This window comes from Thamnophis elegans, chromosome 10 (assembly GCF_009769535.1).
Source record: "Thamnophis elegans isolate rThaEle1 chromosome 10, rThaEle1.pri, whole genome shotgun sequence".
NCBI lineage: Eukaryota > Metazoa > Chordata > Lepidosauria > Squamata > Colubridae > Thamnophis > Thamnophis elegans.
Genome location: NC_045550.1, coordinates 12530539 through 12593232, shown reverse-complemented (window position 1 = coordinate 12593232; position 62694 = coordinate 12530539). Strand labels below are relative to the sequence as shown.

General features: G+C 38.2%; 1 protein-coding gene across 1 annotated transcript; it reads right to left on the bottom strand.

Annotated features, from left to right (window-relative positions):
- Window positions 1–2579: 2579 nt before the first annotated feature.
- On the bottom strand, window positions 2580–41130 carry PDZD8 (PDZ domain containing 8). The gene is made up of 5 exons (XM_032225620.1): window positions 39967–41130; window positions 30474–30596; window positions 27402–27504; window positions 6865–7027; window positions 2580–5192 (listed from the first exon to the last, which is right to left on the bottom strand). Exons 1-5 carry the CDS (start codon window positions 40827–40829, stop codon window positions 2887–2889), a joined length of 3558 nt encoding a protein of 1185 aa, XP_032081511.1. The 5' UTR covers window positions 40830–41130; the 3' UTR covers window positions 2580–2886.
- Between the last annotated feature and the right edge of the window lie 21564 nt (window positions 41131–62694).

Below are 62694 nucleotides of genomic sequence, written 5' to 3'. Positions count from 1 at the left end.
CCTCACAACTGCAATAGACGTCCAGAAGCGGCAGGGGCTATCGAGCTGGAAATCCAATCCCCATTAGCCCCAAAAGCCGCTTCTGGACATCTATTGCAGTCGTGAGGAGCGGAGAACAGCGCGAAGGTTCTTGGCACTCCAGGAAGCCCCGAAAGCAGCTGGGAGATCTTTTTCCACATATAAAGCGCACCGGGTTATAAGCCGCACTGCCGGTTTTGGATCAAATTTTAGGATTTTCAGTGCGGCTTATAGTCGTGAAAATACGGTATCTATAACATTTCCACCATAGTTTTACTGAATACAGAAATGCTGAAAACATAGAAAGCCATTATTCTAGAAAATAGCATAGCATGGAATAAATTTTTAAAAAGAAACCTTTAATTATGTGCCACAATATTTAACCGCTTATAACAAAGAAACAGAATTTATTTAAAAACTTTTTATTAAAGCTTGTTTTCATGATAAAATCATCTGACAATCATTTCAGGCAGATTTCCATAAATATATGCTAGTGTCAAGTAATAAGATACCACCACATCAAGATACTCTTGCATCCGGTGGTATTTATTATTTTCAGCTGCGTATAGTAAAGCAGAGAAGCAAAAGATATAAAAGGAATGTATCAATAGCTTTTCTTAAAAACAGTATTTATTATAATTCTATGCTTTATGTGTTTTCCTTGATACTACAATACTATTATTTTTTTGCCATTCTCACGCAACAGAATATTGCACTATATTTATCTTACATTATACAATCATCATAGTGGAGTACTGATACCCAACTTTTCATGCCTCTTTCATGAACAGGTGACTATTATATGATGTTAGCTTAGTAAACCTAGTATCTGTAGTATTTCTGTCATAGTATTCTCATTTGTAAGTTAGTATCTGGACAGAAACTAAAGGGAAAATGTCCTAGTTTATTCAAACTTTTGTTATTCTGATGATTTTTGAAAAATAATATTCTTTAAATATAGTATAGATTAAATATTATTGGTTCATTTGGGAAAATACTTAAAATTGTTTTCAAAAAATATGGATTATATTAATTTGGTAACTGTTCAGTTGAACCATTTATTTTTTTTATTTTAAGGGCAAGTTGTAAAATTAAAAATGTTAGGACATTGTTCACTCCCATTATAACATTAAAAAAAAAATCTATGCAGTAGCATAAGTGGTTGCTTGTTAGTCAAGTAGGAGTAATGCAGAATTCTATCTTTTTATTGTTTTACAAAATTATTTTATAACACAATGCCAAAAATGATAATTAAGCATATAAAAACAAAACATTAAGAAATATGGGTGTGAAATACCAAGATAACTCTAACTAACAATCCTCATCTCAGATCAGTTGATAATTTTTTTTTTCCAGAAATGAGGCCAAATTTTGTTTTAGTGTTGCTGGAATCAAGTTTCCATGGGTGGGTGAGGGCTACAGGGGGAGTCTGACGTTGCTGAGTATGTCATTTATTTATTTATTTTGTCACCAGAACCACCAGAGAATAAATCAAATTAGTGTTGATTTTTAAAACCCCTTTACATATTAATTCTTAATATTTAAATTCTTTAAAAAACAACAACTCATAAGGTTACCATTAAATTTTCTCATGGGTGCTTAACATTATTACATCGTAGAAGTGTATGTTTTATGAAGCTTCCGTCTAGTTACAGGAACAAAGAAAAACCCGTGGCACATTCTCAATACATTTCTATAAAAGATTGGTATAGCAAGTGTATAGGCAAAAAGGAATTGTCTATGGATGATTCTGAGCAGGGAAATTAGAACCTGCTGACCGTTGTTTCAATGATATGTGCTTTAAAGGTATTTCCTGCTAAAGACTGTAATAAATTCACAGAAGGAAAGAGTAAAATGTAAATTGTCTTTTTAAAAAAAATCAGACTTCTCGGTGAAAGAAAATCAGGGAAATCAGACATGAGAATACTAATGTTACCAAATAATTGAAAATAAAGGCATGTTATCCTATAATGCAGTGTTTTTCAACCTTGGCAACTTGAAGATGTCTGGACTTCAACTCCCAGAATTCCCCAGCCAGCGAATTCTGGGAGTTGAAGTCCAGACATCTTCAAGTTGCCAAGGTTGAAAAACACTGCTATAATGCATCATTGGCATGAAAAAACAGCAACCAAAAAACAAAGAAACCTGACAATCACCATCCCCTTTCCAAAATATACCGAATAAGCAAACAGGAAAGTATAACAAAAATTTTCAAAACTGGCCCCTCAGCAGCTGTTACAGTAGTTCTAATTTGAGCACAAAATAAAAATGTGAAGTTTTAAAACTGAGGAATGAAAGGAACAAAAAAGGAGATCCGAAAACTGTGCAAAGCATTTCAAGGGCAGTTCAGGAAGTGTGTTGATGTGAGCAAAGGGCTCTTTCTTGAAACAGAGAGGCAGCCGTGCCCTTCAGAAGACAACATTTCCATTGAGACTGCCAAAAAGCAGGCTATGTGTGAACATGTCTGTGGAGATGACAGCAGAAAGCCCTCAAAAGAGGTGTTAGGTCTCATGGAGGAAGTGGCTGCTTCACTCATTCCAACAAAACATCAGTCTGAATGCTTTTTTTTTTCCATTTTGCAATTTACCCTGATATATTTTAGAAACACATTTTAGAAAAAAGTCCAAATAAATTAAAAATCATCTAGTATAAAGTCCCAAAATGTTATTGAAACATAACATGGTTCAACAAAATAAAACCATATTGTACCTGGAAATAAAAGCCATTTCCTTACATGGGTTTGAAAATAATGGAGAAGCAGCATGTATATATTATCTCAGTGTTTAATTACAATTTTGAAATCCGATGTAGTTTGATTAAGTGCAAAGTGTTTCCCAGTTTATCATTTGCAAGACCAACTGTGCAATATCAGTCTACAGACGCATTCTGGGATTCAAGTCTCTCTTCTTCTTTGAGTAGGGTTTCAAGTACTGGTGTCATGACTAAAACAGCCTCCTCTTCATTATCTGTTTCTTCCACTAAGGTGTTGTCCTCTTCATCTTTATCGTCTTTTCTAGATCCAAGCTCTAAAGCAGAATTTTCTTCTATATCCTCAATGCCTGCTTTATAATGTATCATAAGGAGTGTCAGGGCTTGCAACCTTTCCCCCGATTTAGCCAGCGCAACAGACAATAGCCTTTTTCTCCTTACATCCGTTGCTTCTTTCTTTTCTCTAATTAAGGAATTGTTGCTCTCCAGTTCCTGGTCTATTTCCTGCTGAAGTTTTTCTAACATAATCTCTAATTTCTGGATTCTTTCTTCTGTAGGTAAACTTCTGTAAAGGTCTCGGCCAATTTCTTTCACTGCAATGAAAACACTGTCATCAAGTCCTCCTTCCTTCCTTGCTAATTTAATCCCCGAAGTAGTTACTTGCTTAGAAGGACTACTAGGGCCACCGGTATCTGTATCACTACCTTCATTATCAGAAGGGTGTGGCGTCTGCTTTGGCGAAGGTTCTACCATTTCAGGTCCTTGCTCATTAACACGAACTTTAGGAACTTGGCGGAGGTTTAAGAATCGGCTGCTTGTATTAAGGAGGTGTCTTGTTAGACCCGCTGCTTTATTTGCAGGTTTCAATTCTGAATCTACACGAGGTCCTGGTGTGGACTGAGAATCTTGGTTTTCAAATTTAAAAGGGTGTAAAACTCGTTCAAGTCGTCTTGTGGCTCCTAAACAGAAGGGAGCATCTGTCAGACACTTTTCTTGACATTTTTTGTGGCAAACATACGCACAAACCACACACTGTGAGGCTGCTTTTGTCCAAACTTTCTTTTTGCAGTAGTCACACCAAGTTGGATTTTGAAACTGAGTATCTTGGAAATTATGCCTATTTTCAGTATAAGTAAGTTGTCCGAAATAAGAATCTTCTTTTGAAAGAACAGGAGCTGCTGCTTCTTCTGAAATATTTTCTTTCTCTTTTTCCAACAGAAAAGTTGAGTCTTCCGGCTCACCCTCTCTTAAATATTTAAAATGTAGTGTGACATCACCATAACAAAACTTTTCATTGAAACCTTTGTGTGAGATCAAACTCCGCAATGCTGTTCTAGTTACTGTAGCTTTAGGGGCAGGAGGATTTAGTCGAAATGACCTAATGAATTCCATGGAGGATGTAGCTATACAATCTAAAGCTACATCTTCAAGTTTTACGCTTTCATATCCCAAACAAACCAGCCCACCTACTTTAAAAGGGTCTCTACACCAAACACCAATATTTAGGTAAGTGTGTTCTTTTCCTACTTCAAATATGTAGGAAGAAGCTTTTGTCCTTGCCCATTTACCTGATCGATTACGGTAAGGAATTTCTGGTGATTCCCAAGAATTATGGTTTTCTACTGCCTTAGCATTCAGTGAATAATGTGAATAATCTGATATGTCTTTATGTAGTTCTGATTTGTTTGTAACAGATTTATTGACAGGTGCTTTAATATTCTGCAGAGATTCTATACTTTCTTTTAATGCTTCTGATTTATTTGTAATTGTTTTAAAACTCGATGAAATTTCTGAAGCCTCCTTAGCAAGTGGTTTGAGTCCTGTAGATTCTTCTCCTAGATCAATAACTTTGATTACTTTTTCTGAACCCTTGTCTCCATTATTGGCAGGAAAAGGGAGCTTGTCTACTTTCTCAGAAGATAAGTCACCAGTTTCTAATTTATTTTGAACATCACTAGAAACTGCTGGCACTTTAATCTGTGGTCTGGGTGGTACAGGTGGTTTGGTTACATTTAACTGTGGCTGTTTGTTTGTCTGTTGACTTAAATCCAAGTTCTCAGGACTTTTGTGTACTACTGGTCTGGCTGTCTCTTTGAAAAGTACCCTTGAAGATGCCTGATAACTTCCTACATGTAACTTGCGATTTAATACTGGAGATAGCGTTCCAGGTGGTTTACCAGCAAGTGAAACTGGTATGTGCTTGGGACTAGTTGAAGAATCATCTTTGAATTCACTTGACTTTAGTGCATTTGCCAAGTCTTCAAATTCTATATCTAATTCTTTATTATCTATTTCATTCAGCAAATATTCATCTGAAAATGTTGACTCTTCCAACTGAGTAAGATTATCTTGAGCTAATGAAGACTGAGGAGTATAGCCAACCGGTCTCTCATAATATATGGTGACTCTTTCACCGGCCTGTTTGATAAGTTTTAACACTTGTACTGTTGATGTAATCCTGACTCCTATTAAAAAAAGAGAGGAAAACAATAATGATTAATATTTGTTGAAGTAACTGATAAATACCTAAACTGAAAATGCTATCTAGTCAAGGAGAAGCCATGCAGTCTCTTTCCCTTCCATACACAAATTGGGATTGCCTTATCAATTAATCCCTCATCAATGTTATTACTACAGGTAGTAATGTAAATAGAAAGTAAACCAATTACCATTTGTATTATAACAACAAAGAAACCCTATTTACACTGTTGATGGAAGGAGAGCCGGTATTGGTGTAGTGGTTAAGGCACCAGGCTAGAAACTGGGAGATATGAGTTCTAGTTACTTCAGGCACAAATGAATAACCTTTTGCCAGTCACTCATTCTCAGCCTTAGTAAAGAGACAATGGTAAACTGTTTCCAAAAATGTTGCCAAGAAAACTGCAGGAATTTGTCCAGGCAGTTGCCAGGAGTTCACACTGGAAAATACAAAGCCAAAGAATCATCTGATGAAGGGATAAATAATAATGACAATAACAATCATCAGAGTCCCAAGGTTACAACAGGTGCGATGTACTAGGAAAGGAAGAAGCAGGGAGATCTTTCCTCCAATCCTAAAACTCACAGGCTGACTCTGAGACAGTCACTCTCCCTTACTCCATTTTATCTCCCAAGGTGATAAAGAGAAAAGGACACATTAAAAATGCAACAAATATATAAAACGTACCACTCTTTAAGAAAACATGTGCAATATTAAAACAAAACAATACTGTTGAAAGATAATAAAGGTTTAGAGCAGTGTTTCTCAACCTTGGGCGACTTTAAGTCCTGTGGACTTCAACTCCCAGAATCCCCCAGCCAGCTGTGCTGGGGGATTCTGGGAGTTGAAGTCCACAGGACTTAAAGTCGCCCAAGGTTGAAAAACACTGGTTTAGAGAATTAAAACTTTCACATTTACTATTCTCTACACAAACATCACATATAGTGAACTCTTGTGCACCAAGAACTATCTTACATAAAGAGTTACCGAGGCGCTCAATTGTTTGTATATCTTCTACTGAATGAAAACCGTTTCCTCAACAGCTGATACCAAATACTGATGTGAGTTTTTCTGAAATATTTATGTGTTTTCTATTCTCCAAACATAATGCTCCTTCAATGTTGAGAAAAATATGTCTAAAACATAAGTAGTACTGGTATTTTTATTCTAAAAACTACACTAAATTGTAATTATGACATGCAACCAAAAGCAAGTTATGATATTGTTTCCTTAGGGCACTATTGCCCTCAATATAATAAAAAAAATTATGATCCTGCTTGGTTATGACTGATAAAGGATGGATGAAACGAGGTGGCACAGTGGTTAGAGTGCAGCACTGCAGGCTACTTCAGCTGACTGCAGTTCTGCAGTTTGGCTGTTCAAATCTCACTAGCTCAAGGTTGACTCAGCCTTCCATCCTTCCGAGGTGGGTAAAATGAGGACCCGGATTGTTGGGGGCGATATGCTGACTCTGTAAACCGCTTAGAGAGGGCTGAAAGCCCTATGAAGCGGTATATAAGTCTAACTGCTATTGCTATTGCTATTTAAAATACATTCCCCATAATGTCACTTAATTTTTATACCTTCTGAGCACTTCCCCAATTACATAAAGCTTAGCAAATCTTATTAAGCTTAGTCCATGTAGTTTCACTGCATACCTCCAATAGATAATAGCCTGTCGCCCCTCTGAAGGTCAGCGGCAGAAGCAGCAGAATTTGGTGTAACAGTTTCAATAACAACGTGCCCTGTTTCTCCTTCCTTAGCCTGTATTTGACGCAGAGTGATTCCAATACTTGGCGAATTTCCTTTTATGAGTTCTGCCTATGAGGGGGGGGGGGGGAAATGAAAAAATAAATTTCACTGTTAATATTAGCGTCTATAATTCATAAAATGTTTTTCTGCTAGTATCTTGTGCAAAATTGTACTTGAGAGACATAAAGGTATATACCATATAATTACTATGTTTTAAGGAGAAATAGGTTTATAAAACATGATACATCTCACAGGTCAATTATTTCAAACAGAATATTTGTTATACGTTATATCTTTATTATCTAAACAGTACTTAAAATGATCTTTTCTACCCAAATTGGACACTATTAGTACAATATTTTTTCAAAAGTTATTTGAAAAATCTCTGTAATTTACAGTATACTCCAACTTAGCAAGAAGATATGTAGTTCATGAGTTCAGCTAAACTAATTCATAATAAAAGAAACCAGAATTAAGAAAATTCTATAATCTTTATATTTTCTATTCCAAGTATCCAAAATCATTCACATTCCCCGCTATAAAACATTTTTAATATGTCAGTATGCTTTATAAATGCCACCTGAAATTGGTAAAAGTTAATACTGTTACCTAAATAATATATATTATATATTATATTATTTATTTGTTTTGTTGTTTGTTCACATCACCTTCATTCATATATATTACATCTTTTCCTTTTTTCTAAGTTCCACAGGCATAAAGCATATCAATTCTCTTTCTTTTCTGTATTAATATATGCTCTATCGTTTACTTCTCTTACATTCCAACTCCAATTTTCTACATACCACGATTGATACCTGATGGCCCTGGAAAAATATATTACTGCTGCCCATCATGGTTTTGGGGAAAACTCAGGGTTTCAAGCAATGCTTTTTAGCAAGAGAGAAACAGACTAGCTTATCGATCATAGCTGTATCCATGTCACAGATACTACATTGCTATTAACAATAAACATAGTAGTGGTCTGTTCTGGAACATTATGGCCAGTGCACCACAAGTATAACTAAAACCCAGTTTGAGCCCAAACATACTCACACTACTCTATACAATCAAGAAACTCTACTTTGGAAACAACCTTATGGTAAGCTTTGGCCATGTTCCAGTAATTATAAGAAACATACAATATAACGATAGTTTTAGAATTCTCAGACCTTTGGAAATATTCTCTTCTTACTGCTCTTCTGAAATCTTAATTATGTAATGAAACATTAATTCAGTCTTGTTCTTTGAATCCAACTTAATGGAATCATCATTAAATTCTCTCCATTTGAATCAAATTCCAGAAATTCTGAGTATCAAGTTGTTCACATTTCTAGCAGAAGGAGATTTTGACTACTCTCAATGAAAATGTCATCACTTTTCTTCAGATATCATCTGTATTTTTTCCTGTGACTGCCCTACCTAAAACTAAGTTTCACTAGAAAATAGAGTTCTTACAGAGACAACAAAACAGATATATCTTCACAATCTACCACTCTCCTAATGATAACTACTTGCTCAGACCAGCTGTGTTTTGCTTGGAGCAGAACATCTCAAGCTTGAGATTAAACTATTGTCTATCAGAATATGTCTCCTCTGATAATGGTAAGTACTGCTACAAAGGGACATTTAAGACAGACTTAATAATTTCTGTTTATTTTTATTTATTATTCTGAAACAATGAATTTCTGTTAAATTTAAACAAATCACAGCAGTTATTTCAAGTCAACAGTGAATAAAAAGTTAAAAGTTAACATAAATGTAGAACATAGATTACTAACCTGACTAATAACAGCTAAAATACACAATAACAGGAATCAGAAGTGCTATCAACTGATATTGTACAATATGGGGATCAGTACTGCTTGTAAAATCGTCTCTTTTGATTAGCAGTTCAATTGTCAAACATAAAAGGTTTTTAAGTTTTTAAAATTGTCTTGAAAGATCAAGCACATGTATTCTATACAAGTAATCTAAAATTCAATACTGGAATTTAAATCAATGATTATCTAGATAGCAATACAATAGCAGAGTTGGAAGGGACCTTGGAGGTCTTCTAGTCCAACCCCCTGCCTAGGCAGGAAACCCTATACCATTTCAGACAAATGGCTATCCAACATCTTTTTAAAGACTTCCAGTGTTGGGGCATTAATAACTTCTGGAGGCAAGCTGTTCCACTGATTAATTGTTCTGTCAGGAAAATTCTCCTCAGTTCTAAGTTGCTTCTCTCCTTGATTAGTTACCACCCATTGCTTCTTGTTCTACCCTCAGGTGCCTTGGAAAATAGTTTGATTCCCTCTTCTTTGTGGCAACCCCTGAGATATTGGAACACTGCTATCTGTCTCCCCTAGTCCTTCTTTCTATTAAACTAGACATACCCATTTCCTGCAACCATTCTTCATATGTTTTAGTCTCCAGTCCCCTAATCATCTTTGTTGCTCTTCTCTGCACTCTTTCTAGAGTCTCCACATCTTTTCTACATCGTGGTGACCAAAACTGAATGCAGTATTCCAAGTGTGGCCTTACCAAGGCATTATAAAGTGGTTTTAACACTTCACATGATCTTGATTCTATCCCTCTGTTTATGCAGCCTAGAACTGGGTTGGCTTTTTTGGTAGCTGCTGCACACTGCTGGCTCATGTCTAAATGGTTGTCCACTAGGACTCCAAGATCCCTTTTACAGTTACTACTGTTGAATAAGGTACCACTTATACTGTACCTGTGCATTTTGTTTTTGTTGCCTAAATGTAGAACCTTGAATTTCACCATTGAATTTCATTTTATTAGATAGTGCCCAATGTTCAAGTTTGTCAAGATCCTTCTGTATCTTAAGCCTGTCTTCTGGAGTGTTGGCTATTCCTGCCAGCTTGGTGTCATCTGCAAATTCGATGAGTTCCCCATTTATTCCCTCATCCAAATCATTGATGAAGATGTTGAAGACTACTGGGCCCAAAACAGAGCCTTGGAGTACTCCACTGCATACTTCCCTCCATGAAGATGCAGTTCCATTGAGGACTACACATTGAGTGCGGTTGGTCAGCCAGTTACGAATCCATCTGGTGGTGATGAGAGCTGGAAAAATATTTTCTCTGAGAATTTCTAGAATCTTTTCCAGTTGGAAAACAGATGTTCAATATGAGTATTATATATTTCTTTAACATTTTAGAAACATTTACGTAACATCCCAGTGTCAGAATGTGATTTAAATTTTAACAAATGGCCCTGATTTTTCCTGATTATTTCAGAATACTTGTAATAACATACTCCTGAACTGCACTGAGCCTCTCCTTGAGGGAGATGAGTGATCTAGAACAGTGTTTCTCAACCTTGTCAACTTGAAGATGTCTGTACTTCAACTCCCAGAATTCCCCAGCCAGCATTCGCTGGCTGGGGAATTCTGGGAGTTGAAGTCCAGACATCTTCAAGTTGACAAGGTTGAGAAACACTGATCTAGAAACATGAAATATAAATAAATAAATAAAAATGCAGAAATAATCAGTTTCTGTGACTAGCAAGTAAACCTACCAGCAATTAGCACAAATTGCCCAGGTATTCCAAGTAAGCTGCAATTACCAAACCAGAAAAGAGAAGATACAAACTGCAAAAGCAATTTAAGAGGCTGTGTGTATTAGGTTGGCTTTTTAAAAAGACCATAAGCTTTTTATGGTCTTTGCAGCTGTTTCATCAAAGAGAACAATTTAGCCAGTGCGATTCCTGCTGAATATATGTCTTATTCTCTGACGTTTAATCTTTGCTAATTGTAACTGGGATGTTGCTATCTCAGACCTGGAAGAAAATTATTTTTACAATTTTCACCCTTTTTATATACACTGACAGAAAAAAAAAATCGTCTAGTTTAGCATTTGAGGACAGAAAATTCAACCAACTGATTCCTCAGATAGTAGATATTAATTAAATATAGCCTTTAGGTCAAAACAAATTATTTATTAAAATTTAGTTATTTTATAATATTGCTCAAAGAACCTATTTTGTTATGAGGTGTATTTAATAATTTAATACAACTAGACCATGGTGATTCAAATTTCAAATAGTTGAAATACGGATAGACAAAGTTCTCTTCTGGTTCAACTCCTTCCTCCAAGGACGGTTCTAATTGGTGAATAAGGAGTGAGAGGTGACCCCTCCTTTGTGGGGTGCCACAGGGCTTTTTGCTCTTTCCACATCTTTTAAACATCTACATGAAACCTCTTGAAGAGCATATCTGTCACAATTAGATGAGGTATCACCAATATGGCGATGCTACACAACTATATATTTCTGTCCCCGGTCAAGTGATTAATGCAGTACTTGTTTATCTTTGTGTGTTCGAAATGGACAAAAGGAAGATCTCTTCAGATGAGAGTGCTACAAGTTCAAAGAAAGAAGAGGCTTGTTATTACACTAGAGCCGTGATGGCAAACCTATGGCACATGGTGGCACGTGGAGCCATTTGTCCGGGCATGTGAGGCGTTGCCTTGTCAGCTGACCAGCGCACATGCACACACTGGCCAACTGACTTCGCCCTTCTTTTGAGGCCATTTTTCGCCCTCCGGAGACTTCAGGAGCTCCCCTGAAGCCTCCGGAGTGTGAAAAACTGGATGTTCGGGAACATACTTCCGGTTTGCTTGTAGGGCCGGTTTTAGCCCTCCAGAGTGTTCAGGAGCCTTCAGGAGGCTTCCCTGAAGGCTCCGGAGGGCAAAAAACAATCCTATGAGTAAACTGGAAGTCACTTCCAGTTTGCTCATAGAATCATTTTTGCCCTCCGGAGCCTTCAGGGAAGACTACTGAAGGCTCTGAAAGGGCTAAAACCGGCCCTACAAGAAAACCGGAAGTCTGTTCCTGAACTTCTGGTTTGCCCATAGGGTGGTTTTTTTTGCACTCTGGAAGCTCTTGAGGCCTCCGGACGGTCTCGGGGAGGGGAGGCTGTTTTTGCCCTCCCCAGGCTCCTATAAAGCCTCTGGAGCCCGGGAAGGGCAAAAAAACCACACCAAAAATGGGGGTGGAGCGCTGATCGTGCTCGCATGCGTGCTGGGGCGTGCACATAACATTATGGGTGTGGCACGCCCACGCGTGACCCCTCTGCGCTCCCCCCCTTTTGGCACGCGAGCCACAAAGGTTCACCATCACTGCACTACAGCAAAACTTAGATGGAATAGAATAACACATCAACAACATCACATTTTCATCACAAGCCCAGACTGGATTACAATTGTCATGGGTGGGAATTATTTCTCTTTGATCTACCGCCAGTGTTTCCTTAACAGTCTGGCTATTTTGGGAACTAAGGTCATGCACGGTAAAGATATACACTTTGCTAGCAAGGAGAATTACTAAAGCAATTTTCACTGTAGTTGATGTAAAATCAAAGCTGTGTTTTTATAACTGTACCCATATATCTCACTACATCTATTTGTACCACAGGAAGGTCAGCTATTCTTCATTCTTTGTGGGGATTCTGTTCCAGGTAAACAGTTGTAATTAACAAGACCATAAGAAAATTTATTTTATACGTGAGCAAAAATCCATTTACCATTTACTTGGACAACAAATCTAATTTATTCCCACTGGGGATACACAAAACCACCGATAATGAGGGTTTCAATAGCAAGGGCTACCATTATCACAACAATTCAATGAAATGACATAAGGAACTATAAAGAAGCTCAACAATATTTCTTTTGCTGATACCTTTGAATAACATACGACAGACCAGAGAGAGAGACACAGGCTGATCTATGATGCAGATAATACATATTTGGGAAGTTTGTATGCCAATTGGTATTTACTGGGACAATTTCTCTCCAAACACACTTTCTCTAATGAACTTTGAACACATCTGGAATCCTTGGAGCTCATATAAGGTGGTAATAAGCAACTAATTTAGCAAGATGACTACTATTTGGAAGACTCTGCTTCTCCTTGTCTTTCCTGCATTTTCCTTTTCTCAAAAAACTGTTTTAATCTGCAAGTTTGGCTCTCGTGGTTGAATAATGGAATTTCTACTTTACCATGCCTGAATCACAGCCTTCCTCAAGGGACATTTTTGGACTGTAAAAAACAAACAAATCAGAAGTTCAGAAAACACTACCGGTAGTTAAAAATGATTAGAGCGCTTATAAATCCTCTGAAGACTGGCTTAAGAAGATGCTGTTATTTAACCTTAAGAAAAGAAGAAGGTGGCAGGAAAGAGGAATATCACTCTTGAAATACGTCTTCCCATACAGAATGATGATGTCACGGAATACTGGAATCAAGTTATAGAAAGGAAGGTTGCAATTGAGTGTTTGTGTGTTTATGTGTGTTCCGCAAGAACATTTGGAACACCAGAACAGCGATCTCCAACCTTTTCAGCTTAGTGGACTGGCGGAGGCGATGGCAGCAGGGATTGTTTCTCGCGTATGAGCCGCTTTCACAAATGCAGCCTCATGCACGCACACTCTTGCCCGCCAGTTCTGCAGCCCACTTGTGAATGGGCCACAGACTGGGTGCTGTGGATCCCTGCACTAGCACACCGTCTGCCGAAGATGTTTTGATTTGAATATCTGCAGTGATCTAGACGATGGTTTTGATAATTCACTTCCAAATGTTAGAAACAAACAAAACCATTTCAAATGTACTTCTATAGCTGATTTGAGAGTACTTTAGGAATGACAGGCTATTTAGGTACTTTCTTCCAATACAGGAAGGATCAACAATTGGAGGGGGAAATCTGATGCTGGAAACAGCCCCTCCCCACACCACTAGTTTAAAAATCTCCAAAATTTTTGAAGAGAAGCATTTCGTGTATGGATGATTTTACAATGTTCTGGAACAGATTCTGCACAGTCCAAGGATACAGAGTACAATCTGTTGCGGACATTTGACTAATAGAAGTTAAAGAGTTTGCTGCAGTATAGGTAAAAAAAATGGCATTTAAATATGTAAAAAATGTCACATTTAAATATGATAGGAAACATTTGCTTTTTCAGGAATTTATTTTTCATGTGCAAGGATTAAGGCAGAGGTGGGTTCCCACCAGTTCGCACCTATTCAGTAGAACCGGTTCGTCAAATCTACCGAACCGGTTAGAAGAGGTTCCACCAGTGGACCCGGAAAGCAGGCCACACCTACAGAAGAGGTTCCAAAAATTTTTGAAACCCACCACTGGTCCTTGGATATGATTATTCTACACTATCATGCTCATATTTATAAAACTCAGTGCCTCTGTGAAAGGGAAGGATGACTACTGCGTTTGTGGTGCAATCAGAACATTGCGTGTGTTGAAGTTGTTTTAACGCAAACCAAAGATGCCTTTCAAAAAACAAGTTTACATCATATTCTTATGCATGCCAGTGCTGTGTGTGAGGTAATTTAAGGTGGTTCTGACAAGTGTCGTCGGCATCTTCATATCCGGTCACATGGGCGGCAAGCCACTCCCATCCGGTCACATGGGCAGCAAGGCACTCCCACAAAGGAGGCCACACCCACAGAGTAGGTTCAAACAATTTTTGAAACCCACCACTGGATTAAGGCCATTGTTAGCATTTGGAAATGTGGGCCTATTTTATTTCTTGCTTACAACCTGAAAGAGTTCTGTACTACTTTATCATTTCAAGATCACTCAGTTGGGTCAGTTACACTGTAAGTAAAAGAAACCTATTTCCTACTGAAGAAATCTGTTAATCTTCAAATGTCAGCAGAAAATCATGAAAAATAAACCTCTTTTTTCATCACTGAACTCTTGCTGTTCATATCCTGTGACCTATATTTTTAATATCCTCTAAACAGCAAAGTGGTAAAATAATTAAAAGTGAAAAGATTCTACAATGTGTTGGCATTTAAATTATTTGACAAACAAAAAGAGATTGAATTAGGTTTCTGAGCTGTTAAGATCAGGCAATGTGGATTAGAGACTTATTTTTCAAAACAACTTTAATTTATGAATTTGTTTATATGATAAATTCTCTTCAAGGATGGTTATATATTATAGTGGAGAATTGGAAATGATGAAACTGGGTTAAAGAACTGGGGATTTTAAAATTGCATTAATCTGCCACTTGATAGCTTGCTATTTGGCAGGAACAAAAAAAAACCTCTCCCCATTACTTCTTTTTCTAGGCACACTGAATTGATACGCTAGATGCTTCAAAACCCTTTGCATAGAAAACAATATAAGATGGAAAGTAAGGTTCTTTGGCCTTTACGCACTGTAAAAAAATCCATAAAGTGATTTGCTTTTGCTTCAATTAATACGAACCAATATGAGGGGGAAGTACCCCTCAATGTATAAACTGCAAGTTCACATTTTATGGTTTATGATGAATTTAACAATGAATTACAGGTAGTCCTCAACTCACATGCACAACTGAGCCCAACATTTCTGTTGCTAAGTGAAACAGTTATTAAGTGAATTTTGCCCCATTTTATGAACTTTCTTGCCACTACTCTTAAATGAATCACTGAAGTTGTTAAGTTAGTAACACGGTTGTTAAGTGAATCTGGCTTCCCCATTGACTTTGCATGTCAGAAGATTGCAAAAGGCGATCACTTGACCCCAGGAGACTGCAACTGTCACAAATATGAGTCGGTTGCCATGCGTCTGAAGCGTCTTAATCATACGATCATGGGGATGCTGCAACAGTTGTGTGAAAAACGGTCATGTTACTTTTTTCAGTGCATTTGTAACTTTGAACAGCCACTAAATGAACTGTTGTAAGTTGAGGACTACTGTACTGCTCTCGATAAGTATTTTATATTAAAGTTTTGGGTATTTTTTATATATAGACCAGTGTTTCTCAACCTTGGCAACTTGAAGATGTCCGGACTTCAACTCCCAGAATTCCCCAGCCAGCATTCGCTGGCTGGGGAATTCTGGGAGTTGACGTCCAGACATCTTCAAGTTGCCAAGGTTGAGAAACACTGATATAGACTTTTCTCCCCAAATATTTTCATGCCTCTTTTCTCTTTTCTAATCTTAGCTTCCTGCTTTATTCAGGTTTTACCTTCTCTCCTGAATTGATAACCTGTTCCTTCAATTAGCTGAGGAAATTGGAAGCTGATAATGAGTAGGTGGTGATGTAGCTTCTCACCACTAGAAACATATAAAATTAAAGGTGCCCAAATTTTTAGCATCTAAAAACAAACAAACTTCTAGGCAAAAAGCAACCTTTGTTATTTGTTAGGGCTTATTTGAAAAAGCTCTTGGCGTGGTCAATAGGCATAAATGGCTATTGACACTGGTTCAGTAGAGCAGGGATGTTGAAATCCTGAAGAAGAGCTATCGCTGGGATAGGTTGTTTACCTGGTAAATTTACCCCTTCCATATCTTAACCTCTGCAGGGCTAAACTTTTATTTGTTTCCCAGCTACTGCATTTCCTTTCACTTGCATGTTTTATTCCACCTTTTCTCTTTCTCGCCTTTATTTTTTCTCTTTACACCCCATATCTTTTCCCTTTCTTATCTTGCAGAAATATTTGCTTGCTTGTTTATTAAATTTATATGCCACCCATCTCACTGTCCCAAGTCACTCTGGGAGGCTTACAATATACAAGAATATACAACAGGAAGAATTTGACTTTTGTATTTATGCCGGTGAGAGTGACATGTATAAGAGAGAATAAGTAGCATTACACAGATGGGAATTAATTACTTTTTGAAATGCACTATCTTTTTAGAGGACTATTCATTTTATCTAATAATTATTTTGTATATGTGAATGAAAGGGTTAATACACAAACACACAATAGATACAAACTCAAGGTAAACCGCTCCAAACTCGATTGCAGAAAATATGATTTCAGCAACAGAATGGTCAATGCCTGGAATCCACTAACCTGACTGTTCTTACATCTTCAAACCGCCATAACTTTAACCTTAAACTGTCTACTGTTGACCTCACCTCATTCCTAAGAGGTCAGTAGGGGCGTGCATTTGTGCACCAGCGTGCCTGACACCTCTGTCCTACTGTTCCCATTCATTTGTACCCATTTCCTGTGTTCTTATTCATGTTTATTTTTTTCTGTTATCTTGTGCATGAGTGAAAAACTAAATAAATAAATAAAAATACATAAATAAAATCTCTGCCCCCAAACACGTTACAGCTTCTGACTTTTACGGCTGTCAATTATATTGTGCAAAATGAACCATCAATTACATTATGACCATGGATCAAGCCTAATTTAATTATTCTCTAATTGAACTAGCTTCATAGTTAATCAATTTTTATTCTGCTTAGATCCGAGACATGCATACACCTTTTAAAGTAAGAGTCATCTGGAGATCAGATGACATTCTTACTCTTACAAAACTTTCCTCTAACAAATTATCTAATGTTATACATTCCCCCTTTAGACAAATAAAGTTGTCTAGATTTAAAAAAATCCTACACAAAGTATTTATAGGAAATGTTTATAGCCACATGACTTTCAGCAAAACCAAACAAACGTAAAACGTTCCTACACTAATGTTTTCAAGGCCTTCCAGATGATCATGAATGGGAAGCTGTATGGATCTCAAAGGGGCCTCATTTCAGAGGCCAAGCACTGCTACAGAGAAGCCATACTTCCTGGATCTTGACGTGTAATTTTGCTTAATCAAGGGGAAGGAAAATGCATTTATTCAATTAGATCAGTGTTTTTCAACCTTTTTTGTGCAAAGGCACACTTTTTTCATGAAAAAAATCACGAGGCACACCACCATTAGAAAATGTTTAAAAAATTTAACTCTGTGCCTATATTGACTATATATAAAGTAATTTTTCCACGGCACACCTTACACTATGTCACGGCACACTAGTGTGCCGCGGCACAGTGGTTGAAAAACACTGAATTAGATCATCCTGGACAGGCAAACACAGTGAAGACAGGTGCGCTCTATGCTAGATAGGAGTTTATGGGTGATATCCAGTACCTTGAAATGCACCCAGAAGCAGGCTGTCAATCAATGCAACTCACAAAGTAGAGGAGTCATATAGGCATTCAGAAGCATGCCCATTACTGCTCATGTTGCTGCATTCTGGAACTCTGGAAGCTTCCAAGTGATCTTCAAGGACAACCTCGTGTAAAGCACATTGAAATAATCGAGTCACAACGTGACAAGAGAACAAGCAACTGTTTAGAGTGAGTGTCAACTGAAGCAGGAAAGACCGTAACTGGTGCTCCAGGAGAAACTCTGTAAAGGTCTTCTTGGCCATAGCTGCCACCTATTCTTTAAGCAAGAGCTGCAAGTCCAAGAGAATCCCCAAGTTGCACATTCTTCTGATTGTAGAAGTAACTCATCCAGAAATATAAAGATAATTCCTGGATCTGGATAGTCTTAACTGCCACAGCTATTAAGTCTTAGCAGGATGGACTTAGAGTTGGTTTCTCCCCAATTAGTCCCACAAAGCCTCCTAGTGCTGGGGCAGAACCTTGACATCCTCACTTGCCCAGCTTGATGTCAAAAGATATAACTGGGTGTCATCAGCGTACCTATGGCACTGACCTCATACTCGTAAATGACATCACCCAGAGGTTTCATGTAGATGTTAAGCAGGAGAACAATGCATATTAAGGAAGGGAGGGAGGAAAGGCAGAGATTGTTGATGCTCCCTGTCAGTTCCCACAAGCAAACTTAATGGGGAATCCAGCAGGAAGTTAGAAATTCCTCCTGCCCCAGTGCTTTTTTCCCTACCAATGGTCATTCTGTTTCTCTGTTAGGTAAATATCTCCGAAAAGATGACCCAATGGGGCATGGATTGTCTAGTACAGGGGCCGGCAATCTTAAACACTCAATGAGCCACAAAGGTCCTAACCGGAAGCCCCCTGTTCAATTCTGAAGCTGACCAGAAGTCTGGTTCTCTCCTCCTAGCGCAGCATCCTTTTTCCTCTACCTGTCCTAATCGAAAGCCCTATCAATTGTGGAGCCGACCGGTGACAGAGAGCCACAACAGAGGGATGAAAGAGCCACATGTGGCTCCATACACGCAGGCTGCTGACCCCTGATCTAGTATATACTGTTGTTGTGGCAGAAAATATACATGTAACAAAACACAACTACTACAATCATTGGAGTCAAGACGACAAAACAAGTTAAACATTTAATACAGACTGAATTTATGTAAAGGATTATATAAAGTTACATAACCTCCAAGTCTCAAAACTATCCCTCAGAATATTTACAAATATTGACTTTTACAATTTTTTTTTGTAAAAAGAGACATTTTCAAAAAGGCAATTTTTCCCTCTTAATCTCAGTTCTCGTTTGACAGGATTAACAAGTGAAATGTCAGACTTTAGTTAAGTACAGTAAATTGCTAACCATTTGAGGCATTTAACGAAGGCTCACACATTATTAATTCATCATTACTTCAAATGAGACAGGAGTTCTTAAAATAAGATGTCATGTGTTTGTTTATAAGACATGGATAAACTTAACACTAGTATCACATGTGAAGATTTAAGGTCTTTTAAGAATGAAATGAATGTCTTTTGAAAAAATGACATTTTATCAGAATTTTTATAAATTAGTGGTTGAACTCCAGGAACAACCCAGGAAACTACACATTTTCTTCTCATGAGGCATGAAGCAGCAAAGTACAAGTGATTTTAACTGTGTACTTCAAACCCTGATATTTTTCCTATAAAAATGTTCAGTATTTTATATATTATTATTGCTGTTGTTGTTGTTGTTATGGTTAATCTTCATTTTCATTCAGAGTCTGGGACTGGTAAAACAGTTCAAGTCCTAAGTAAGGACCTAAGAGCTGTTAAGGCAGCATCTGAGTATATAGGCAATTCCGATTAGGGTGGTGTCTCCCCCCACCACAAAGTCAGGATATTCAGGTCTAATAAGTTCAATGTTTCCATATATCTAGGCAGCCCTTTGGGTATTGCTCTAAGGGCACCTATTACTATTGGTACAACCATTGATTTCTTCCTCCATAATCACTCAACTTCAATTTGCAAATCACAATATTTTTTCTACCTATTTCTCCTCAATTCACCTGATATATTATTATTACTATTACAATTATTCAATTCAGTCTGGGACTGGTAAAAACTTAACAGTTCAAATCCTAATCAGGGACTGAACAGCTGTTAAGATAACGTCTAAGTATATAGGCAGTTCCGAGTTTATTATCATTATTATGGTTTGTCACAGTCAGTCAGATATTCAAACTGGATTTGGAGTTTTTGTCCACCTATCGGGTCCTTTCCAAGGACCTGTTATAGGCAGATCTGGATGTTTGATGATGTTACAGATATCGTTGCAGAATGAAGGCTAGTCTGAGTAAAAATGCCTTTTGCAACAGACTGATGGTGAATTTGTCAATGTTGATGGTGTCCAAGAAGTGCTACAGATGTTTTGGGACTGCACCCAAGGCACCTATTACAATAGGTACTATCTTTGCTTGCTTTTGCCACAGGCATTCTATTTATATTTGCAGACCTTTGTATTTTATTATATTCTCCTGTTCTTTCTCTTCTGCTGTCTCCAGGTTCTGCCATGTTCACTATCCAGACTTCTTTGTCTTTCTTATCAGCAAATGTTAAGCCTGGGGTGTTAGTCCATGTAGAGTTTTCTCAGTTTGTTTTTAATTATACCCAAATCAGTGGGGCTCAAAACATGAGACAGTTCTCCCAACAACAGACGTCCCTAGGCAACATACACGTAACTACTCACTGTTTACCCCTTCTCCACTCTTCCCCTATTCCTCCCCCTACTTCTCCTGGTGAGTTCTACTACTGGAAAAAAGTACATCTTTCTAGCTGCTTCAGGCTATTTTATTTCCACCTATACTTCCTTCCCTCTGTACTGCACACCAATACCATCTCTCAGCACAACTTTTATAGTTAACATTACTGTGCTGGCTGGAGAAAGTGTTTAAAGAGGCAGGACAACAGCTACATATGTGCTGGCCATTTTCTAGGCAGCCTGCCTTCTCACAAGGTTCTTCTTCATTTTAGTTTCAAAATAAATTTGTGAGATCTTTTACATAGATACAGATTCGCCCAAAGTAAACAACGGAGAAGGAATCTGAACTTGTCAAGCACCTTAATCTAACACCTTAATCACAACTGTACAGGCTCTAGCTTTAATTATTAAAAATGATTGGGTCCAATTTGCATGTTTGGGTACAATCCTTTAAGTCTTCAAATCCAATATGAAATAAAAGTAAATGATAGCATGCAGATACTAGCTGTATTTGCCATGTAACAAACCTAGTTTATTAACTTTATGTGGTTACTTCTAAACTAATTATTGTGTAAAAATACAAATACAAAATAGAAATGGAATATCTGTCAGCACTGTCTCTATCAATAGAGCATCTCCAATACTTCCTGCTGAGTTCCCACCACATTTGCTTTGTATATAAAAGATCACTTGAGAAAGCAATTATGTTTTCCACAACTTAGCAGTAAAAGGAAACCAGGCCACCAAAGAATAAAGCTGCACCTGCAAAGCATTGAAAAACTCAAAGTAGTAGTGTATGATTGGAAGATGTGGAGAGAGCTGGCCTATAAAATCGCCAAGGGTTGGACACGGCTGAATGGAGAACATCATCAAGATGATGATTTGGGAAATACTCTAGTCTGAAATCTGGAAAATAGTTGCCAATCAGTAGATTAAGTTCCCTAAAACAATGGTCATGGGAAGTCCTCTGATTTTATGTTTAAAATTGGGGGGGTCTTATGGATTCACTGGAAGACCCATTCACTTTCTGTCAGGAGAGGGAAGCAAACAGACTTTGCCCTCATTTCCAATGACTTTGTTATTAATAGTAGTTACAAGACTGATACATTGAACAACAGTATTAGAGGGAAAGAAATGCAGAATCCTTGTAAAAAATGGGATGCTGTATAGCAGGGGTGTCAAACTAGATTTCATTGAGGGCTGCATCAGGGTTGCGTTTGACCTCGGGGGGCAAGGGTGAGCATGGACAGCTTTATGTTACTCGTGTCAAGGGTGCCTATGGTGGCCCGAGTGCTCTATCAGTGGCTCCCAAGCTCCATTTTCGGCTGCAATGGCCTCTGCAACCCTCTGTCAGCAAAAACAGAGCTCAGGAGGGCCCGGTCCTTTGCTGTTTCCTGGATCCAGCCCACGGGCTTTCAGTTTGACACCCCTGGTGTACAGCTTCTGATCTAGTCAAAACATAACCATGAATGGGGAGGGGGGGGGGAGGAATCAGACTTAAATTATATAGCAAACATGTAAGTGTATATGAACCATGTACAGAAAATTACAAATGTTCTTGAAACAGATATGCCATATTGACAACTGACATTTGAAGCAATATATTGGATAGGTTTAATAATCCTGAATCAATTGTAATCCTACAATCAATTATGTACCAATATACTGTAGGTGATGTGAGAAGATTAAAAGTGTCACCACTGTTCATTGCTGTGACTAAGCTGCCTAATTTATCTTCACCAATAAAATAAAAAATGAAAATGCCAACCCAAAGTGGGCTAGTATTTTTCTCAAAGAGCTTGAACACACAAGATAAAAATATATTTAAATCTTTACACAAAATTACTGAACAGATCCAGACATTTTTAAACAATTTGATATCTTGACAAAAGGTATTTCTACTGCGGGTTTTGCCGTTAATATTACATTGACTACAATTTATTGATTTCAGTGAATTAAACAATTTGTGAATATTTTAGATACACAGCTTAAAGTTTAGCATTGCTGAAAGACTTGTCACCAATAGATGAGGTTTCACCAGTATGAAGGGTTCTCCACCTCCCCCAACATGATATTCATCAGATATTCCCAAACTGCAGACTTTTAACTTTTGCTCTCTCTCAAATACTGTACTTCAAATTTTTTCAACATCATATGCTAAAAGTCAGTATAGGGTCAAATAAACAGGGAAAGTCAATATAATATAGGGTCAAATAAACAGGGAATTCCATGATTAAAATGAAGCGTATCATAAGAATGCCTGCCTGATCAGCATGACATATAAAATTCAACTCAGTAATAATGGTTGTTGAAATAATTTAGGAGCATTTTATTGCAGCCAAATTTTTTTAGATTAAACCATTAGTAAATCTGAGGGGTAAAACTCCTGTCAGTACCTGTTCGTCCACCAGTTCTTCAGTTATCTGAGAACCAAAAATTGTTCAAAATATATAGTTCATTTTTAGCAAAGCAAAAATATGATGTATCTTCATTGGGTTTTTTCAGTAAATTGAACCAGAACTATGTAATCAGTGGTTTTCACTACAATCAAATGCTCAAATTGGGTCTTTAATTTTTTTTAGATTAAAGGGATGTAGGACGTGACATTTTACTATGCTTTTCTCCATTATTTCAAGGATTCATTTACTTATAGCAGAGGCTGTAAAAGAATGTTGTGAAAGGATTATGCTTTGGCAAGCTTGTGAATTTATCTAAAGGTGGAATATGGTTCATTGACTCTGGAGAGGACTTTCTAGCTGAAACATAAAAACTGTTCTGCTGAAAGACGCATCTTTATACAAGATATTTTTGAAGACGAAATTCTAACCTAACTTCCAGAATTACTATCATCTATCATTTTCTTTCTTGGAATTTCCCTCCTTAATTTTCATTAAAAAAACAAGCTAATAAACATATTTTAAATTACAACAATGTTAACAATATAATGTACTCTTAAAATAAGCATAAGGGGAGAAGAAAAGAGAAAAATTTATTATAAACAGAAAAAGAACATAGAAAATTAATTCAAACAATGATACACATTAACACTCAATCACTAATTTAGTGGGGAGTTCTATATTATATAACTCCTATCTCACAAAATGTCTTTGTGATTTTTTTAAAAATCTCCCTTACCAGAATACAATGTTTCTCAACCTTAACAATTTTAAGATGTGTGGACTTCAACTTCCAGAATTCCCTAGCCAGCTTTTTTGAGAGTTGAAGTTTACATGTCTTAAAGTTGCTAAGGTTGAGAAGCACTGAATTCAATGGTAAATGAGTCCTAAATTCCAGTTCTTGACAGATTCCACACATTAGAGACATAGCCAAGAGGACCATATTCATGCACAGTCTTATTAACAATCTTACTGATATCACCCCCATATGTGGCAATAATAGAACATGAGCTAATTTTCAAGCTGTTTCTTGGTGATAACAACCAATATTATTAAACATCCTCAAAGGTACCCAAAGTACACGGAACATGTTTTTGTTTAATCTTATTTTCAGACCATAGGAAATTAATTTCATGTTATTTAAAGCAACTTTCCATTCCTTTATCAAGATAGGACATTCAAACTCATTACTCCAGAAGTAAAATAAAAAACAGTATTAATACCCTTCAATTTCTTTAACAAAAAATTACTTGCACAGACGCTACAGTTTGTTCCTCTATAACAGGCCTGTCAAATTGGTGGCCTCTGGGGTGGATGCATCATATGCAGGCCATGACCACCCTGACTCAGCGAAGGCAAAAATGTTGTGATACATCATGTGACGCAATCGAGTTTGACACCTGTGCTCTATAACACCCAGTCATGGTAGTCATCTCAGAAACAGCAAGGGAATATGGAAAAATAGAAGTAATCAGAAATACTTGTATTAAATAAAACTTCTAAGAATCATTCTGGGAATAAACAGAATTCATTTTTAACTTTACAAAATGTTTTCAAACAAAAATCTCAAGACTGAGTTGATCCAAAGTAATATTATGAAAGGCTCAGTTTACCCAATAAATAGATTTACCCAGAATTTTTAACTAAAAGTATTGTACTATAATGTAATATTTCCAGAAGTAAAAGGAATGCTGATAACCTGGGAAAAATTACTGAGGAGAGAGCAGAACTCTGGCAAAGAAAAAGGAAGTATGCCTTAGAAAGAAATTCCATTCATAGAACAATTGCTTCATTGTTCTTTCAAAATTCCATTGTCTTAGTCCTGCCCCATTACCTCATACCCTAATGATCTCAGTGACTTCATCAGGCACATGATGTATTTATATCCAATGAAATGCTTGACTGCGCTAGCCAATCACATGCATTCTATTGTCCGTAAAGTCCTACAAAAGGAGACTGTAACTCTTCCATTCTTTAAGCTGATCTTTGCCTCCTCTGGTGTCAAAGCAATTAATGTAATATGTCCTGGTGTCCAGTTTAATGAATACTATAATGAATATAGTAGGAATGAAGTACTTCCTACTATAATTTCAATCGGTTTAATAATAACTATTAAATTGAGTGTAAAGAAAAAACTGATTTCTGAAATTTCTTAATCCAGTTACTGGCCAAAGCAAGGATAAATGCCCATTGAAGCCTAAAAGTATGAAAAACAAAATTGATCTTTTCCAAAATTTGAACCTTTTGCAGTCTCAACACTTTCAATCCTACTGAATTATTCAACACTTCCAATCAGCTGAATTATTTTTAAATCCTGCATTGACCATCAATGTGCAAGAAATGATTTCCACTGAACACTTTTTGGAAGTTGTATTGTTGGACGCTGATGCCATCTTACAAGGATGAAGAAAGTAATATAAGCCTTGGCAGCAGTATAAAATGGTGTTTTAAAATAGATTCCAGGTGGCAGTCATTATGATCTCTACATGATTCATTGCACAATTTTCTAATTGAAGAAATGTGATTATGGGACCAGTCACCTTGGAAAGAGAAATAAATGCTTTGGGCAAGGTTTAACATTCTAAAAGCTGTATTTGATGTTTGTATTATTTTTAACATGATGAAGTTGTTCACTTTAGAATAATCAAATAAACATTTCTGAAAAAGGAATTCTAGTTTAGTTTGGACCATGTAGGAAATATATCTGAATGCTCTTTAGCATCAGAGAATCACCATTCCCCTTTTATTCCTTCTGAAGGCTCATCTGCAAAAGTATCAAATATTAACAGTATGGAGAGCATATCAAAAAAAGTTATGAAGAAAAAAACCTCTCTTGCTCTTAGTTCAACAGATCTTTCTGAAATTAAGTGGGAATCACCTGAAAGTTCATTACTCATACAATGGGGAGAAGACTCAACACTGGGGTTACAACTCATGACCAATTCAATATTCCTTGTCCCAGTGAAAGTGATGGCAACATTAAGGCTTCCTCTGCTAAAAATCTTATTTGTCATACAATAGGTATCCAATGCAAATTACTTACTTTTGCTTGTATGAACAGAGATCTCAGCTAAGTAACAGGATAAAATAGGGGATCCAATTGGTGTTTTCTGTCAAGTGCAGTGATATTGTGGAAGAAATTCTAAGAATATCTTGGTATAGTGGGATGAGCCCATTAAATGGCTTGTGTGAGGTTCTGTCACCGGGGTGGGGTGATTTTAATATATTAATTTATTGTATTACTTCTTTTATTAATTTTCTTGCTTTTATATGGAGTTTTATATTCTGTAAGCCACCTTGAGTTGCCATGTGTAAATAGGTAGCAATATAAATTCCCTAAATAAATAAATAAGTTTAAAATCTTAATTCTTCTTTTCTTCCCTATCACTTTCACTCACTAATGCATAAAAATAGCAATACTGCCACCTACTGTTCAAAAGTATGTAATTATTACATGGCGTGAGAATAAGAAAATGCTACACCTTAAGTTATGGTTCTCAAAAAGGAAGTGTGGCATACCTTTATTTATTTCTTAGATTTAGGTACTACCCATCTTACTCTTCAGAGTGAGTGTTGCCAATCATATGCTATCAGTGGCAGCAACTAAGAAAATAACTTATTTTTAAAGATTGGGATACAATAAAGACAAAAGTAAGTTTTAAGCGTTATAAAACTTATATACAAAAAAAAAACCCTAAGGAAAAAACCTAGAGAAGCAACGTATAACTAAGGAGAAATTTCCTGACAGTTAGAACAATTAACCAGTGGAACAAGTTACCTCCAGAAGTTTGAATTATCCAACACTGGATGTTTTAAAGAAGAGATTGGACAACCATTTGTCTGAAACAGTATAGGGTTTCATGCCTGAGCAGAAGACTAGAAGACTTCCAAAGTGCCTTCCAAACCTGCTATGCTATGCTATGCTATTCTATTGTTTGCAACAGCCATTAAACAGAATGGAAAACCACTGCTTTCTCACCCCCATCCTGGGAAACAGCCCATTGTTCAAGTAATGTAATTTAATTTATACCCCACCATTATTATTTTTTAAGTCAAGGTGGAATACGTAATGTTCTCTCCTCCTACTTTCCCCACAACAACCCTGTGAGGTAGGCTGGGCTGAGAGAGAATAGTTGACTCTGATCCCAAGGGGAATAGGTACATAAAGCAATTGGTACCTAAATATACGGAAAGAATATAAGGAATCTGCTTTCTAGGAAGTGACTGGTCCAAAAGATAATGAGCCAAATTTACACTGGAAACATTTAAAGTTCATACTGTAAGATTATGTATCAAACATAGCATGTTACATATTATATAGTATATTGTATTACATACAATATATCAAATATCACAGCTGTATGAAACTGAAATAGTGGAAACTATGGCTTACCGTCTTGATGAAAGTCCTTTCTTTCTCTTCCCAAAATTTGTCACTCAATTCAATTGTGCAGTGAATATTTATTTCTCTCTCATAGGAACCAAAAATAAATAATCTGAAATTCAAACATATAATTATTACATTACCATTAATTGCTTACAGCTGCTACATTTTCTTTAGCAATTTATTTATAGTACACTATTTCAGGATATCAGAAGTTTAAAAAAAGAATTTGCACCCTCTAGTGGAAACAGGTAGCAAATGAAAGCAAAGACACAATTTCAACATTTTTCGTATACAGTAGGTAATATATGCACTGAAGTAGGTAACAAGTGTAAACTGGGCATTATTGCAAAGTAAGTAGTGATAAAAACTGTGGCTGAAAACTATTTTTAATTAAATATATATTAGTGAAATCATTCTAAAGGGAAAATATTCTTCTTTTCTGACAGGACTAACAGGGATCTATCACCATAACTTTTAACTACTTCTGAAAATATGTCCATTATAAAATGTAGCTGCCACCTAATTGGAGTAGCCTTTTAACCAATATTTTAAATATATATTCCGTATAGCTTGTGTGTGGAGATTCTGCATTTTAAAGGAATATTTGTAGTTCTACTCAACTATTATTTTATATTTTAACTGCCAAATAAAATAAGAAAAACAGGTTAGATTAAAGATCAAGGAAGTCTTATTTGTCTCCTCTGTTACATTGTTCTGAATTATATATAAGAAATACATTTTAAAACATGTTTATGTTGGCTAGTTTTTCTGTATTAACCAATAGGTTTGATTACTTACATGCTATCAAGCCAGTATTGACTCAGTGGCTACAAAGATATGATTTTCTCCATGATGATTTGTCTCTAAACTGGTTCTACATTTCTTCTAATGGAACACCTATGACTAGTGTAAACTGACCATCCATCACCTGAAAGGTTGTGAGATTGTCTTCTTCTCTCTCCTTTCACTTTTCCAAGGGGTAGTATACTTCTCCAGAGACCTAGGTCTTCATATTAGACCTTCATATTCAAAGTAGAATAATTTGAACTTGGTTATTGATGCCTCGGGTAAGAACTCTGAGTTGATTTGTCTGACGATCCCTTAGTTTGTTATCTTGGCTATCCAAAACATTCTCAGGATTTTAAACGACGACGTTCAAAAATGTCAAAACTTCATTCTGCTTCTCCAAAGTCCCACTTTCACTTACTGCCTGCATACTTTTGATCTTTATAGGTGTGGAGACATCACTGCATCTGAGTATATCTTCCAAGTCCTTGCTACTTTACCAAGTGTTAATCTGCATCACATTTCTTAAATACTGGCTATATTTTAATGCTTACAGCTGATCCTAAAATGCAGAAGTTATCCACTATTTCAATATCTTCACTGACAGTTCTAAAGTTGGTTGTTGGACCTGCTTTCATTAATTTAATTTTCTTTATGTTTAGCCTAATTCCCATTTTTTTTCCATTTTGCTCCTTGACTTTCATTACTAGAGCTTGCAAATCATTCACACTCTTAGCTATCACTACCCAAAATACGTAAGGTTTTTCTTTAGTTTCCTGAGCTTTTTATCTTGCATCTGATAAGTTAACCCAAGAGATATCTTTTTGACAAAGAGAGAAAAGTCTGTCTTGCCTATCACCCTCATATCCTACATAAACAGGATTGTTTACTACCATTATTATCAACTGTTACCTTCCCACTAATGATGACTCAGCAGTGAGTCCACCAAGTTATACCACAGGGAAAAACAGGAAGCAGGACTATACCATTACTTCAGCTACTAAAGAGACCAGAAATGTGAAATTTTCTTCTTAGCTATTTCCCGTGCCAATTTGTTTTGATAAGAGCAGCAGCTTCTGACTACTTTATAGTTATTACTTAATTGTTTTTGCATTCCAGCTGGACATTCTAATATCAGTAATAAATTGCATATTATTTCCCAAACATTCTTGTTTTCTTTTCCTTCCTCTCCTTTATGATTTTCAGCTTTGACTTATTGCTTTGCAGGCCACTTTGAGAATCTATCCGGCTCAAAGGAGAGATTACAAATGTCTTATTTTAGTTTTGTTATATTTATTTATTGCTATATTAATATTCCATCATTTTTCCAAGAGATTCATACACATCCGCATCAGTCCTTAGCTAAACACAGGACATGCTATGGAACTGAATGTCTCCGTCCTATAGTTGATTCACTTCAGAATTCCTGAAAGATAACCATTCAGCTGTCTCAAGTCTTCAAACTCACTACATCATGTGGCAGCCTGTTTCACAGGTTGACAGTTTGTACTGCCAGGAAATTAGTCATGATGGTTATAGTGAACTTCCTTGTGCTTTTAACTTTCTGGTTTTGCTTTGCCTTCTGGGCCACAGATAATACATCCTTACCCTTTTCTATGACAACCATTCAGATGTTTGATACTGTTATCACAGCTCCACTCACTTGAATTTTATATGCAGATCCTTTAAACATTTCTCATAGAGATAGGCTTCCAAAACTTTCACTACCTTGATGGCTCTTCTTGAACTTGCTCTGTTTTCTCACTATGCTTTTTGAATTGTGGTGCCCAGAACTGGACATATGGAGCAATTCTGATCTCTTAAATTAGCCCTGTGCTCTTAATATACCCAAAGGAGCATCTGTCTTTTTTGAGCTGCAACACCCTGCTAGCTTGTGTTTAACAAGTTGCTAACGAAGACACCCAATTTCTTTTCCCACACACTATGGTACTGCCAAACTAGGTATCACCATTCAATATTTGTGCTATATATTTTTCCTACCCAGATGCTGAACTTACATTATTCCTTTTGGAATTTTATTCTGTTCATTTTTGCTTACTGCTCAAATCCATCTAAATCTTAAGTGTCCTCTCTTATCTAAAGAATAGTTATCACAGGAACTCTGTCCTATTTACTAATGAAAACTTTCTGTCAGTAAAATAAACTGGGATACAAATCCTTAACTTGAAGAATCGTGACTCTAACCTTAGCTCTTTCTTAATCCTGCTTACCCAGTCACTTGACTTTAAGACACAAACAAAATCAATATTACAAGAAGTGCCAAGAACATACCTTGAGCATTCCATTAAAGAAATTTTCAGTCTTCCTTCCGTTAGTGAGAAACCTTGTACACTGAGGTTCCGGTCTCTATACTCTTCAGGTGGCACAACTTGAAATGGAAAAAATGGTTTGAACCTAATCAAAAGATAAGCGCATATTATTTATTTAGAAATGAGACGTTAGCAATTCATTCTGTTGTCACAAGATTCTGACAGAAAGTATCTATAACCCCAGAAATGAAATAATCATTATCATCATGGCTAGGTATGGAGTATGCATTGCAATTGTTGTTGCATCCAAAAGTACAACTAGTTTGTGTGCATGTAATTATTTCACATTTCCAGTAATACTATTTGTGATCACATTTAAGGATTTATTTCCTAAAAGACTTGAAAAAATATCCATGTGTTTACTTTTATGATAGAAAGTTATAAGCATTTATTCAAAGTACCTATAACACTTATAGGCAAGATGTAACAAACTGACAAAAGCAGTGTTGCAATCCAAATTCTACCTTTAAAAAAAACATGCCCAAAAGGATAAAAATGATGGCACAACAGATTTTCTTCATTCTGATGAAAGGAGCAAGATCTTGCCAACACTGAATTTAAGTATCCTGTAACTTATAAAAGAACTGTATAAATAACTGATTGAATTTTGTTTTATGCACTGGTTTCTGAAGGCCAAATTATTCCAGGTTGTTCACTAACTTAAGAAAGCTGGAAGGCGCCTGATTTCTACGCTCAATATCCATTTTCATGTTAAGGTAAAGTCTCCTTTAAGTTGATTGTTACTCCTGATGACTTAATGGACATGAAAATGGTTCCCCATTGCATTCTTCCAGGATGTTCCTGGTGCTATTGTAGGAAAAAATAAGGTGTTGTTTAGGAGACGCTCACACTCCCTAAATTATCTTCCCAGGGACTTGAGATGATAGTTAGATGCTGCCACTAGCTGGGTGTTTTTATATGGTTTTTTTTAAAAAGAGGGTATGTCTTCAAATGAAACTTGACTTCTCGTGACTGCCTAGACAAGTCCCGGCAGTTTTCTTGGCACATTTTCAGTAGTGATTTTTACATTAGCAGTACAAGTAATCCTTGACTTACAACCACAAATGGGTTGAGAATCTTAATCACTGAGTAAGATGGTCATTAAATGAGACAATCTTCATGTGGCTGCTTTGCTCAAGAACAGTAATTCTAGCACTTTAAGGACGATCTGTTATTATGCAATGTTCTGAAAAATAAAAATGTTCCCCCATTGGGTTAAATTATTTCTGTTTTTGTTTTTGTATTACATTATTCGTTTGCATAAGGTTTACCTAGTTTGTCCTAGATAGATCTTAGTAATTACAAAGCACATTTTACCTTTTAGAGAAATTATGAAGATAATTTTCAAAATTGCAAAGATGACAAACCAACTATGCTAATTTACCTTGCAAATGTTCTTTAATAAGGGAATATTTGATCATTCATTATAGTTTACATATCTAGAAAACAGAATCTGTCCAGTGGTGAACAGAGTTCTTAAGTTCCTTAACAATAAGAATGTTGCATGCCACTATGCTAGCAAATCAGACACTGCTACTACTTTGCAACACAATGCCAATACCTCGTGCAGTCCAAGACATATATTTTCTCATGTATGAGAAAATATGTATACTGCATATTTACCATAATGCTGCGCTACATGATGTCTCACCAAGCCAAGAGAAAAAATGGGAAGTTACCTTTCCATGCCCACTCACACTAGCCTGATGTCAACCAGAATGGTGCAGCCTTGCAATCCTGCCTGCTAAATTGGATAAGGAGCAGGCCTATGTGCCAGTATTCCTTGGCCATTACTCTTACCCAATCAAAACCAAAGCCCATGAGAATTTGGTTCTGTTTTGTCTGAGTAAAATATACCATAGGAAATGAAAGAGAAAAAAGAAAAATAATTTGCAAAATATACAAAAATACCCTGATAATCATACTAAATTTGCTTACTGAAGTCTTGGAGAGATTAACAGTTAACATTGTGTTGAGAATCTGATGGAAGGTAATCAATTACATATTTTTGTTATATTACACATTGAACAGTGTATATAGAGAGTTATATTCTGTGTTTAGTGTATTATAAGAAACTTCCTGATTTGCATTCTTACTATTTGTTAGCATATAGTTAGCTGGGAGTGTAAAATAAAATTCCAACTAATTCTCAAGAGTTGTTTTTTGAATGAAATTTTGTTTTAAAGACTCAGCATCACAACTCCAGAACTCTGCATGCTCTTTCCAGAAAATTCACTTGTATACGGAAAATAAAAATAGAATTTTATAGACAAAACTTAAAAAATGTCCTGTATCCACCAAAGAACATGCATATTCCAATGTCATCTGAAATAACCAATAGGTGTGCCAATTGTGCACATAAGATTATCAAGTACCTTAACACCTGCTCTAACAGATAATTAAAAATAAACTGTTCTGAGCAAGTAATTATGAGGACTACAAGATCTCATTCTCATATCACGTTATAAATATTACTGAATCCATGTAGTGACCTATCTTCTAAACACATACACAAAAATACTGCAGAGTTTTAGGAATGTAAAATAAATAGATAGTAGCAGAATCCAATGTCATCTGTCACTAGTGTTAAGAAAGTAACATCCATAAGGAAGTAGCATTTATCATGAGGTTACACAGAAAAAAAGGAATAATTATATACAAAAGCATAAATTATTGGTTAACAGTTTAAAGTGCATACCAAAATGGATGTATAACTTGGTGCCCTGAGTCTATATACATGCAAACTTTTAAAAATATAATTTTATTAAAGATTTTAGCAAAATCTAATATAAACTAAAATAAAAAAAATGAAAGGTTCAGACAAAAAATAAAAAAGTAGAAAACAGAAAGAAAAAAGAATAAGGTAAAAATATATTAAAAAATGACTTCTGATGTTCACCACAACAAGGATAAATAATTTTAGTAACTCTTCACTCCCTTTTAGTTTGCAACCAATTATCTCTTCATCCCATACCCCAAGTCTTATCTACTGGTAGTCCTTCATTCATCCATTTGTTTAAGGACCATTTTAAGTTAACATGGATCTGAAAAAAGAGAGTTAAGACTGGTCCTTGCACATATGACTGTTACAGCAGCCCTGCAGTGACATGATCAAAATTTGGGAGCTTGGCAACCCGCATGTACTGTATTTTTCGGAGTATAAGATGCACCTTTTCCCCTGAAACTGAAAATCTGGGTGCGTCTTGTACACTGAGTACAGCATTTGTTTGCCTCCTAAAACCCTGCCCTTTCACCCAAATGGCCATGCATAGCTTGTAGGAGGATTTCAGAGAGCTCCTGGGGACTGGGGAGAGCAGAAATGAGCAAAAAATGGGCTGTTTTTTGCTCAATTTTGCCTCCCTCCCAGTCCCCAGGAGCACTCTGTAAGCTTCCTAATGCCCTTTTTTGGACAAAAAATGGACCCGTTTTTGCAAAAAATGGGCCGTTTTTTGCTCTACAAGCATCCTAAGAGCTATTCATGCCCTTTTTTGGAAAAATGGGCCCATTTTTGCAAAAAATGGGCCATTTTTTGGAGGTTTGCAGAGTGCAATAACTTTTTTTAAAATTTGTCTCTTCAAAATCTTGAAGCGTCTTATACTCCGGTGCGTCTTAGACTCCAAAAAATATGGGTATTTATGATGATTGCAGCATCTCAGGGTCACATATTTGCCAGTTGTGATCTTTCCAGGGTGGCTTCTGACAAGCAAAATCAATAGAGGAAACTGGATTTGCTTAATGAATGCAGTGATTTGTTTAACGACTGCAGCAAAAAAAGCAGGCACAACTCATTTAACAACCACATTGCTCAGTGATGAAGGTTTCAGTGTCAATTGTGGTTGTAAGTCGAGGACTACCTACATAAACAAATGCATAAAGCATAATATTTTCAGTCCTGGTGTCATCTGAAAGTCTATTAACAACATAGCATATCTTATTTTAACTTTGATATTTTAACCTTGATAACCTTATATTTCTTCCTTTTCTAAATAGTCTTAATCTTTAGTCAATTCAAATAATCTTGTAGAACTTGATTTCTTTTCTGTCTCTTCTAATAAGATTCTTTAAAGCTTTAACAAGCCTCTTTGTAAATCCAATATAACAAAAATTACTCAGATAGTTTGCTACAACTGGTCCAGAACACAATTCTGTGAGCAGTTATAGGCATTTCCTACTTCACCTATGTAAAATCTCTACTCTGCAAGCTGCACAAGTTACAGTAATGTCCAAGTGCAATTTCAAAGGGTTGATTGTTACCTTCAACATCTTTAGGACCTAGTTAACTTCAGGAGCATATTTCCTCTAATTCTCTCCTCCCAACAGAAAGATTTCATATAATACAGGTGGTATGCTCTAAGGTGTAAAGCATTGCCATCTTGCAAGACCTAAGAGACCCACCATCTCTTAGTATATAAAATGAGAGCAAACCTCACTCCCTACTAGAACTAATGATGTTACCTCATTTGATAATGAATGTTTGCAAGAAAACTACCAAGCTCCGAGAACACCGAGGACCATGCAGACACAGCATCATTGTAGTTCTATCTGCCCTATAGCAAATATAGCATTTTCCCTGAATTCTTTAAAACTGACTTTGCTGAACTGTTGCAAGGCTGCAAAAACCTACTCATGAGGCACTGTGGGCTGATCTGCTCTTGGATAGCATACTTTAGCATTTGATTGTGAAAACTTTACTCCAGTACAGCACTGTACTTGTTAGGGCTAGTTGGTCGCTATGCTTATTATTTTATGCTGTTATTTTAGCCCCAATATACAACCTACTGAGAATTACTCTGATGACTGATGTGGCATTTAAGTTGCTAAAATAAACTTATTAAAACAAATATTTTAATTAAAATGAACTACCAATTTTATTTTATTAATCTACACGGAGGCGACCTACTCCCTCTCTTATGAATTTATTACAAATACTGTTCTTAAATCCAGAGGTAGTTCTCCAGAAGTTACTAAACTACAGCTTCTACCATTCCCCTCATCATCACTCATGCTAGCAAGAGCTCTGGAACATTGTGCGTGTTCAACATCTGGAGTGTGACAAGTTCCCCACTTTAATGTATTCTAGTTTTCAGTTGCTACTGTACTGTTACAAAAATACTGCAAAGATCTTCTACTCAGAAAAGCTAGATATTATCCAGCCCCACTTACTTATTTAAGAACATTTGTATGCCTAGCAGATCAAATAATGAATCATAAAAGCTTTAACCCAACAATATGTACAGTATAATAGCCTTCATAACCAAACCCCTAGGCAGCAAAATACATTGTGCATGGTCTTAATCTCCTTCTTGAAAGATATTAGGGAGGGAGACATTTTAATCTGGGGGGAATCTGTTCCATAGGATTACAGCAGCCATGAAACCGTCCTGCTTTTATTCTGTGTGATTTCTAAGGGAAAGAAATTAGGAGCATACCTTGGGGAAAGGAGTGGATTTTTAATATTAGCCACCTGGAATCACCCATCCATGAGTTGGGCAGCCATATAGATTTGTATTAGAAATAAATAAATAATAAATTCCTTCCCAGTTAGAATATGCAAAGTAGCCTTCCACTTTTGAGCATACTTGGTTAAAGAACCACTTGGACTGCCTACAAAATTGTCTATAGTTAATCAAGCAGGTTTTTTTCTTCATATACACAGAATATTTGTAAAACCTACATATCTATTATTAAAAGAGGATTTCTTTGTATTTATTGAAATTGGGCAATCACCACAAATGCTATTCAAGTAAGAATTATGTTTGAATATACAAGATTTGATTCTAGATTAAAGGATTAATCTTTAGAAGAAAAAAAATGCAGAAATACTTTTAACATTTTGAAAAGAATTCACAAGACCTGTGCAAACATGTTAGAGGAAAAGTTGAATGTTAACTTTGCTATGTTAGTTCTAATTCAAAAAATATAAAATTTTACACTGGTCCAATTAAAATGTAATATTCTAAAGCCTTTTCCTGCTCAAGAGTGTTACAAACTCTTTAACTTGTCTAGCAATCCGTAACTCCATATAGAAAAGAACTCCCACCAAAGATAAGTGAAAAGTAGGTTTCACTTTTGTCAAAGTGACATCAGTTAACCCATAAGTTTTATGTTTTGTTCAGAGATGCGTGTATTTATTGGATGTATCATCCCACCTTCATTCAAAGAAACTATTAGTTTACATTTATTAATAAAATAATAATAATAAAACAAGAACAAACAAGGCTTTCTCAAAAAGCTCAGTTTTTAACAGTTTACAGTAGTTTTTCTTAAAGTGTGATCATAGGACCACTGGGAGTCCCACAAGACCCTTTCAAGGATCTGCAAAATCAAAATTATTTCTCAGCCAACGTTGACTTATGGAAGGCCAACTGCAAAGGGGGCAGATCAAATTTGTGGGGGAAAGTTATTCCAAAATATTGGTATAGAAACCAAACAACAGTACTGTGAGTAGCAAGATTTAGGCTGCTAATAGTAGTGTGCCACAGTTCAGTGTCACATATGGTATATGACATGATCAAACCTCTCCTAGCACTTTTCAAGGTAGCCACTATGACAATGAGAGTCTGAATTTATATTGAAGACTGCATATAATTACTGGTAAAAGACCCTTACTTTCTTATTAGTGTAAGGTTCTTAAAGTACTGTATTTTTCAGAGTATAAGACACACTGGAGTATAAGACGCACCAAGGTTTTGAAGAGGCAAATAAAAAAAAAGTTTTTGCACTCTGCAAACCTCCCAGAAATGCCCCGTTTTTCGCAAAAATGGGCCCATTTTTTCTCAGAAAAAGGGCATGAATAGTTCTTAGGAGGCTTATAGTGTGTTCCTGGAGGAGTGGGGTTGGGGGGAAAAACGAGCAAAAAACAGGCCCGTTTTTTGACAAAAAGGGGCATTAGGAAGCTTATAGAGTGCTCCTAGGGCGTTGGGGGGGGGGCAAAATTGAACAAAAAACGCTCCATTTTTTACTCATTTCTGCCCTTCCCAGCCTCCAGGAACTCTCTGAAAGCCTCCTACAAGCTATGCATGGCCATTTTGGCGAAGCGGCGAAGTTTCAGGAGGCAAAAAAATGCTGTATTCAGTGTATAAGACACACCCAAATTTTCAGCCTCTTTTTTGAGGGGAAAAAGTGCATCTTATACTCCAAAAATACAGTAATACATCAGCTCCATAACTCCATCATGTGAGAGAGCTGCCTATTTTATATGCTGATTTGTTTTATTTATAGCCAATTCAACACTGACTGTGGATGTTGTACAAATTTAAAAAAAACAAGCACATGATCTAAAATCAAGCAAAAGATAATGAGCGTAACAGAAACAAGCATGCAACATTAACAGAAAAATACTTGGATCCCTGAACTAATCCAGAGCTTGGGGGAAAAGGTTTTTCAAAAGTTGTTTAAATTGAAGGCTTAGTTTAGTTCAAACCTCCAGGGGATGCTATTCCAAAGACCAAAACAGAGATCACACTTACGTCTCATTAGAGGACAATGATTAATGGATGGGAAATAAAGCCCATCACTCTGCTAGATGTTACAGGACAGGCAAAGAGCATGGGAGAGAGATGGTTCCTCAGAAAGCCACACCCTATCCTATTTACACTTTGAATTTTATCTGCATGCTCATAAGTTACCAGCAACATTGCATGGTTATACTGAAGTTTGTCCATAATTGTTTTTGTTGCTGCATTCTCGACCAGTTTTAGCTTCTGAATGGTGTTCCAGGAAGCCCATAGCAACAATCCACAATCCTGGTAAGATGACTGAGACATTAATACCGTGAGAAGATATTTAGTCCATAAAAGAGTATAAAGTGGTGCACCAGCTTAACACAATTGTCACCTGCTCTTTGAGACGCTGTGAGCCCAGGATTCTGTACCAGTTCTGTCTACGGAAGTGCAACATTATTTATAACTATAAATGGAGAAACTCTGACATATGAAGAACCATGAACCATAGCTACCCCATCCAGACTCCAATAATCTTTAGGCACAAAACCTCAACCTCATTACTCACTCAGCCAAGGCTAAGCTATCTATCATCATACTGATGGTAACTGACCTTGTTTCAACAAATAACTGGTTCATATAAATGTTAAACAGGAGGTAAGAGAGTCAAGTGCTGAGGCACCCCGTAAAGAAGGAGCCTATGTAAAAACTAGCTATGTATAAAGAAGGAAAACCATTGCAACACTGACCCTCCCATTCTCAAATCCTCTAGCAATCCAGAAGAACTTCATAATCAATACCAAGGAGAACCAGATGGTCATATAAGCTTCATTCTGGATTTGTCAAAGATTAAGTGAAATCAATGCTATCATTCTCAGCTGAATGGACGAAAAGTGGGGTGAATATAGTTAGCTCAGAAACCTTCTAGTCCAATTCTCTGCTCAAGGCAGGAATCTGATAGCAGTGACCAATATGAATTGAGAACTTTGATGTGATTTATTGATATGAAGGAAAGGAATAAATATAATATTTCAAAACAAATCTATGAAGAAAGAGTAAATGGGTCAAGAAAAAGACTAAAGGTTGTACTTGTATGGAATTGCTGAAATTCTGAAAAACAATTACAGGTAATCCTTGACTTGAAACAGTTCATTTACAGTGACGATTTGAAGTTAGAATAGTCACAATGGCACTGGGGGAAAATGATTGTTTTTTCACATTAACCACCATTGCAGCGTCCCCATGGTCACATGATCAAAATTCAGATATTTGACAACTGACTATTTATGATGGTTGCAGTGTCCCAGGGTCCCGTGATCACCTTTTGTAACCTTCTCACAAGCAAACTCAAAGATGAAGCCAAGTGCACAACAACTGTGTTATGAACTTAACTACTGCAGTGATTCACAACTGTGACAAGAGAGGTCATACTATAGGACAAATCTCACTAAACAAATGTCTCAGCAACATAAATTTTGGTTTCAATTGTTGTAAGTTTAGAACTACCTGTATATAATTTTAAAAAATGCAAGGATTGATCAGGTGAAATAAGGCTTTGCCAAACAGAGATGTACTGAAAATTAGTATGGTGATAATTAGGTATATTTCCTCCTCTCTTTTTTAATTCATGTATTAATTCCTTTGGCTTATTATTTCTTACTCCTTTTATGATCTCTTCCTAATGCTGCTTCCAAGAAAGGGAATAGGGTAATGACTAAGGTGGGTATAAAAATTGAGCATCTTATTCACTATCAAAGTCCACAATGGATGTGAGATTTGAGCTCTCTTCAGAAAATGTGCATGGCTTCTTATGGTGAATTATACACTGACAGCAAAGTTGAATAATTTCCTCATGTATCACTCCTCCAGAAGACATTTCTGTTACACTTCACACTGTCCTCACCAAACTTCTTCAGATTAATCCCCCAACCGTGAACTATTCTTTTCCATTCCCACCCGTTTTACCCAAGCACGACAATGTCAACGTGATCTCCTCAATCCAAAACAACTTACCTGATTTTATAGTGAGGTAAGGTATGCTTGCGCTTGATCACTTTCTTGAACTGATTGACAATGATGGAAGTCAGTTGGGGCAAGGGTCTCCCTTCAAACTGCGACTTGACCTCAAGGTCGATCAAAGGCTCGTCGACAAAAGCAAAGGACCAGTGCGTGAAGGGTATACGGGTGAAGACCAGCCTCAGCCGACCCATGATTTTAGAGATTTTGGCAAACAGATAGGCCGACTTGCCAAAAACCAGGTCCGCATCAATGGCTAAGTGGAAGCCCCCCTCGTACTCCATGTCAACTTCGAAGTCCAGCTCCTCGGGGCAGCCTTCCTCGTTACACGTCACCGGCCGCAATATCTTGATGTTTTTAAAAAGGGGGATGACGTTGCCAAAGGAGACATCCCGCAAGCTGAGCCCCTCCAACACTTTGCCGGTCACCTTGGTCTGCAAAAGCTCCTCGAATTCCACCTTGATTTTCCTGGTGACCCAGTGGCGGAGCAAGGAGGTGTCCTTGAGTTCCCTGAAGAGAAAGAGGCAGATGGCATTGAGCCAGTAGAGGGTCTCCTCCGTGCACTCCACCAAAGGGGGCGATTCCTGGTCGGGGGCTTTGAAGCTCTGCTCGGTTTTGGAAGGCTGGCTGACTAAAGATCCGGGGAAAAACGCTTCCTGCCCCAAGACGAGGAAGCCGGTTAAATACTCCTTGAGGGTCGAGTCCGGCATTACTCTGGTAACAAAGAAGTTAGAGCCGCGAAGCCGGGACAACCCGGGGACGGCTTCGGGCTGCCTCCGGTAAAAGAGCAGGAGCTGGGCGAGCAGCGTGAGGAAGGAGCCCAGCAGAGCTGACAGCAATATGCCATAGACCGACAGCATCGCCTCGCCTCGGGCGCCCTTCGCTGCCTCGAAGCAAACGCGCCGGCTTCCCCCGACAGCTTCCCACCTTTCTTACGCCGTATCCGGCAGCGGCGAAACCATCCCCGCCTCCTCCATCTTGACGACAACGACGACCTGCGGAAAACCACCGGGGCCCCCCGCGCTCAAGTCAGGGCGCTAAACTCGGCGCCGTCTTTCCCTCCCCGCTCCGCCCTCAGACGGCGAGGCGAACAGCCGCCGCCGCCGCCGCTGGGCGTGCGCACAACTCCCTCCTTCTCTGGCCCGCTTAAGCCTCTCTCTCTCTCTCTCTCTCTCGCTCTCTCTCCCCCGCGGCGGCGGCAGCATCCGGGTCTTTCCTTCCTTCCCTTCCGCCGCCGCCCCCCACCCCCCTCCACTCCCCCTTTTGGTAGGAGAAGAAACCAACTGCTGCTTCTCTACCTTTGCTCCGCTCCTTCCATAGGTCTGGATTGGAGGAAGCGGGGAGGTACGGAGGGTGACGTCATAGGGCACGCCGTCCCTTCGCGCTGACCTCATAATACTGCGGAGGGAGGAAACAACAAACCAAAAAAAAAAAAAAGAGGGGGGGGGAATATCCCAACCCCTCCCACCCTCGTAGAATATGCGCGTGCGCATTCCCTCCGCCCGTTTCCTTCCCTAGCGCGGTGCTTCAGAGCGTTCCGGCTGGTCGGCGAAGGGGCGCGTGGGCGGGTTGGAGAGAGAACAACCTCATTTTTGCAGGCCGATAAGTCCGATGAGCTTTGTCCTTGTCAGGCCGATCGTCATCCTGCACGGAAGAGGGATTTCCTTTTCGATGTCAAATGAGAAAGCTGAAAAAAACCGACGGGTTGGTTAATGCAGTGTTTTTCAACCTTGGCGACTTTAAGTCCTGTGGACTTCAACTCCCAGAATTCCCCAGCCAGCTGTGCTGGCTGGGGGATTCTGGGAGTTGAAGTCCACAGGACTTAAAGTCGCCAAGGTTGAAAAACACTGGGTTAATGACTGAATGGCCCGTTGCTTGGCACTCTTTGGCTACAGGTGGTCCTTGACGTACGACCAACAAGTTGAGCCCAACAATTCTGTTGCGAAGTGAGACCTTTGTTAAGTGAATTTTGTCCCCGTTTTACCACTTTTCTTGCCACTGTTGTTAAATGAATCACCACAGTTATTAAATTAGTAACATGGCTAAATGAATCTGTCTTCCCCCATCGTCAGAAGGTTGCAAAAGGGGATCACATGACCTTGGAACACTGCAGCCGTCATAAATATGAATCAATGGCCAAGTATCTGAATTTTGATCACATGACCATGGGGAATGCAGCTATAGAAGTCTGAAAAATAGTCACTAGTCACTTTTCTCAATGCTGTTATGACTTCAAACGGTCACTAAATGAGCTGTTGTAAATCAAGGACTACCTATACTGATTCTGAAGGAGGCCTGATAACCTGCCTTGTTTCTTTTAAGCAGCAGCCAGTTGCATCTCCAGCCGTTTCCCCCCCTTTGGGAATTTTTAAGACAAAATACTCATGATACTTAGAAATAGGGCAGTGCCTGTTTCTAACAAGGGAAAAGTGAAAAAAGTGCTTCAAACAGAAGAAAACATTGTAATTAAAATACAAATACAATTTAAGCAACAACAAAAATTGAATAAAAGCCATTCTTAAACTATACAAAAAGCTAAGTTGAAAAGTTATAGGCTATGTGAAATAAACAGCTGAAAAGCAACAGAATGAGAATTTACAGATTATGATGATTGTATTTGTTTTTCAGAGCTGCTTTCCCAAAGTAGAATAAACACATTCCCTAGAAAGGACTGCCAATGAAAATATTGAAGTTGAAATAGAAATCAAAGAGACAATGGGCCGATCTTTAGGAAGTGGAAGGCATCTGGAATTTTGAGAACATTACGGGTATTTTCTAAAATTGCTTGGCTCATTGGGGTTGGCCAATGGCATGTATAACTAGTTGTACATAATACAATCATTTTAAGAAAGTGACCTATCAGACCATCCACCACTTCATGCTCCCTCTCCCAGATGGTTCTTACAATTTCTGGGTATTAATTTAATAATGATATATTAAATTAATTTATTGGAGCGTAGATTAGTTATTGGAAATAAAGACAATACTAGAGGCTGGGGGTTAGCTTTTAAGCATGTTTGCTTCTCACTTTTTGAATTCAATTTTTAAAATGTAAAAAGGCACATCGGAAAGATGACTGGCAGGGACTAAAGTTGGTGTGTGCACCCATGTTGATGCAATCACATTGGATATACAGCCATTGCTCAATACATTGAATGATTTACAAATAATAATAATACAGATACAGATAGTTCTCAACTAATTTCCACAGTTGGGCCCAAAATTTCCATTGCTAAACAATGTTGTTGTCAAAGTGAGTTGTGCCCAATTTCACAACTTTTTTGCCACCGTTGTTAAGTGAATCATTACAGTTGTTAAATAAATCACTACGGTTGTTAAATGAATCTGGCATTACCCAATTGATTTTGCTTGTTGGAAGCTGACCTGGGAAGGTTGCAAATCGTGATCACATGACCTTGGGAAACTGCAGTTGTTATAAATACTTGCTTGTTGCCAAGCTCTCAGATCATAGGATTGTGGGGATGCTGAGACAGCTGTAAGTGCAAACACTGGACATAAGTAATTTTTTTCAACAATGTTGTAGCTCTGAATCACTGCTACATTATTGGTTATAAGTTAAGGATTACCTGTACATTTCTCCTAGGTTGCAATAGCTTCCTTAAAAGCTCTATTTAAATCTCCTGTTTTTCCCTCTAAAACTGTAATTACCGTAATCTAACCTCAATTACAGTAAAATTGGAAGTAAAGGGGGGGGGCTTTAATTAAGTAATGCATTAAATTATTCATAGTTAATATCTTTTTATTTAGAATCATTTTAGCAATAGCAATAGCAGTTAGACTTATATACCGCTTCATAGGGCTTTCAGCCCTCTCTAAGCGGTTTACAGAGTCAGCATATTGCCCCCAACAACAATCCGGGTCCTCATTTTACCCACCTCGGAAGGATGGAAGGCTGAGTCAACCCTGAGCCGGTGAGATTTGAACAGCCGAACTGCAGAACTGCAGTCAGCTGAAGTAGCCTGCAGTAGCCTGCAGTGCTGCATTTAACCACTGCACCACCTTGGCTTAATTCTTTTAATTCTGTTTTAGAAATATTTTGTTCATAGGTTTATTAATGGAGATAGCTAGATATTACGTTAAGTGTTCAAATAGATCAGAAAATTAAAGAATTGAACTACAAAGCAATTTATTTACAATTTTTAAGCTAAATTGGGGGAAATACTTTTTTATTCATTTTAGTCCCATTTTTTCATTACGTTCCTGAATTTTCATTACTACAGCTTCATATCACACACATTTTCAGTTGAGTAGCGTCATCCACACAGCACAGGTTTCGTGCTGCATCTTCAGAAAGAAAAGAGGAAGGAATTATTTAGACATTACTTCTGTAGATATCAGAAACCAGAATACATCCTTCCTCTTTTCCTATATCATAAGACTGTTTATTTGTACCAACTGTTCGTCCACTGAGTTGTTGCTAGCAGCTGGTATGGCAAACATGGAGTTAGAAAAATCTATTGGCTACTGAAGGGAGATTTCAGGACAAAGTTGTGGCTAGGGAAAATGAATTAAGCTGTTTTTCTGACAAGACTTAAAGTATCTTCCTTAAAAAGTGAGTGCCAGTAAAACTAAGGGAATTAAAACCCTAAAAATTATCTGGAGGCAAGTATATCTTGTATGCATTCCAAGGAGGAAAGGGGAGAGGAAAAAAATCTGAGAATTGAGGAAACTGGTGCAAGAAATAAACAAAAAGTGGCAATAAATTAATTAACATTATGTACAGTGAATTCCTGCCTACCAATTAGTAAACTATAAGATAGTCATTAAAACCAACCCTCAGTGGAGAATTCTTATTTTCCCATTCTTTTAGACAGATGTTAACCCTGAGAGAATAAGAATGAATTAAAAAGAGAGAAAAGTGAGGATGTGAACATGTGAATATTTAGCATTCTAAGTCAATAAAGCTTTATTGTTCCTAAACTCTGTACGCTTCATATATGCAAAGATTCTAGTTATATCTTAATGGAAATCTGAGAATGCTATTAGGGGGAGCAAATCCCTTGAGTGTGTGCACATGCGTGCGCATGTTCCTTTAATAAATCCCCTGCTTCTTTACCAGGGTTGTAGAATGTAGGCATTTCCATGATACCAAATTACAGCAGTTACATGTAAACAGTTGATCAGATCAATTGGGAAATGCTTTAAGTAATTGTCTTTAAGTTGAAGGGGGACTCACACAAGAGATTGCCTGCCAGTTTTTTAAAGATAAAATTGAGCAACAGTTTATACTGTGGAAATCTTGTTAGTAATTAGCAAAAAGCAAGGGCATGAGCCAGGAAAAGCGTACTGAAGATGAACAGGACTCTTGGTGGGTTTGACAATAACAGAAGAGATAAAGGATCTTGTTACTTGTCAAAACTAAATCAAGTCCAGTTGCCAGTCCATCTAATTGAACTAGAGAAATATTGCCACTTATAGCTCTAGCTCTTAACTCTAGAATTAGAGTTAAGAACTCTAGAATGACATCTTGAACTCCCCTTTAGAAGTCTTGATTGAGGAGGCAAAATTGAAATTATAGGCTTGCCTCAATTGTACAGACTGAAGAACTTTTGAAGCTACCTCAGCGGACTTGGATGAGCTCACTGATATTGTGATATCATATGTTAGTTTTTGTGAGGACATGTGTGCTGACCTTGCTCACCTTTGCACATATACAGTAATAATAAACCTTGGTTCACAGTTAAGCTCAAGCAGCTACATCCTACCACAGTGTTTCTCAATCTTGGCAACTTGAAGATGTCCGGACTTCAACTCCCAGCATTCCCCAGCCAGCGAATGCTGGCTGGGGAATTCTGGGAGTTGAAGTCCAGACATCTTCAAGTTGCCAAGGTTGAGAGCTGGCTGGGGAATTCTGGGAGTTGAAGTCCGGACCTCTTCAAGTTGCCAAGGTTGAGAGCTGGCTGGGGAATTCTGGGAGTTGAAGTCCGGACATCTTCAAGTTGCCAAGGTTGAGAGCTGGCTGGGGAATTCTGGGAGTTGAAGTCCGGACATCTTCAAGTTGCCAAGGTTGAGAGCTGGTTGGGGAATCCTGGGAGTTGAAGTCCGGACATCTTCAAGTTGCCAATGTTGAGAAACACTGTCCTACCAAAAAGGTGGTCTACAGCAGGGTCCCTAATCCCCGGTCTGTAGCATGTCAGAAACTGGACCATGTAAAACAAACGAAGCCCCATTCACGAGATGTAGGCAGCATGTGAAACTATGCTGGTCCATGGAAAAAACCTCTCTCCACAGAACTGGCCCCCAGTGCCCAAATGGAGGCCTCTGGGCCTACAGGAATGGAGATAGGAGGCTGTACAATGAGACCAGGAATATATTAACAAGGGAGATCAAGGCAGCAAAGGGAAGCTACTCTGAAAAGTTGAGGAATCAATTCACAGCAAATGAGCCAGCAAATGTGTGGAAAAAATATTATTGGCGTTTAGCAGATCTCCCTCCTTTACTGAAGAGAATTGGTAACTGTCAAATGACCTGAATGTGTTCTATTGTAGGTTTGAAAGGAAATCATTATCAACTATCGCTACCCTCCCCATCTCAGATATACCAGCAATAGCCAAATCTCTTATTTGTGTCTTCATCCCTCTGGGTCGCACATCTTTGGTGATCCTAGAAAAAGATGTGCGAAGTCATAGACAAAAGATCGGCAAAGCACCAGGCCCAGATGGAATAACCCCTTCTTCCTTGAAAGTCCGTGCTAGTCAAATGCCTCCCATCTTCATCTGCATCTTTAACAAATCACGGGAGATGTGTTACGTTTCTTCTTGGTTCAAATGCTCTACTATCATCCTGGAGCCTGTCCATATCTGTAGGTGGGTTATACACTTTCTGACAGATAAAAGGCAGCAGGTGAAGCTTGGGAAAGCCAAATCGAACACCTGGACAGTATATTCAATAGAAGGGAATTATTGAGTCTGTCACTTGTACTTGTGTAATTGTCTGGTTTGGTACAATTACCAAACTGGACAGGTACAGACTTCAACGGATAGTTAGCACTGCAGAAGAAATGGTTGCCTTCCATTGAGGATCTGTATACTACATGGATCAGAAAGAGGTCTGAAAGATTATACATCCTGGACAAAAATTGTTTAAACTTCTCCCCTAAGAGCGCCACTACAGGGCAATGCATACCAAAACAACTAGACACACAGGAGTAGTAGTTTTTTCCCCCCTCCTGCGATCACTGTGCTGAATAAATGTCAATGGAGATTCTCAGTCATCCAGATTATGGTTATTCCAAAGGTGCTTTTTCAAGAGGCAACTGGACTTTCCAGAAAAAGCACCTTTGGGACTCTCCTGAATACCTAATTCTCATAATACTACCTTATGTCTAAGTATATTTATTTATATAGTATGGCTGCATTACTTTTATCTGTTGAGAGGAGAGGAGAGAATACATGTTTTGCATGTACACTAAGAGCTGCTGTAGCAGAGACAAATTCCTTCACTTGGCCAGTAAAGCTATTCCTATTCTATTCTATTCTATTCTATTCTATTCTATTCTATTCTATTCTATTCTATTCAGGGGTGGGTTTCAACTGGTTCGCGGCGGTCCCTGCGAACTGGTTGGTCGGCGAACCCGGAAGTAAGTAACTTCCGGGAACGGCGAAGGGTGCACCCGCCCGCCCGCGGTCCTTACCCGGTTTTGACGAGTTCTGCGCTTCCATGCATGCGCAGGACGCATACCGCGCCTGCGCGATCCTCCAGGAGCAGCTGGAGCGTCGCGCAGATGCTAGTACGCATGCGTGCACCGCGTGCGTGCACAACGACGACGCCGGCCCCGTTCCAACTGAACCGGTTGGAACAGGGCGAGAAACCCATCCCTGATTCTATTCTATTCTCAATTCTAATTAGAGAAGACAGAAATAGAATAATGTACTTGTATTTAACCTTAGATCATAATTTGTGCACAAAGAGATGCTTAGAATTTACTAGAACTGAAAGTTGTAGTTCAGAAAAAATGTTCTCACTTTTGAACCACATAAGCAAGAGAGAAACAAGTGCTCACTATAAATCATGTCTGTAAAGCTTAGCTGGAAACAAAAACATTTCCATTTCCAACTACGGTAAGCTTTACAAAGATGATTGCTATGTGTTTTATTTATAGTTTGAAGGTGTAGTGGGGGATGGAATGCTACATTTCAGTCATAGAAATGTAGGATTGGAACGGACTTGGCAGTCTACTCCAACTCTTCACTCAAGGCAGGAATCATCATACCATCCTAGACAAATCGTTATGGACAAATGGCTGTCTGTTCTGTTCTTGAAAACTTCCAATGATAGTATACCCAGAACTTCAGTAGGCAAGCTATTCCACTGCTTAACAGTTTTCACTGTTAGGAAATTCCTCATTTCTAAGATGACTTTCCTTCTGATGATCTTCCAGACCCTTAAAAATATCTTGTGACATTTATTTATTTAAATTTGTTGGCTGCCCAACTCCAATGGACTCTGGGAAGCATATGAAACTAAAAAACAGGAAACAGCAAGAAACATTAAATCAGTATGTCTAATTTAATGAAAAGAAGGGTTAGGCGGGGCAACATGATAGAGAGTTCCAATATCTAAGGGACTGCCAGAAGAAAAGGGGTCAAGCTATTCTCCAAAGTACCTGAAGGCAGGATAAGAAACAATGGATGGAAACTAATCAAGGAGAGAACCAACCTAGAATTAAGGAAAAATTTCCTCACAGTTAAATCAATTAATGAATAGAACAGCTTGCTTTCAGAAATTGTGGGTCCTCCATCATTGGAGGTTTCGACAACCCATCTTTTGGCAATAAATAATGACAAACATCAATCCAGGCCTGGTTTTCAAGGCTTTCTGAAAACTAGAAGAGAGGGTTATATAAAACCTGTGTATGGGTGTGTATTTATTTTCATTGTCTGGTGTTTTTTTAAAAATCTCAACTCAATAACAATTCAAAAACCCATTATCATTGATGCCATTATTACTTACTCATTTTAAGGGTCCTATCATTTAACAATCACTGGGTCTGCAAATAGCCTGCTCTCTAGGCAAGCATGATTAAATAGTCAAAATAGAGTTTGCATATTATTAATCACACATTATTTTGTCCGGTTACATAGACCATGCTTTAAAATGCTTGCAGTACCAGTGGTGAAATTCAATTTTTTTACTACTGGTTCTGTGGGTGTGGCAGGGGAAGAATACTGCAAAATCTCCATTCCCACCACACTCTGGGACCAGCCAGAGGTGGTATTTGCCGGTTCTCCGAACTACTCAAAATTTCCACTACCAGTTCTCCAGAACTTGTCAGAACCTCCTTAATTTCACCCCTGTGTAGTACCAATAACTGATTTCAGCAAGGAAGATTGAATGGCATTGCTTAATCCAGTCCTATGTAATCCACTTGGGAAAAAAACTAAAAAGTGCAGTAGTGTTATAAAAAAACCAAGGAGCTTGCTGTTTGTTTACTCATGAAGATATTTTTCCCCCACTAAAAATACTTCAAAGCCAGGCAGGATGTGAATAAAAGGTAAAGGAGGCTCTACTGATTGATCACTTGCAATAAATGATCACAGGGTTCAGATTTATTGTTTAATAAATGGCAAAAAAAGGATTCCTCACCTTCTAAATTAGTCTGTTGGAATCTTTAATAGTATCATCTATATATAAAAAAGCCAAATACCACTCACTCATCACGAAATCTCCAGAACTGTAAAGTCTACAAACTTGAAATTCGGCATGTATGTTTTTTCTGGCTTCTGGGTGCCCGCTAAGAAATGACTTTTTGAAATCGCCATCAGATAATCAGTATTTTTTATACAGTATTATATTAACATGCATCGCTGCTAAGGAGTTAGACGTTCTACTCCCCCTCCCCACCTGGAAGGAATTCTGTTTCAACTGCTAGTTGCCTTATATGGGTTTGGCCAGCACATGACTTATCCAGCCTGTGGGCTGGGAGTTTAGACATTCTACTCCTCCTCCCCACCTGAAAAGAACTCTGTTCCAACTGCCAGGTGCCTTATATGAACATGCTCTGATGCTAAGAAGTTACACATTCTACATTAATTTTCAAGCTTTAAGTGTCAATTTATCAAGCCCAATCACATAGTTTTGTAGCGAAGCACAGGTATCCAAATAGTTCTATATAGAGACGTCTTCCTGCTTTTCATCCCATAGAAAAGCTGAAAGTTGTTTGAAAAAAAATGATAATATGTTACTGCTGCAATCATATTCTTTTTTATTTTAGCAAGTGGCACTAGTGAGTATCCAACATTGGGCATCTGATATGGTATGTTCTTTTATTTCAAACACAGCTCCACAATGTGTTTTATTTCTGAAGCTGTTTGTGACAGTGCTTCTTTTTCCCTAATTACTTCATGGGAGCAAATCTAATGGTGCTGACAGGTGCAGCTGTTATTCCTCCAAAGTCATATGGCATACCTGGATGCAATTGCCCTCATGGAACATGGCACCAAAATTGACCTTCAGGGATATGAATAGATCCATTCAGTCAGATAATCCAGCAAGGAGAGGGAGGGAAGGAGGGAGATTTGATGATCTTTAGCATGCTAGTGTTCTCTCTGCTTTTAATAGCATATACGTGATACTAGCATCTTTAATTCTATACAGCATTGTTATATTGTGAACTGAACTGAAAATACATGACAAATTACTCTTATTCCTCAGTATATGTGATCAGCAGAAAGGTAGAATGCCTGTAGTACCAATAACTGATTTCAACAAGGAAGATTGAGTGACATTGCTTAATCCAGTCCTATGTAATCCAGTTTGGGGGGGGGGATTAAAAAGTGCAGTAGGGTTATAAAAAAATAACCAAGGAGCTTGCTGTTTGTTTATTCATGAAAATAATTTTCCCAATTAAAAATACTTCAAAGCATGATGGATGTGAATAAAAGGTAAAGGTACTGATCGATCACTTGCAATAAATGATCCAAAGGTTCTGGATTTAATATGTAATACGGTAATAGCAACAAAAGGACTCCTTACTTTCTATATTAGTGTGTTAGAATCTTTAATATTATCATTCTATATAGAGTTGTTTTGAACTTAGCTGGAAAAAATTGTCATGATTGTTATCGCAGACACTATTTCATTGCTTATCTACATTTTTTTTTTGTTTCAGAGTTGCCGCACTTAACATTCATGATCATTTACATGAATTATGTTTGTACACCGCCCGGCACCATGGCTGATATGTGTACTACAGAAGGAACCCATGTTTTTCCCTCCCTTAATATATAAATACGAGTTAATGAGAGAGGGGAACATTCTCTTAATCAGTTTTCTGAGATGTTAATTTTGGCTTATTGGCTTTAAACATAGGAGTTGAGATATTGTGCCATGTAAAAATAATGTAGTTTACTAGGGAACACAGCAGAATAAGTGCATCATGGTGTTCATCTATTATTCAATTTATAAATAAACACACCCCTCTGTTGTTCTCTGGAGAGTTTGAGAAAGCCTGATGATTAAAGGCAAAGGAAGACAGATCTGCAGATAAACATGCTTAATAAAAGGCTGGGGCTAATGGAGAAGGATACGAAAGAGCAGGGACAAAAAATACATTAAGAACCAGTGTCTAAAACACTACAGTATCTTTCGCTGTGTATAACATATATAAATCAAAAATAGGCACTTGATACTGTCAATGGTCAGGAGTTATGGAGGGTTTCCTGTGCCCAGTTCTCACTGTGCTGGTAAATTGGCATCTAAACTATTTTTTGTTTTTCAGAAAGAAGGAGCGAAAGATGGGATAATTAACTTATGTTCTTCCATTAAGAAAAAAAAAAACACAAACCAAACATTGATTTGCAGATGGAATAAAACAGTGACTCTCAGCTTCTTGAGCCCAAGAGCAAAATTAGGGTTCAGGTGGATTTTGGATTTATTCAAATGTACTAGCAGCTAAACGAGTACCTTGTCTGTAAGTAAAGGAAAGATGTTGGCAGATTTCTCTGTGGTCATCACATTTAATTAGTTGGAAAAAAGCAAATCACTAGAAGACTTTCGGATGAAGGTTCAGAGAGAATACCACCTTCAATATATCTTTGTGAAGGTAAACTTCCATTTGTCACCCAAGACTGTGAATATTGAAATAGGTTAAATGTTATGCCATTTCAAGAATCGTTTAAAAAATAAAAGGCATGGCATACATTGAAGAAATATACCATCCTAAATACCTACATGCTACTGAGATTTGTAATTGATGCATTAACATAAAGGAAAATAAAGATGTTTATTAATGCATGTTTCATTTCAACATTTTTATTTTAAAACATTTTTAAAGAAACAGTAATAGGTTTAATAAAAAAATATTGCTTAGTTATGTATGATCCAAAAAAGATTAAGAAACATTGGAATGAAGAATCAGGATGGCATCTAATTTTAGCATTTTATTTATCATGAGGAGAGTAACACTCTCCACCCATTATTAGAAGGGAAACAAGCCATTTAGAGGTTTACAACCTTAGTAAAACCTAGGCTACAGGCCAATGTGCCTTTCAAAGAGCTTTACATCTGTTAGGTAAGCTCCCCGTTGGGAGAGCGAGTACGTTCAGAGAAGCATTGTGAGAGTGTTGTTGGAGAACACACAAACCAGCATACAGAGACACTGCAGTTTAAGTAGGCTTTTATTTTCATGGAAATAGAGATATCAGAGTCCATCAAACAGTCCAAGTCATACATGGATAAGACAGTCAGTCATCAATGTCTTTCAATTAAGGGATAATCCAAATAACATAGTCCAGTATCATATAATCAGTTCAGTACTCAAAGTTTGCTAGCAGTTGCAAAACTTACAATAGCTCACTGCACTTTCTAACAGCCAGCTTCCAAATCAGATCAGATCAGCCCAGCATCTAACAAACAGAGAGCTAACAGTCGCTCTGGCTCCCTCTTATGGCCGATTGAGGAAAACAGCAACCAATCACATTTTACAGTATGATTTAAAGAAACATGTATAGCATTGTTACATGATTTATATATAGCCAACCCAACCGTTAGATTATATTCCTAACAACATCTATTTTATATGTTTTATAGGAATTTCCTATCTCCTGGTGCTGGCCAGCATTGCTCACACTCCACACAGTATTTTCTCTGCCTTTTATGATCATTCCCAACCCTCTTCCAATCAATGAAAACTTATCTACCAGAAGTTCGGTAGATGTTGCTTTTTTTTTCTTTGTTGTTGTTTATTTAACTGTATTTCTAATATGCTCCCGCCCCAAATGATTCTAGGCAGCATTCAACAGCAGGAACAAAATTCAGGAACATGAATGATAACAAAATCCAGTAGCCAAAGTACTTATGCTAGTCATATTCAATCACATAAAATGAAGATGAAGGCTTGTTGAAATGTTACGTGTCTGCAGAACAGGATAATGGGATGTGGGAAACTTTCCTCTGGAGAGAGTGGGGATTACTACCGAGAAGTTATTATCTCATCTAGACATGCACTTCTTACGAAAGGAAGATTCTCAAGAGGTTCTCTCTCTTCAGCAGCCCCCAATCTTTTGGGCACCAGGGACTGGTTCCATGGAGAGAGGTTTTTCAGCAGATTGGAGGGGGTGTGGTTTTGCATGCTTTCTACATATTGCTTGTTTGTGCGGCCAAGTTTTTGCCATGCTGCAGCCCGGTGCTGGTCCATTGACCAGGGGTTGGGGATCCCTGCGCTAGATTGACTGGAACAACAGATTTAGTTCTGGCAAGGCATTGCTCCATGTATCCCAAGGCAGCAAAATAGTTACCAACAATTTGAATTTGGCTTGGAAGTCTAATGGCAATCAAGGCAGTGACTTTAAAATTGGTGTTACTCTATACCAGCAAGGATTGTTTGCTGCTATGCTTTTTTACAAGGTTTAGATGCTAATATAGTACAAAGTAGTAAGTGAACAAAGGAGGGCTCATTTGTTTTGTTTAACACCTTTCATGTTTTATATGGAAATGCTGCATTTCAAATATTATCATTGCGGAAATGGGCAACATCTATCTTTTTCATTAAGGTACCTATGTCAAGAGAATCTAGTAAACTTCTTATGCGGGTTCCTTCTGCTGTTGCAGGAAGTAGCTGAATAATTTTGTGCAATATTTCCACACATAAACCTTAGTACAAAGCTAATTCAAGAGGAACTTGCACAAGATTCTGCAGGATGTAAAGCTTAACGTTTTGTGCCAAGACTGTTGAGGTTGATGTTCAGATCCAAACTTAACTTCACCTAGCAAAATTTGCTTCCACAACCCAGTTATTGGGAGGATTAAATAAACGGGGATTTTCACTGTCTTGGGTTTTTAGCAGAAAGGTGGGATAAAATTGTATAGTTTTACTAAATGACAGTCAGTGAAGCTAGATGCAGATCGTGAAAGAGAATTATGTGTCAGAAACAGAAATATTTCTGGAATACTTTCTTTCATTTTATTTGCTAGACCCAAAGCAACAGGGAGTAATTTTTGGGATTCAAGCTGAAATATATATATATATATATATATATATATATATATATATATATATATATATATATATATATATATATATATATAAAGGCAACAGTAAAAAACATTGGGTTTCTGTCGTGATGGACTCTTGTGACGAGCCGATTGACAGATGATGGAAGCAGTTAGCTTCCTCCCATAATTGGGGCTTACCAGGGGTTGTAAAAATCTAATAGATACCTTTCACCCTGGCTTCACTGATAACGGATAAGAGCCTGTGGCCTAATGGCTAAGAAGTCTGCCTAATATGTAAAAATGCCCAGGTTCAAATCCCAGTAAGGGTATGGCTAGCTGATGAGAGCTAAATAGCTTGAAATAGATCTATACTAGTCTCCCTTTATTTATTTATCAGCACAAATAAAAAAACATATATATATATATATATATATATATATGTATGTATGTATGTATGTATGTATGTATGTATGTATGTATGTATGTATATATATATATATATATATATATATATATATATATATATATATAATCCCAGAAATATCTACTGCTCCACAAGTCCAGTGACAATTATGTATTTTAAAATAAACAAAACAAACAATAAACTGTTTTTCCTTGTCAGTCTTTCAAATCATTTATTCAGGGACGTGCAGTCAGGGGAGGCAGGGGAGGCAGAGCCTCACCACTGTCATCATGAAAAGGAAAAAAAATGTAAAAGGAAAAAGGCAAGAGCTGAGGTCAGGCTGAGGTAGTTGCTGCCAGAGTCACCATGTGGATGACTCTGCTTAGTGCTTAACTGTTTAAAAAAGCCTATAAAAAGCGCCCTCTACAGGAGAAGGCAGGAGAACGACATGCCTCATTTAGTCTGACTTTAGGCATTTTATGATCACTCGAGCAGTAAAAATTCCTGACGTAGGTGAGGCATGTCATTCTCCTGCCTCCTCCTGTAGAAGGCGCTTTTTAGAGGCTTTTTTAAACAGTTAAGCTGAGTCATCCACAGTGACTATGGCAGCAATTAGCTCAGCCTGATCTCAGCTCTTGCCTTTTTCCTTTTACATTTTTTTCTTTTCATGATGACAGGCAAGAGCAGAGTTGAAATTCTCTCTGAAACAGCTGGAAAAGGTACATGTGGGTCGGAGGGAGGGGGAGGAATTCAAACTTTATCCTCAAGTGTAGATCCCTCCCCAAGTGTAGTTTGATTGCAGGCAGAGCCACGTTGCCTTTTCAAACACACACACACACACACACACAAACACACACACACAGAGCTGGATAAAACTATATAAGCCCAGCTTCACTGATTACAAGTTTGAAAAGGCAACGTGGCTCCGCCTGCAATCAAAGGCTCGGATCGGCTCCAACCCAACTTCTATGTTTTGTTTGTTTGAGCGAGAGTGAGTGAGAGAGGGAAGAAGGTAGGAGAGATAGTCCAATCCAACTTCTCTGTGTGCATGTGTCTGTTTGAGAGGGGGGGGAGGGAGGGAGAGAGGGAGGAAGGAGGAGGAGGGAGAAGAAAAAGAATGAAGGAAACTTTTTCGCAAAGGAGAAAAACAAATGCTGTCACTTTAAATCGGAACTGAGCATGCCTGGCTGTGGAATTCTGGGAGTTGACGTCCACAAGTCTAAAAAAAATTGAAACCCACCACTGTGTCAATGCCTCACCAGCCATAAACCTCACTGCACGTCACTGCATTTATTTATCTATTGCATGCCAAAACTTTAGCTAGCATCACATACCATCCAAAAAGACCTCCATATTGCAGTTTAGGGAATTGCTGGAACAGGTAAAATATTAGGACCCAACCAGAGGCAACATTATGGAGATGGGAGTGGAAACCAGTGGCCACCAAGATTTTATTCTATTGTCTTATGCTATTATATCAGTCTTCCTCAGGGGTGAAATTCAGCAGGTTCTGGCAGGTTCTGGAGAACCGGTAGTGGAAATTTTGAGTAATTCAGAGAACCAGCAAATACCACCTCTGGCTGGCCTGAGAGTGGGGAAGGAATGGGGATTTTGCAGTATTCTTCCCCTGGAATGGGGTGGGAATGGAGATTTTGCAGTATCCTTCCTCTGCCACATCCACCAAGCCACGCCCACAGAACTGGTAGTAAAAAAACTTGAATTTCACCACTGGTCTTCCTCTACCTGATGCCCAGATATGGTATGGTATGGTTGTTGTGTGCTTTTAAATTGTGTATTGTTTTTTTCGTCTTTTTATTCTTTATTTGTACCCCTTCCCTTGACTTGGATTGTGAGCCGCCCTGAGTCCCCTTCGGGGAAAAGGGCAGCATATAAATGAAATAAATTCAATTCAAATTCAATGTCCTCTCCTCCACCTTATTGGCCTTCTGAAAAGCCTCCTTTAAGCTGTTTAGGAAGCATTTAAGGATGTGAAGGATTAGCCTATTCCCTCCCCCTATTCTCCTATGGGTGATAGTTCATTCATGATATTTTAATTAGTTAGATATTTCCTGTAGGATTTCATATTTTTAACTGTGTTTGACTATTCAAATTATTTGAGAATGCAAATATAGATGTACTTCCTTGCCTAGAGCAAGAGAAAATCGTTGTGCTCATCTGCATGTTTCCTTCTTTTGTGGTCTTATTACTCAATTTCTATATTTCTTCATAAACTTAAAAAAAATATTCGTACTGAGAGAGGGAAGCAACATAACTGTACAGTACATATTTTAAAATGAAGTGAGAACCCAGAATATAGATTGTCCTCAATTTACAATCACATTTGGGACTGAGACATTTGCTGCTAAGCAGTACAGTCATTCTGTGAGTGGTTCCCAATTTTACAATCTTTTTTACCATCGTTGTTAAGCAGTGACGGGCAGTCAGGGGAGGCAGGGGAGGCACAGCCTCACCACTGTCAATCATGAAAAGGAAAAAAATGTAAATGGGAAAAGGCGAGTGCTGTTAGGCTAGCTAGCTGCTGCCGCACCGTGAATGACTGCCTGTTTAAAAAAGCCTCTAAAAAGCGCCCTCTACTATGAGGCAGGAGAACTGCATGCCTCATTTAGTCTGACTTTTTAGGCGCTCGAGCAGAGTTAAGCGAGGATTAAAAGCCTAAAAAATCCTGAGGTAGTTGAGGCACGCAGTTCTCCTGCCTCATAGTAGAGGGCGCACTTTTTAGAGGCTTCAACTCTGTCATTCTGTTTAAAGCTGCAGCATTGCGCTCACTCTTCCTCCTCTCTTTCTCTGTTTCTGATGCCCCCCCACCCCACGCTCCCTCTTTTCCTTTAAATTTCCTTTTTTTTCTTTAATAAATGCAATGCTCAGACATTCTCTCCTCTCCCGCAACACCCCACTGACTAAAGCACCTTCTTTCACCCGCCTGAGCTCACGGCAGCCCGCCTGAGTTCTGCCGCGAGCACAGGCGGACGAAAGAAAGTGCTTTAGTCAGTGGGGTGTCGGGGGAGAGGACTGCCTCACCAGCCATAAACCTCACCACACGTCACTGTTGTTAAGTGAATCACCATGGTCATGAAATGAATCATGTGGTCATTAAGTGAATCCAGTTCCACCCATTGACTTTGCTTATCATAAGGCCCCTGGGAAGGTTGCAAATGGGGACCACATGATCCTGGGACACCCCCAACTGCTGTAAATTCTTGCCGGTTGCCAAGTGCCTGAATTTTGATGATGTGACAGGGTTTATTCAACAGGACTTGTCATAAGTCTCTTTTTCCAGCACTGTCATATCTTCGAATGGTTGTTAAACAAATAAGTTGAGGACCGCCTGTAAGCTGAATAACCAATGATACATTGGATAGGCACTTTTTAAATATATAGCTGCACAGATTCCATGTAAGTCCACATTAGGAATCCACTTCAAATGCTAGATTTTTTGTTTTCACACACACACACATACACACACTTAACATGTGTATTTAAGCATTTTGTTCTTAACATTCTCTTTAAGAAGAATCCACAAGAATGCCCACACATTTGTTGTTGTTGTTGTGGCTGAATTTTGGCAGGATAATCCCCGAGTGTTTTCAGGAAATCGAAAACGAGGCAGAAGAGTCTACATTTAGTCCGTTAATCACATGTTCACCATCCCAGTATGTAGAGCATTTCCTGTCGTAAAAAAAAGTGGGGTGTAGCTCCCTTAACAGCTGCAGTCACATCTGCTCTCCAACTGGAACTGTGAGAGTGGCAGGAGAAACCATTTTGTATAAAATTGAACGTTATTATTACAGTCATCTCCTGAACGCTTTACTTCTGTCAGAGGGGAATTGAGAAAAAGACTGACAGTGGAAAGGACGAAAGAAGGAAGGAAGGAAGGAAGGAAGGAAGGAAGGAAGGAAGGAAGGAAGGAATAAATAAATAAATAAATAAATAAATAAATAAATAAATAAATAAGAAATAGGAAGAAAGTAAGGAAGGGAAGGAAGGAATGTTAATAAAAGGAATGCATTTCTCCAGACTTCAGTATGAGAGCCTTCAGATTTTCAGGGTAAAATTGGGGATCCAGCAACCATAATCCTGAAGTACTTTAGCATGATGACTGTTTGACTGAGGCTTAAGCAAGACATTGCTTTTTTCTGCAGATCCCCAAAGTGTCAGTAAAATAGTTTTTTAAAAAATCTAAGCGTGGAATTGGGGATGCTATCAAAAGACAGGCCCAGTCACCTTTGTTAAATGTTCCCTTTCAGTTTACAAGCCTTGAGTTATTATAACAATGGACTTTGTGTTTGACTCGGCACAGGGGATTATGTTTGTTCTGGCTATATTTTTAGGCAAATAGCAAAGGCTGTACATTGGTTGGGTACAAATACAGCAGCACTGCATTTTTACACCACAAAAATCTAAATGCTGCTAGAGAAGGCACTGTCATTTGTATACAATTTATATCAGAACTGTGCAAAGACCACTCAATTTATTCTGGAGTCTGGAAGCGATGTTCCATGTCGATCATCACCCGGTTTCACCACTGGCAGGATATAGACTTGCTAGTCCAATTTGGGAGGAGCTCCTTTACAGACGTGATGTCAGCCTCTGCTTTGCTGCTGCTTCGGCTGCCATTAAAACGGGGAGGGGGGGCATGGTATTTGGGAGGGGATTCAGGGAATACTAATTGTGCTGGAGGAAGATTCTGGAGTTTCTGCTGCCTGTCTTACTGCGCATGTGGAGGAGGTTTCCCGCCAAGGCCAACAGCACCGACATTCCATCTTGGTGATGCCTTTCAAAGTTATCTCGCACCTGAAACTTGGGAGAATTATGATTGGACTGTAACCGGGATCCCAAGGGGTGGGGAATGGGTTATTCTATATATCATTTGCTTTCGCGCCTAAATAATCAGTCTTCGCTTTGCTACGCTTCTGATCATTTATAATTAGCAAAAGTACACTTGATTTCTATCAATGGAGTCTCGTGGTTTTCTTTCCTCAATGGAGGAGTGCTGACACGTGAGCATTTCTTTCTGCATACCCAACCAGGGCGTTTTATACAAGCAAATTGTATTTGTTTGTTTGTTTGTTTATAAAATTTGTAGGCCACCCATCTTTGGCCAGTTTGGATGCTCTTTTTCCTTTTGATTGATTTTTGTGGCAATGCTCAAATCAGGATCTCAAGGCTGAGAATATTAAGTAGGGACAGGATGAGCAAAACAGAGGTGGGTTCCTACTGGTTTGGAACGGTTCGGCCGAATGGTAGTAACTTGGCGGGCCACACCCCCGAACTGGTTCTATTGTTTTTTGTTTCTGTGCATGTGCAGAAGCATTTTTTTTACTACTGCGCATGCGCTCATAGTGTGTATCAAGTGTGTGTGTGAGCAAAGCACATCCCTGAGCAAACCGGCAGTAACAAAAGCCGGAACCCACCCCTGGAGCGGAAGCTATCTATCCTGTTTCAGGATAGTAAGAAATGATGCTTAATTGCCCAGAGTCATTCTGAGGCTTTGACTGAGGCAGAGCATTACCCATCAATACATTTAAAAAACAACAGCTCTGTCATTCAGAAATATGTATCTTCAGTTGCTTCTTCTAAGATGATTTATATCTGGCCAATATGGAAGGGACATTTAGCTCCAGCAATTCTACATGTCTTCCTGGCCTGTTTCTTCCAGTTGTTTAGACCAGAAAGTTAACAAAATAGATTCTTATTTTCCCATCATTGCTTCCCCATTCTCTTCTTTTAGTGATGTGTTATTATCTTTAACTTGCAAACTGAAGGACTCCTGTTCTACTAATCTTAGTGAACTATTCTGGGAATTGTTTTGTTTAAAGGACAGGCTAACTAAACTGATGTAAAGAAAGAAGTTGAACTTGCCTCCTTCCTAAGCCTTAGAAGCATAATCTTCTAGCTTATAAGCTTTTCTGAATGTGTCTAACAGACTATAAGGTCAATCTTGTTTAAGATTAAAAACACAGATATTTTTAGAATGGTGGAGCCACTTTTAGAAGTTATCTTTAATGCAGAAGTAGCCAGTTTTCCCCTTAGGAATCACAAGATTGCATGAAAACAGAACCGAAGCCAACCAAAAGAGGGATCTGAATCCAAAATGGCTAAAGACCTCTAATTTCTGATGTCACAGTGTTATTTTTTTTGAAATCCTCTTTTTTTTCTATTTTACTTTCTGACATTTTCTTTTCTCCACGTCACTTAATAGACTGCAGGGAAACAACAGTTTAACTGAACTCTTCCTCAGAGAATTTTGAATTAAGACAAGGTGTATAAGCTCTCCAGTGTAACAATGGTGGACCTGTTATATTGCGTCCAAAAATAATCATCTGGAAATTCTCTTGTTATTATAATATAGCAATAGCAATAGCAGTTAGACTTATATACCGCTTCATAGGGCTTTCAGCCCTCTCTAAGCGGTTTACAGAGTCAGCATATCGCCCCCACAGTCTGGGTCCTCATTTCACCCACCTCGGAAGGATGGAAGGCTGAGCCAACCTTGAGCCGGTGAGATTAGAACCGCTGAACTGCAGATAACAGTCAGCTGAAGTGGCCTGCAGTACTGCACCCTAACCACTGCGCCACCTCGGCTCATAAATATAGATATTTATAATAATAATATAGCTTATAGTTATAATATAGATATTTTCCATCAGATTATAGAGGCTACAGCAGGGATGGGATTCAGATGGTTCAGACTGGTTTGGGAGCGAACTGGTTTACTATGACGATCAGATTGGCTCTCCCTCCCTTGCCCTTCATTTACCTATATCCCTGAGCTGATTAGCATGGCAGAGATGATTGCCACACCCCAGCTTTATTACTCCCCAACAGGAGTGGGTTCCTGCCAGTTCTAACCTCTTCTATAGAAGAGGTTCCACAAATCTACCGTGCAGTTTAGAACCGGTTCCAGTTCCCTCTCCCCATCTGTCCGCACCACGCTTGTCCCGCCCACCGCTCACTAATTGACTGGCTCACCAATCGCCCCGCCCACCTCTAAGAGTCCTATCTAAACATTAAAGCTGTGTTTCTCAACCTTGGCAACTTGAAGATGTCCGGACTTCAACTCCCAGAATTCCCCAGCCAGCATTCGCTGGCTGGGGAATTCTGGGAGTTGAAGTCCGGACATCTTCAAGTTGCCAAGGTTGAGAAACACTGCCTTAAAGTCTTAAAGATGTCAAGTTTGAACATCCCTGGTTTTTTTTCTAAAGGGCTAGGGGTGCAAGAGCCTTGTAACTTGATAGCTTTAAGACTTGCACACTTCAATGCCAGAGTTCCTGAGCCAATATGACTGGAGGAGGAATTCTGGGAGTTGAAGTCAACAAGTCTTAAAGTGGTGAAATTTGAACACCCCTGGGATTCTTTTTCTAAAGGGTTAGGGGTGCAAGGGTCTTGTAACTTGACAACTTTATGACTTGCGTGCGTCAGATGCCAGAGTTAGCAATAGCAATAGCAGTTAGACATATACCACTTCATAGGGCTTTCAGCCCTCTCTAAGCGGTTTACAGAGTCAGCATATCGCCCCCACAGTCTGGGTCCTCATTTTACCCACCTCGGAAGGATGGAAGGCTGAGTCAACCCTGAGCTGGTGAGATTTGAACAGCCGAACTGCAGATAACAGTCAGCTGAAGTGGCTGCAGTACAGCACTCTAACCACTGCGCCACCTCGGCTCTCAGTTTCTGAGCCAACATTTTGATTGCTAAGCAAGAGCGTTTGTTAAGTGAGTTTCACCACATTTTACAAGTTGGCCACACCCACCCAGTCACATGACTGCCAAGCCACTCCCACCCAGTCACATGGCCGGCAAGTCACTCCCACAAAGCAGGCCACATCTACAGAAGAAGTTCTAAAAATT

Excerpts from the sequence above, each read along its gene's own strand:
- PDZD8 (XM_032225620.1), bottom strand. The coding sequence starts at position 40,829 with ATGCTGTCGGTCTATGGCATATTGCTGTCAGCTCTGCTGGGCTCCTTC. Across the intron at positions 30,597-39,966 it reads TTACCTCACTATAAAATCAG|GTTCAAACCATTTTTTCCAT; the intron begins GTAAGTTGTTTT and ends TCTTTTGATTAG. Across the intron at positions 5,193-6,864 it reads CAGGCTATTATCTATTGGAG|GAGTCAGGATTACATCAACA; the intron begins GTATGCAGTGAA and ends TTTTTTTAATAG.